The sequence below is a fragment of the Pelmatolapia mariae genome, linkage group LG18 (genome assembly GCF_036321145.2).
Source record: "Pelmatolapia mariae isolate MD_Pm_ZW linkage group LG18, Pm_UMD_F_2, whole genome shotgun sequence".
Taxonomy (NCBI): Eukaryota; Metazoa; Chordata; class Actinopteri; order Cichliformes; family Cichlidae; genus Pelmatolapia; species Pelmatolapia mariae.
In genome coordinates, this window is record NC_086243.1 from 7852087 (window position 1) to 7921187 (window position 69101).

At 41.0% G+C, this 69101-nt stretch overlaps 7 protein-coding genes across 12 annotated transcripts; 4 read left to right on the top strand and 3 right to left on the bottom strand.

The window, feature by feature from the left end:
* Positions 1 to 4265: 4265 nt before the first annotated feature.
* Positions 4266 to 6833, top strand: si:ch211-227n13.3 (uncharacterized). The gene is made up of 6 exons (XM_063462253.1): positions 4266 to 4377; positions 4969 to 5031; positions 5113 to 5585; positions 5928 to 6003; positions 6100 to 6207; positions 6294 to 6833. The coding sequence occupies exons 3-6, from the start codon at positions 5150 to 5152 to the stop codon at positions 6625 to 6627; spliced, it is 954 nt and encodes a 317-aa protein (XP_063318323.1). The 5' UTR covers positions 4266 to 4377; positions 4969 to 5031; positions 5113 to 5149; the 3' UTR covers positions 6628 to 6833.
* A 4346-nt stretch (positions 6834 to 11179) lies between these two features.
* LOC134616748 (C-X-C chemokine receptor type 4-like) lies at positions 11180 to 12789 on the top strand. Its single transcript, XM_063461733.1, has 4 exons — positions 11180 to 11236; positions 11334 to 11542; positions 11641 to 11924; positions 12018 to 12789. Exons 1-4 carry the CDS (start codon positions 11222 to 11224, stop codon positions 12611 to 12613), a joined length of 1104 nt encoding a protein of 367 aa, XP_063317803.1. The 5' UTR covers positions 11180 to 11221; the 3' UTR covers positions 12614 to 12789.
* An 867-nt stretch (positions 12790 to 13656) lies between these two features.
* Positions 13657 to 27718, top strand: mcm6 (minichromosome maintenance complex component 6). 2 transcript variants are annotated; one of them, XM_063462063.1, is made up of 19 exons: positions 13657 to 13802; positions 22809 to 22923; positions 23096 to 23242; positions 23395 to 23505; positions 23753 to 23840; positions 23933 to 24094; positions 24182 to 24347; positions 24463 to 24611; positions 24699 to 24849; positions 24956 to 25097; positions 25246 to 25387; positions 25499 to 25606; positions 25747 to 25902; positions 26043 to 26171; positions 26270 to 26434; positions 26622 to 26748; positions 26834 to 27028; positions 27139 to 27278; positions 27381 to 27718. In XM_063462063.1, exons 2-19 carry the CDS (start codon positions 22826 to 22828, stop codon positions 27489 to 27491), a joined length of 2487 nt encoding a protein of 828 aa, XP_063318133.1. In that variant the 5' UTR covers positions 13657 to 13802; positions 22809 to 22825; the 3' UTR covers positions 27492 to 27718. The 2 variants fall into 2 exon arrangements, with proteins under 2 accessions (XP_063318133.1, XP_063318132.1); XM_063462062.1 differs by lacking the exon at positions 13657 to 13802 and having other exon boundaries at positions 22727 to 22923.
* Positions 27719 to 27950: 232 nt separating this feature from the next.
* On the top strand, positions 27951 to 31649 carry si:ch73-71c20.5 (DUF4748 domain-containing protein). The gene is made up of 3 exons (XM_063462357.1): positions 27951 to 28004; positions 28230 to 28470; positions 31358 to 31649. The coding sequence occupies exons 1-3, from the start codon at positions 27962 to 27964 to the stop codon at positions 31527 to 31529; spliced, it is 456 nt and encodes a 151-aa protein (XP_063318427.1). The 5' UTR covers positions 27951 to 27961; the 3' UTR covers positions 31530 to 31649.
* Positions 31650 to 31676: 27 nt separating this feature from the next.
* On the bottom strand, positions 31677 to 41941 carry tmbim1a (transmembrane BAX inhibitor motif containing 1a). Its single transcript, XM_063462356.1, has 12 exons — positions 41656 to 41941; positions 38431 to 38742; positions 37994 to 38061; positions 35742 to 35806; positions 35606 to 35659; positions 35460 to 35510; positions 35321 to 35360; positions 34776 to 34813; positions 34597 to 34684; positions 34402 to 34497; positions 34258 to 34311; positions 31677 to 34133 (listed from the first exon to the last, which is right to left on the bottom strand). The coding sequence occupies exons 2-12, from the start codon at positions 38735 to 38737 to the stop codon at positions 33984 to 33986; spliced, it is 1011 nt and encodes a 336-aa protein (XP_063318426.1). The 5' UTR covers positions 38738 to 38742; positions 41656 to 41941; the 3' UTR covers positions 31677 to 33983.
* A 1139-nt stretch (positions 41942 to 43080) lies between these two features.
* LOC134616629 (caspase-8-like) lies at positions 43081 to 54812 on the bottom strand. Of its 4 annotated transcripts, none has more exons than XM_063461549.1 (12): positions 54596 to 54812; positions 53698 to 53833; positions 53386 to 53561; positions 53196 to 53301; positions 46317 to 46446; positions 46160 to 46218; positions 46031 to 46073; positions 45828 to 45892; positions 45622 to 45733; positions 45335 to 45465; positions 44543 to 44931; positions 43081 to 44115 (listed from the first exon to the last, which is right to left on the bottom strand). In XM_063461549.1, exons 2-12 carry the CDS (start codon positions 53803 to 53805, stop codon positions 43980 to 43982), a joined length of 1455 nt encoding a protein of 484 aa, XP_063317619.1. In that variant the 5' UTR covers positions 53806 to 53833; positions 54596 to 54812; the 3' UTR covers positions 43081 to 43979. The 4 variants fall into 4 exon arrangements, with proteins under 4 accessions (XP_063317619.1, XP_063317621.1, XP_063317620.1 ...); XM_063461551.1 differs by having other exon boundaries at positions 45335 to 45435; positions 53698 to 53839; XM_063461550.1 differs by having other exon boundaries at positions 45335 to 45462; positions 53698 to 53839.
* Positions 54813 to 55032: 220 nt separating this feature from the next.
* catip (ciliogenesis associated TTC17 interacting protein) lies at positions 55033 to 58450 on the bottom strand. 2 transcript variants are annotated; one of them, XM_063462299.1, is made up of 9 exons: positions 58205 to 58450; positions 57856 to 58038; positions 57711 to 57766; positions 57524 to 57610; positions 57168 to 57335; positions 56955 to 57079; positions 55802 to 55878; positions 55640 to 55707; positions 55033 to 55539 (listed from the first exon to the last, which is right to left on the bottom strand). In XM_063462299.1, the coding sequence occupies exons 1-9, from the start codon at positions 58320 to 58322 to the stop codon at positions 55351 to 55353; spliced, it is 1071 nt and encodes a 356-aa protein (XP_063318369.1). In that variant the 5' UTR covers positions 58323 to 58450; the 3' UTR covers positions 55033 to 55350. The 2 variants fall into 2 exon arrangements, with proteins under 2 accessions (XP_063318369.1, XP_063318368.1); XM_063462298.1 differs by having other exon boundaries at positions 55640 to 55710.
* Positions 58451 to 69101: the final 10651 nt, after the last annotated feature.

Below are 69101 nucleotides of genomic sequence, written 5' to 3' on the forward strand. Positions count from 1 at the left end.
AAAGGGAGACCTTGTCAAATCTAAATTGCCAGCATCCACATAGAACTAAAACGTAAAATTAACCATGTTAAAAGGCAGGGTTTTTTTTTAACTTACTGAAACCTAAATGGTTTAAATTTCTGAAGCTTTTTCTGAAACTTCTTCCTCAACCAATAAAACAGAAGCAGAAATAAACTAGAGTCTCGAGGATCATGGAACAGGTTGCTTGCCCCTGACTTTAATTCAAGTTTATTTATATACCCTATATTTCCAAAAGTATTTACTCATCCATCCAAATAATTGAATACTGGTGTTCTAACCACTTCTATGGCCACAGGTTTTGTGCTCCAAATCACAACAATAGCTGCCTCAAGGCACTTTATATTGTAAGGTAATGACCCTACAATAATAGAGAGAAGACCTCAACAATCAGCCAACACCCACAGAACAAGTACATGGCAACAGTGCGAAGTGCAGAACTAGGCTCAAAAAGGGGAAGCCATCTGACATCCACTCAGATATACTAGATTCATTATTATCAACAAGTGTGAGCTCCTTTATCAAAGTAGAAATTTGGATAGTTTGCTGGTCTGCATAATTCAGGTGCATGTTAACACAATGCCAAGTGGGAAAGACATCAGCAGTGATCTTAGAGAAGCAACTGTTGCTGCCCATTACTTTGGGAAGAGGTTTAAGACCATTTTCAAACAATTTGAAGTCCATCATCCTACAGTGAGAAAGATTATTCATAAATGGAAAACCTTCAAGGCAGGTACCACACTTCCCAGGAGTGGAAGTCACAGCAAGTTTACCCCAAGACTACAATGCTCAGAGACAATGCAAAAGGCTGAAGACTCTCTGTCTTAATGACAGTACAAAAAGTAGCAAATATACATAGCGCCAAATCACAACAACAGTCACCTCAGGGTGCTTTATTTTGTGAGGTAAAGACCCCACAATAAGAGAGACAACCACAGCAATCAAGCGATCCCCCTTTGAGAAAACACTTGACAACAGTGGGAAGGAAAAACTTCCTTTAATATTCAAAACCACCACAAGGCCTGAAATTGTGCTAGTGTCAGAAGTTACAAAGAACCTTAGAATGTGGGAGCGTACAGTACCATGGGAAAAGCATATGGAGGAGGCTTACGAAAGGAAAAGGAAAAGGAAAAATATGGTGGTGACCTGGTTAAGGACTGCTAGAATCAAGGCTGGAGGGCAAGGTGCTTCTCCTGTTCTAAAGTGCATTTAAAACAGGGGAGGGGCATGGTGCCAATGATAAGAGCTGGTGTCAGCAGGACCCTTACAAAAACCTGTGCCCCCATGCATGCAAAGTTTTAGCAGTTTTTCAGACTGACTGACCTTCGGTTCTTAGTGCAATGATGTACTGTTGTTTCTCATTTTTTTCAATGGTTTTATAGACTGTTGAGATGAGAGTGACTCCTGACAAACCAGACTGATTGGCCTGTGTTCATCTCTGAATCGGCACTCACCTGCTGGGCTACGTGGGAGATCAGACTGGCATTGAAGAGGAGATTGTCTGCACTGATGTGCAGTAAATCTGAAATGATCCAGAACTGTCTGAGTCTCTTTATCTTCCCCATGAGAGGATATGCAGATTTTTTTCATGATGTCTTTGTGTGTGGACATCACAGAGTCGATTTAAGCCTTGTCATAAGGTACAGGATAGGTCAATGTGTCATAATGTTTCCCCGGGCCAATATGTATGGTGGTCTCTGGCATCACCACCGTAACTCTGTGTCCACGGCGACCCATTTCCTGGGCAATGGCTTTAAAACCTACCCAGGGACTTCCATCTATGGGCACCACGAGCAAGTTGCCTAAAAACTGTGAAAAACTTGCAGGCTTGGCCTGAGTAGCTTCAGCTTCTGCTGTCTTCACCTTGTCCTCTGGACTGGACTTTTCTGATACAGATGCCTTCATATTATTGGGAACACCGCTTATTTCCCTAGCCAACACGAGCAGCAAAAACACAAACGATCCTGCTGTCCTCATTGTTCTCTCGTCAGTGTACCCCGAGCTAACTGAATCGAACACAGATAAAGTTGGAGCACGTCTGAATACGTTGTTTGAATTCCTTATTGAATTAGCAGATTGCATTTGTGTGTGTTCAAAGTCCTTCCTGTCTCTGTTGGGAATAGGTAAGAGGACCATGAACGTAATAACCCTACTAAAGCAATCATTACAGAGGATGTGCGAGGCTTTAACGTGTCAAAGGTCAGCATTATCTTCATGTTTTTAGTGTTTATATCTCAACAGAAGTTTTTTCCTTCCCTCTCTGGAGCCAACCCGCACATTTACACACTGAACATTGCAAGGAAGACACAGGATTAATTAATTAAAAAAAAATGAAAAGTCACATTGCACAAGTGTTCAAACCCTGCTTTACACTGAATTACTGTTTTCCAACAAGTATTTAGACCCTTTATTTAAGTAAAAGTCACAATCCTACTTAGAAGTTTTCAGCATCAAATCACACTTAATGCCTGTGCCACTTTAATGTTGCTGCATTTTCCCTTGCCGTATTGGTGAATTCCAATGTATCTCCTTTCCATTTCAGGCCAATTTTCTAATAATTCAGCCTGTGCACAGTATCAGCTAATCAAACCAGCACTGTGTAGGTTACATAATCATTCAGCCTGAACAGCCAAATATCTATATAAACAAACACAAATGTGGTACCATAATTCTCTAAATGTAATTAACATTTCATGGTTTGGTTGCAACAATAATGCTAGTCTTCCTTTGTGGATGCCCCTCTCAGCTGTGGTAGTGGCAGCTGAGCGCAACCATCTTTCAGGATGGACAACACCAGTGTCCCCACTCCTTCCTAGAAGGGGGATGCTGTTGTAAAGAAAGACCTCGTAAAACAGGGTAGATTAACTACAGCTGGAGGACAAGGATAGTAACAAGGCATAGCTCCCGTTTTTGTTGTTATTAATGTCCTCTCAGATCATGGGAAATTTGGAGTAGGCATCTCTGATCTGAAGATATTGGTATGGTAAATTTTTCACTTCATCATTTCCCTTTCACATTGAATATCTCCTTGTGCTTGTATCATTGTGGAAGCGAGTTAGGTCATTAGGTCTTTTTTCTGTGCTCTAAAGAGACCTACATAGTTTTTGAAGTAGTGTCATTCGAGGCTATCAAACAATGTGCAGAGTGGTCAGCCACCAATGTACATGTGACCACAGATCCACCTGTGGTGAAATCCAATTACATTGCAAAATGTTTAGATGAATCACATTGCTGGTTAAGAGTCATGTTTGGCACATAATTTAACCTGTAACATATTTGATGACTGGTATTACATTATATAACCTCCAGTGTTAATATTGCTGCTTGCAATTTCTCTTAAAATCAATACATTTTAAAAGCTCGCAATAGTCAGCATACATATAGAGTCAAAACCTGAACTTTAACCGTTTTTATTTGAAGGCAGTAGTGATGTGTCGGTCGCGAACGAAATGGCTCTTAGAGCCGACTCTTTGAAGTGAATGACGCGAGCCGACTCCTTATTGGGAACCGTGTTTTTTTTTTTCTTTCTCTCACCCTCTCTCTCGCACTTTTTTTTCCGCAGAAGTGCTCCAGGATGCTAAGCGCAGTGTTGAGCTTTTGTTACCTAGTGGCTACACAAGCCAGGAAGTGCCAACGACAGGATTTGGTGTGTGGTAGTAAAAGGTAAATGAACATTTTTTTTGAATTATTTGAATATATATGAGTGCTTGTGTATAAATACACAAACAATACACATATGCTTTTCAATTGTGTAATTTAAGTGATCTAGGTAGCTCTGTTTTGGAAGTTCAGTTAACGCTAGAAATGTGTTTTGGAGTTTGTACGTGCTTTAGAATCTGTACGTGCTTTTTGGAGTTTGTACGCGCTTTGTCTCTAGGGGCCACCGTATATATTTATATATAAACATATATAAATAAAACCACATTTTTTTACATTAGTAATTCCTTTTGTGCATAATTTTATATTGTTATTAATAATAAATTAATTAAAACAACAAAACAACCTGAAGAGTCGGTTGGGAGTCGAAAGAGTCAACTCTTTTTAGTGAGTCGCGCCGAAAGAGGCGGTTCTCTAAAAAGAGTCGGAAATCCCATCACTAGAAGGCAGTTCATTTTAGGTAGGAAAAATGGTTTACATTTCTGAAACTTGTCCAGTTGGTGGCAGTAACGCGACATTTCCCCCCCAAACGAAAAAACAGAAGGAGAAGGAAACCAGAGAGAGCCAGTGGGAGCTTTGAGGATCATGGGACAGGGAATTTTGTTCTATCCTCGCGCATCTTGAAGTGATTTGTCCTCGAGCCAATCTACAAACAGGCTCACGTCCGCGAGCTCACCGAGGCTCGAGCCAGAATGTGAACAAGTAAGCACAGCGGCATGTTCCAGCTTCAGTCAAAATTAAATGAATAAAAGTTTTTGACACGTTAGAGTGCGTTAACCGCGCAGGAGCAGAGATGAAGTAAGTCATGTACTGGCTTCAATGCCCGGTGCTTTCAGTGATGTCCATCCGCCCTCTGTGTGAGCTTTAGTTTTGAGCCCGGTTAGCTTAGCCGGGATGCTAACGTTAGCTAAGCATCAGCTGAGTTTTGAATGCAGATTTTGTAGCTGGGTGTTTTCAGACATTGGTTTCCAGCCACAGGCAGAGCACAACCTGAGTCAAAACTGGTGATTTTGTTTCCAGATTACATTAAATGTGTGCCTATATTTATATAGATTTTTTTTTTATATAAAATTTATTGCCTGACACAGTAAACCTGTATGAAAGGTGAAATCATTTCAACATAAATGTAAAGGCAAAGTGCAGTTCTAAGGAGATTAGTGTATGAACTGAAAACATGTCCTTCATTCAGAGGTCAAAGGTCATGGCATTGGACAAATGCAGGCACAAACACACACAAGCTCAATGTCATGTTGTCAATCCTGTCAGAGTGATGTGCTGTTTCTGATTTTGCAGGTTCGATGCAGATGACTTGGGCTCATCCACTCATTTACTGTTTTTCAAGGTAGAATATTACAGGTAAGACGATAAGAAATATTTTCATCTAGACTCAGTTTATGTGTAAAATATTGCAGGAGGAGTCACCGTTGCTCTTGTTAGCAGGTCCATTAAGTATTGTGTGAAGTGGAAAGGATCCATGTGTCCCCAACGCTCCAACAGACAGCCTGGGGCCTCCAAGAAGAACACCAAGACAAGCACCGCGCCAGAGGAAGAAGTTATCCAGCGTCAGCTGAGAGCTCAAAGGCGGAGGGGAACGGGTAATACTGATGACAGCCTCTGTATCGCAGGTGGGGGAACGGGGTGCGACATCCTCGACATCATTGGCACTCAGGAAGAGAAGCATGTTGGTGAAGAAGAGGGGGGAAAGGCGGTAGAGATAGCTGATAAAGGACTGGACGACTTGGATGAAGACCGAGTCTCTGTTTGCAGCAGCACAGCGTCTGGTCCCTCTTTTTATCACTCCACCTCCAGAAAAGCAAGGCCTTCCCAGAACCTGTGCTTGGCCTGTCAGAAGCTCTACCAGAAGGCAAAGAAGATAAAAACACCAATCATAAACAAACTGCTGGACAATGGTGAGCACACTCATGGCAGCATGTCTTTCGGAAGAAGTTCATTGTGTAGCTACTCGTCCAAAGGAAAGATGAACAATTGTTAATAATACTTGAGAAATATTTTTCTATAGCACACTTGCACTGCTTGTATTAGCCCTGCATAAAAAGAAATCTAAAAGTATAACTACACATTTCAGTAACCAGTATACAATTATGTATTGTTTGTTGCATGAAGTGGATGAAATGCTTACATATGGTTTAACTTACCAGTACCAAATTAATAGCTGTCCTCTTTTGCCATCTATATTAACAACAAACAGGTAGGCACAGTTCTGTAACACTTTGATTTTGATTCTTGTTTAGATCCTATGTCCCCGACATGTGACCAGTGGGTCCTTATCAAAAAGTGGACATCCCGAAGGCTGCCTAATGCAAGAGGGTAAGGCTGAGTGTACACTGTATGTATGTATGTGTGTGTTTCACAAATTACCAACATATTTAAGCTGATTGTACTGCCGCCTGTCTGCTCTGTCAGGAAGCTTTTGAGCCACATAAAGAAGATAAAGAAGGCCTGTGCGACACAAAGTGAGCAGCGTGTGGAAGAATCTGCCGCCTGTTCAAGGCCGCACACTTTCCTCCACAGGTAACGTGTTTGCCTGCATGAATTTCTTATGACTGTAGCTGTTCTCATCTAAAATGACTTGTATGTGCTGTGTTTTTTGGGCTTAGGAACCTCAGACGATGTGTGAAAGCGAAAAAGGAGAGGAAGAAGAATAAGAACAGGAGGAAGAGACAGAGAGACGGTTCACAGGGTACTCGTGTCGCTAAGCAGCAGCGTCTCCACACCAACACTCCCATCAAGATGACCTGTGTAGAGTCAAACAGCCGCCGAAAAAGCAGCAGTCAGGGGAACAGAGGTGTGACTGCTGAGGCGATTCCCTCGTCTGTGACACAGGAAGCCGCCACACCAAGCAAGAGAGCACCAAAGCAGACGGGTAGATTCAGAAACTTGCTGGCTGAGCTACGGAGCAAGAGCAGCATGATTGTCAGAGAAACACATTAGCGAGGAGGCAGGATGCGAGTGCTAATCGCTTTTAGTCGTGATGTTCTGCTGGTCTTCAGTATTGTTACCTATTCGGTGGCCTGTGCCTAGAGTTACTTGACAAAGTGCCGTCACAGTTCTGTGCATGTTTTGTTTGTGATCCTTTAAAATTAAAAATAATATGTATTTAATCTTCCTTACAACTGGACAGCTGTGAATAAATGTTTATGTTGATCTTATGGCATGACTTTTTTTAAAAATACAGACATAAGTTCACTCACTCGCATTCAAAAACACTTGTGCATTTACAGCTCTTCACAAAATCAAGTACCTTTCACCTGTATGCAAACACTTGCTTATTTTCATTTGCGTTTGCAGCAAGCTGGTCCATGTTCATAGTGTCCACAGCATGTACACCACTTCCTGCTAGAACTCCAGCTTCTTCAGTGAGCTGCATTTCAGGGATGCTGAAGTTGCACAGCATCAGAGCTTTGACTCGTTTTACAAAGTGAAGATATCAGTCCTCACTCCCAAGTGTGGTGTCCACAACTAGGTGATAATGGAAGGATAGAGGGATTTCACATCCTCGGTGTCCGAGTGGGCTGTTGTTGGACATTATTTTTTCACAAATGCTTCCAAAGACAAACGAAAAAAGGTGGCAAAATATTTGAAACTATACCTTTCCTATTAGTCATGAAACAAAACACTCAAAAAAGAAAATTAGTGAGCTATAAATATTATTTTATATGCCATGGTGTATACTAATTGTTCGTAAATGCTGTCATGTTGACTCACTTTGTACTTTGTACAAAACTACAAACTTACAATAAAGGAAACCCATCTGCACCATTGCAAAAATTGAGAGGTTGATGCATCAGAGCTTATAAGAGGAAAATACATAATTAATTGCCAATGCAGGCAACCCACTGTCTAAACAGGATATCACGAGGCCTACCTGTCTTTTGGCTTTGGGAATGTTAACGGCCTCCGTCCATCACTTGAAGTTGTCTTATGGTAAAATGTTGCCAGGCACTTGGAAACCAAACAGCCTTTCTGAGAGAAACCCTAACCTTTAAAAGAGTGCTGGATCTGAAACAGAGGCACTTCCATTTGAAGGTGTGTAATAAGGCGGTGGAGATGAGGTATATGATAGTGGTGTACACAGGTATGATGGAAAGTTAGGTGTGCCTTTGATTTATTTGGGAATGTGTAACAAACCCGGACAGACATTTACTTCTTCAAGTACACTGAAGTCCCAATTACTTTAGGAAAGAAAGGTAAATCCATCCATTCTTTTTCTCAACGCAGGTGAGATGGAGCCCACGTAGCAGGCTGTTTGCAGACCCTTTTTCTAACAGCCCACATGGTGGCGCTACTTCATTTCATAACCAGCATTAACAGACTGACTCTCCAGCTCTGTGTGTAGTAACACAAAATAAACACAAATGTACAAAAAGCACATAGATACAGGGTTAGTGCTCATGGGGAGCATGGGTAATGTGGTATGTGACATAAATACAAGGGGTTGGCACTGGACTCGTTTAGGACAGTCTCACTCTGCACAGCAGGACAGGTACAGGTGTAATCAATAACATTAATGATCATGAAGCATCCCAGAGAGCTGGCATGCACAATAAGCAGGGTCGGTCCTGCAGCTCAGAGTAAAGCAACTTTAACCTGATACCATCATTTTCACCTGTGTGAATCCTACCATCAGCTGTTAGAGAGGTCAGTGCAGCCACTGTTGCTATGAGCAGAAGTGCCAAGGAGTCATATCATACAGTAGATCTGCATTTATTTATATTTTTTTAAGTTTTGGAACTAACCAAAACATAATTTTTCAGGGTTTGCTTGTTTCATTTAACTTTGTATTAGTTTTAGTGATGGTTTAACTCAACTTTCTTTTTACTTATTACAGTATGTAGGGTCTGACAATGTCCTGTTTTATTACATAACAAAAAAAATAAATAGATAAGACTTCAGGTTGGGGAATCACAGTTACGCAGATAAGCCTCCATAGTTTGTGTTGGCAGATGTGACAGAGTGAACACAGACTAAATCTAAAGAGATTTCCTACACATTTTATTTTATGTTAGTGTGTAGATATAAAACTAACCATCTTTATTTATTTATTTAAGGCTCAAAAGCACTTTAAAAAGGAAGAGTTTTGAACAGCAGTGTTGTTTTTTTGAGATGTTTGTGCTGATACAGTGAATGGTTGGCGGAGGAAGGGTGGGGAAGTAAGAGGCAGATAAGGGACCAGGGTATGCAGTCTTCACAGTTTTAACAGATTTCTTTTAGTCTGTTTATGTTGGGGTAGCCTTACTGTTTACTTAGAGGATTAATGTATTGGGAGAGGAGTCAGAGCAGTCAGAGCTGCCGGGGGCTTGTCAGCACGTCAGGAAATGTGCCTTCTCAGTAGTTAAGAGATATTGAGGCGAGTCATTAATAAACTATTTTAAAAAGCTACCATGAATGTACTAATTAGATCTTTGAGGTACAATATTTTTTATTTCGATCCACATAAGTTGTTACCACAGCAACAGCTAGTCTTCCTTGGGTCCAACTGTCAAAGTCCAGACAACTGACTAATAAACCGAAGGAAACAACGCGATGAAAATGTGTGAATGAATAAATACATTACTGTGAATGTACTGCAGTTAGTCACGGGCTGACTTTCATCCATAGTCCCAGGTCAGATTTTTGAAAGCAACCTAAAAACATTTCACATTATCAACATAAAGATGAAAACAAACAAGCAGGAGGGTAAAAGCATCTCATTGTGTATTATTAGATTATCAGCCATTTTTTAAATTGACGTTTAAAGTGTTGTATGTGTTCTGCTCTCTGATAATAATGGTTCTAGAGCACCACTGTTGCCTTCACAGAAAAACAGACTCTTCTTCTTCCTCTTTTCTGTTTACTCTGATAAACTCAGTGGTGGAGGAGCCACATTGTATAAAATGTTATAAGTTAGATATTCATGTATTTAATAAAATATGCTTCTGTACAACAAAACAGTGATGACTGCAACAAGGCCTTTTCTGTAGTTCTGTAACGGTTTTAAAGCATTAAGTCTGATCATGCAGTAATATAGGAAAGGATGACTATTTTAGCTGCACGAACAATCAAAAGGTTGTACAACAAGCATTTAAACAACAAAACAATTAACAAACTATTACCGACACAGTCAGTTAATGAATGCAGTGACAACAAAGCCATAATTAAGCCAGCATTATACAATCATCATCAGTCATCACAGATAAATAAGCAAATATAGCCCAAAAGTATTTCCTTCCTTAAAGCTGCTGTTTCTAATTGCTTTTAAAACCTTTACATACTTAAATACTACTTTAAATACTTACTTAAATACTAATCTGAATAAAGATGGGAAGTGACATAACCTGCTAAAACTCTGGTTTTCTTTAACATGTTCATTTTAGGCAAAGATAAGCAAAACGTCCCTTGAAAGCATGTGTGTCACAGCCTCTCATGTTAACTGTGAATACAAGTATTTAGGCCTTCTCAGTACACAAATGTTTCTTATATTAAAGACAAGATTACATGCCAGCCTGTCCTCCACCTGCATCCATGACAGCCTGGCGCGCCGGCAACCCTCACCATCCACACAGCTCCGTTCTGACTGAGCTGGAGCATAACGAGGTCTTTCCTGAAGCAGCAGACCAAATAACCGCACAGTAATCAAGCCATCATCAAAAGACTGTAATACTTTGTAATACTGCATACCTTCTAAAAACTGGAATGGTCCTACTTGGTTTAGCAACTATATCATCAGTGAGTTAACCTGTTTGACAGCTTCCCCTTCCAAGGAGCTACACAGGGCAGACTGAAGTGTTTTAAAGCATTAACACATTCTGATTGTGGCTTTGCTTTAATTCTGTATATTTTTTTTCTCTTTTCTTTTGGATTCAAACAAACAAAACAGACTAACCACTTTAAAATATAAAATTAAGGAAACTCCAGAGGGATGTGTTCCTGCAAACATCAGTGTTGAAATAACAAGAACGTGTTGATTTTGTTCTCAGGAAAGTGACACACTGGTATCGCACCTCTTGCTTCATTGACATTCAAAGATCAGAGGCAGACTGTCTGGTGAACTTGGCTGAAAAGCCACGATAGTCATCTTCATACATGACTTTGCTGAATCAATCGGCCCTCAGTGTGCGCGCTCCTTGCATGCATTATATGAGACAGTGATGCAAACAGGACAAGTATATTCACAGTCTGCAGAGACACTCCTGCTGCTTGCCCTGATTTAACTAAGAATGGAGCTTAGAGTGTTACTGTTGCACGCAGACACACAAACACTGACACGTTATTTATTGTGTGATTCTCATCAACATCCTTTCCTTTGGCCAATAGGACCTGATTATCACAAACCAGAGGTCTCAGGGCTAAAACAATTCACAGTGCGCGCACACACTGCGGTATCCTGTGATAGATATCAGCACCTGACACCTCGAAAACAGGAAAAACGTTTCAGCAGGAACACAGATGTGTTGGAGTGTTGGGGGAGGAGCATGTAAACAGCTATTTAACCTCTGTGGACAGAAATCTCAGCTTCACTCAACGAAGGAGAACAGCCGTCTCCACCATGTCCTACTATGAGGTAGGGAGGTGTCATCTAATCATGCACAGAAACTTTAAATGTGTTCACAAATATACTATTGCCTTCTCCCTTCTCATCATTTATCATCTGTCTCTAGCATATTGTCTTTGAGGATTACTACAATGACACCGGCTCTGGCTCTGGCTCTGGGGAACTTGGAGTGGATCTAGAGGAGCCCTGTGGTGTGGAGCACATGACAACTACTGAGCTTCAGCAAGTCTTCTTGCCTGTCATTTATGCCCTTATCTTCATTCTGGGCATCACTGGAAACGGCTTGGTTGTCGTAGTCCTAGGCTGCCAACGCAGGTGAGGGGATGGGAAACTGCTGGTTGAAGCTTTGACTTCGAAGCATTGCTGGGTGCGGGGGAAGAGCATGAAAGTGATCAGATTTTTTGTGTGTCCAGGTCGAAATGCAGCCTCACAGACTGGTACCGCCTGCATCTCTCTGCTGCGGATCTCCTCTTCGTTCTGGCTCTGCCGTTCTGGGCGGTGGATGCAGCCTTGGCTGACTGGCGTTTCGGAGCTGCCACCTGCATTGGAGTGCATGTCATCTACACAGTCAACCTGTACGGCAGCGTGCTCATCCTGGCATTCATCAGCCTGGACCGGTACCTTGCAGTGGTCCGAGCCACGGACACCAACACTAGTGGGCTGAGGCAGCTGCTGGCTCACAAACTGGTGTATGTAGGTGAGTATCAAAAGGCTTGCTCTTCCTGCTGTTAGTCTTCTTTTCTCCTCACAGTCCCTCACTTGTCTTTTTTAATCTTCTTCCTCCCTGCAGGTGCCTGGTTGCCCGCTGGCCTGCTGGCAGTGCCAGATTTGATATTTGCCCGCACTCAGGAAGGAGGAGAGGGGTCAACTCTGTGCCAGAGATTCTACCCAGAAGAAAATGCTCCTCTCTGGGTTGCAGTCTTCCACCTCCAGCTCGTCCTGGTGGGTCTGTTGATCCCTGGACTGGTGCTCCTGGTGTGTTACTGCGTCATTGTCACCAGGCTGACCCGTGGCCCACTGGGGGGCCAGAGGCAGAAGCGACGGGCGGTCAGGACTACCATCGCACTGGTGCTCTGCTTCTTCGTGTGTTGGCTCCCTTATGGAGCGGGCATTTCTGTGGACGCTCTGCTGCGGTTGGAAGTCCTGCCCCGCAGCTGCAGGCTGGAAGCTGCTTTAGGCGTGTGGCTGTCGGTGGCTGAGCCCATGGCGTTCGCTCACTGTTGCCTGAACCCACTGCTGTACGCCTTCCTCGGGGCCGGGTTCAAGAATTCGGCCCGCAGAGCTCTCACTCTGAACCGGGCATCCAGTCTGAAGGTTTTACCACGAAGACGCCCCGGGACCTCAACAACTACAGAGTCTGAATCCTCCAGTTTACACTCCAGCTAGTTGTCAACACTCTGTTGTTGATGTGTGTGTGTACTGTATATATGTATAAATGTATATAATAGAAAGTAAGGAGCAGTCTGCTGGCTCATGACTGGTCTTCTCCCTCATTTGAGGGTACCTTTTGTAAATAGTTTGATGTTGTTATGTGTGTGTGTTTGTGTGTGCTTTTGACTATTGTAGATGTTTGTAATAAAATATACAAAATACTTTGTGAAAGTGGCTTTTCTTTCTTTCTTTCTTTTTTTCTGTCTTCCTGTGTGAAACAGTGTGAGTTTCTGGTTTACACAATCTCTCAACCACAGCTAGTTCCACCCTCAGCTCTTATTCTAAGTGGGTAAGATACAAATCATGAAAACTCCTAAAAAAAGAAAATTGGAGCCAAGCTAGTTAATGAGATGAGGGGACGATGGCAATAGAACTTTATCACAAAACCCAACACGGAAAAGGGACAGGAAAGGTGGAATAGGAATAACAAGCCTCAATCAAATGTCTTTGGTCTTAATTACCAGATGATAACTTCTGTTGTGTCAGAGCTTATAATCAGGAGTGTTTTCTGGGAATCCTGTTTATAATAGGGTGTTTCTCGGTTGCAGAGTTTAAGCAAAAAAAAAAGAAAAAGAAACAAAATCAGTAGGTGGGTTGCATGGTTATTATCTGATTAACCGGCAGCTTGCATCACCATATTTAATTCATTGTCATTCAGCTGTGCGCCATCTGAATCCACTGATGCGGAGAATGGACACAGCCAATTTCTTTTGAAAAATGAAACTGCATTTTGTAAGATGCACCATCTGTCTGCCAGGTGTATCTGAGTCACATGTATGTGTGTGTGTGTGTGTGTGTGTGTGCGTGCGTGCGTGCGTGCGTGCGTGTGTGTGTGTGTGAGACAGATATAAATATTGGGTGTGTGTGAATGTTTTTGTGTCAGCCTTTTGGGGGTGCAGGGTAAGATTTATGTTGATGATATAAACAGTTTGCAGTTCCTACATGAGAAAGAAGGGAGCACGAGAGGGTCAGGAGGTCCATTTTTCCAGTACCTTAATGCACACAAAAGTGCTTCCCACATACCTACTTCCACTTGGAAGTGAGAGAAACAGAAGCTGGAAGTTTGTTGTGTCCTGTTTCCTGGAGTGAAGACGAAGAGAGGATGAGGAGGAGAGCTGTGAGAGAGACAGAAAGGAAAAATACAGTAAGTCGGCTCCGCGATCAAATTAACTGTGTGGCATTTTGGGCATCTCGAGGTGTAAATTATGATTACTGCATCCTATTATTTGATCCCAGTGTATACCTGTATGTTTGCAAAACCTAAAGAAGACCTTTTTGGTACCTTTTTATATACGCTGCTTCCTCCTCGCCCCTAACACATTCAGACACTCACACATTCACACACACACACCGACATGCGCCACACATACACACAATTCACTTCTATTCATAGTGTATTCAAAACAGGAAAGACTTCCTGTGGCTCATTTTAGGAAAAACAAGCAGCTTAAACAATCAAACAGTGGAGCAGCTCTCCACTCATCAACACAGAGCACTTATAAACTAAATCATTCACATTGAAGCATTTCAAAGACTTGAACCAGCTTCACACATAACCAGGTGTAAAGGTGTTAAGTTATTTGTATGTGTGGAAGAAATAAATACCACATTAAGACATCATTATAGAATGGTTTCATTTTTTTTCTCTTTTTATGTTTGTGTATTTTAGTGCTCCAGAACCTTGGGTTTGTTCCTTCTTATAAAAGTAGGCAGCGTCACTGTAGCGCAGACTGTTAATGTGTTAACTGCAGATTTGTACAGATATTCATGGTCACCAGAAGTTGAATCACTTTAATGGGCCCCTCAATCTTCACCTACAGCCTTTTAGTTCTAATATCCTCAAGGATACTTTGTTTCCAGTCACAGACAGCAGGTCTCTAAAAGATTCTTCTATCTTTTACACCACTCTGTCTAGTATAAATACCAAATTCTATTATGCTAACATGCTAATTGCTTAATTCTTTAATTATGTTTCAAACCTCGCTGTTATATAATTATCATGTCTAGGTTAATTTTTAACTTATATTTAATCTTGTTTTATCTTAATTAAATATGGCTAACATCAGCTAAACATCCTAGCACTGCTATTGTGAGCACAATAATATGCTAATATTAGTATTTAAATACGGACTAGCATTAAAGCAGTTAGCATAAAGAAGAGAACTTTAACTGCTTGTTTACAATAGCTCGCTAGCATGTCTGCTAGAAAACCAAAGCAAGCTTTAACAATGCTAGCTGTGTTTGTTTGACTTTTTAAATACAATTTGAAATATAAAAATGAAAAAGTTCAAATCTTACTTTACAGGCTTGACTTATTACGGTCATTAATAAAACTTTATTTACATTGTTTGGTGAACGTACAAAAGTCTTTCTAGAAAAAAGTCTTGCAGCTTGGCATCTATGTTGAAATGCCTTTGGATACTTGCACTTATCCCACAGTGGTATCTAAATGGATTTGAATAGTCACCAGGACACAACTGCTTGGGTAAATTTATTGGACACTTGATTGTGTCTTGAATTACTTTCAGAACTGCCTCAATTCTACGTGGCACAGATTCAACAGGGGGTTGGAAAACATTCCCCTGAGATTTTGCTGCAGATTTGTTGGCTGCACATCCATGATATGAATCTCCCGTTCCATTACATTCTAGATGTGCCGTACTGAATTGAGATCTAGTCACAATGTAGGCCATATGAGTACAGTGAACTCACAGTAATGTTCAAGAAATCTACAGATCTACAGACAACTCTTTGTCCTGAACATATCTCCTACTGCTTATCTTTATGTTTCACACAACCGATGTACTAAAGCTGGGAGTAAAAGTAGGTGTCCAGTCACAAAGCACATAAGAACAGCTGTAACTGTATGGATGTGAGTTACAGTAATTTTTCATCTAGTGCACAGAGCGAAACAATGAAAATGTGTCAGCAGCTGAGTACAAATAAACCAGGAAACAAGTCTTTTCTAAACTATCTTTTCCCGCTCCTCTTTCATATCCTGCTTGTATTTTGCCCCCATTGTACTGTTTCTCACCAGTTACCAAAAAATCTATAGACACTGCATGTTTTTCATCTCCATGCACCAGCAAGTTTTACTGTACCACAAAGATGTGTACTACAGGCAGTGGAGCCTGTGTGTGGGTCTGATTATATGAAATCATTAGTAGTAATGATGTCATAAACCCAATGATGTAATAATAATAAGTAATAATATTAGTAGTAGTAGTTTTGCCATTTAATTTTCAAATACAAATTCAAACATCATGTGAAAACTCATCAAACATCAGAGCACTTTTGTTGTGGTGGATATGCCTGAGTACGTGTGAATTTGATGTGTGTGTGTGTGTGTGTGTGTGTGTGTGTGTGTGTGTGTGTGTGTGTGTGTGTGGGTGTGTGATCATCTACAGATGGTCAAGTTCCCTCATATTCAGACACGACTGGGTTTCCTGCGGCTGAACAATCGTGGGAAAAGCAGAGGTCAAGACAAAAGGAGAAATAAAGAGCGAAGGAGGCTGGTTTGCATCCAAATGGCTCACAATGACTTCCTGCTTTTTTCCTGGCGGATTAATACAATGTGACAGGTGAAACCAATAGCCCGCTGGCTGATGTTTGTATTGACTTCAGCAGGTGGAGACGTGAGAATGATGTGGGAACTGAAATAGAAATTAATAGAATAATAGAGCAGAAATGAATGTTTACCCTGACGCTGGACTGAGTTTGCCTCAGGATGGAGTTTGTGTCCCCTGGGTGATCCAGCCCTATATTGAAAGACACCTTAAGAAATACATAATAATGTTTTATAGTTTGTGTTATGGGTATTTTTATGTGTATTATGATGTGGATCTGTAGTTTCTGTTGTTTTGTAGCATTTTTTTTTAAATGAAGCAGATAGATGCCCCTGCCTGAGCCTGGTTCTGCTGGAGGTTTCTTCCTGCTAATAGTTATTGCTTTCCACTGTTGCCAAATGCGTGATCACAGGTCATTGTCAAATTGTTGAGGTCTTCTCTCTAATGTTGACTATATGTGTCTATACAATCTTTACCTTAAAATATAAAGTCGCTTGAGGTGACTGAATTGAATTAAATTGAATTGAATTGAAGTTGCAACCCCTAACCCTGCTCAAGTAAATCTAAATAAATGTAAGTAAATATAAGCATTTGGAAAAGTGTACTTCTAAAAAGTACTTTTATTGCACCATGTTCATTTACTCATGAGCTGCTGTAACTTGAATCAAATGGCTCAGCATGCAAGTTCTATAGAGTCTTGCTAATGACCTACTAATTTTATTCAGGTGTGTTGCAGCAGAGACACGTGCAAAAGTTTCAGGACACCGGCCCTCGAGGACTGGAGTTTGACATGTGTGGTTTAAGGCAGGGGTGTCGAACTCCAGGCCTCGAGGGCCGATGTCCTGGGGGTTTTAGATGCGTCCTTGATCCAACACAGCTGATTTAAATGACCTCCTCAACATGTCCTCAGGTTCTCCAGAGGCCTGGTAATGAACTAATCATTTGATTCAGGTGTGTTGACCCAGGGTGAGATCTAAAACCTGCGGGACACCGGCCCTCGAGGCCTGGAGTTTGACACCCCTGGTTTAAGGCATTTGAGGGAAGTTATTTTTTCATGTCACTGTGTGCCATCAAACATCAAACCAATACCACATGAAAGGCAGTCCTGTTCTTGTATTAATCAGCAGGGGATGTCTCATAAAAGGAGATGAAGGAGGCAAAACCATGTGCCATAGTCAGGGGTTACAGTGGGCCAGTGGTTTTGCAGTACTTCAGCATCTAGCGAGCCCTAAAGACGAGTGAGCGTGAAAGGAGTGATGTTTTTTAAGTGTCAGGAAATTTCAAATCCAATGTTTCTATCAGCTTAACAAACACACAAACTGTTTGTGTGCAGTTTGTCTCACACTGTGTTGCTAGCTTAAGGTCCAGCTGCTGTATTTCACAGGGAGAGAAAAGAAAGAGCTAACTTCACTCTGAGATGGAGTGAGATAAGAAAGAGGAACAAGAGGGGTTAAAGATAAGGACTGATCAGTGGTGTCTGATAAACTGGAAATTTAAAGCGTACATGTAAGTTCTCATGTTTTTAAATCAGATATCTGGTCAGTACACATGACATTATGTTTTTTCATATTGTGAAACCTGCTGCAAAACAAACTGAGGTAGACTCGCTGTGTTATTTAAAGGTTGCATGAAAATCCTCTGCAGAATAAACAGGTTAGTTTGCTGTGACAGTGTGTGACTGGTGCACAGTGGCTGTGGTTTCATGGTCAGAGTCAGGTTACATAAAGTGTAGCAGAGATGAATGTGAAGTTAAGCTGATGATGCTGAGACTCATTCATCGAATTTCACCTTCATACCAATTTTATACCTTCTAGAATATACTAAATTGTTCATATCATGTTCGAGTGAAGTAAGTCAATAATATAGCAATGTTAAATCTTGCAACAGCGCACATGATTTCACGCTTTGGATCGTGGTTCGAGGAAGGCATCCATCTCAGTCAAGTCGAGCAGCCGCCTTTACTTTTTTCGGTATACCTAAAAAAGAAAATTGGGTGGTTGTTACATTTACAAAAGTCTAACTTGTAATTTGAACAAAATAATTTCATGTTTCTATGGTGAATGTAATTAAATCATGTAGGATCTGTATAAAATTCAACAACTTAATTTGTTCTTGTTCAGATGACATGATACAATCTAGTAAGAGTGGTTAGTTGCTGGACTCATGAAATTCACAAGATCAGATGAGATTTCAAACTGCAGGAAAATCACTGCAGTTATAAGAGGCAGATAACTACACACACACCACGTGTATGCTATTGCTATTTATTGTGGTTTAACCTGTTGAGGACAAAAACGTACAGATTTCAAGCCTCAAATTTTGCCTGGATTGGTAGTGTGTTGGTTAGTGCTGTTGCCTCACAGCAAGAAAGTCCTGGGTTCAAATCCGGTAGTTGGCAGTAGGTTAACTGTGGTTTCCCCCCACAGTTAAAAGTCATGTAGTTATTTGAGTTAGGTTAATCAGTGATTCCAAATTGCACATGAATATGAATGCAAATGGTTGTTTGTCTCTATGTGATAGACTGGTGAACTGTCCAGGGTGTACCCTGCCTCGTAACCTATCACTTCAGGGTTATGCCCCAGCCACCCTGCAACCTGGATAAAAATAGGAGGATGGTAGTCGTTGTAAATCCATTCAATTTTTATGTTAACCACACTCTAGACGTTGTTGAACATTATGTAATACTAAGACAACATGTAGTATTTAAATGAACAAGTAGTATTGGGGTAAAAGTTATTGAATAGTGTTGGAATAAAATGACAAAATATTGAAGGATTAAAATATTCCAAGAGCTCAACTTACTTCATCTAAACATGTTATCAACACAAAATGCACAGGTTTATTGAATATGAATAAATTGTGTTAATTTAACTGAGTTGTTCAAGTTTCTGCCAAAGCAAAACAACTGTGTGCAACCAATGTCCACTACTGAATTAAGTAAATCCCACATGGTCTTTTTTCAGTGCACAAAGAGCAGCAGGTCAGCTGATCACAGCCTGTACACTAAGAAAATCTACTGGAGCTCCCAATAGAAATTATTGTGTTTTATTATTCGTTTCCCCACACTGAGCCAACTGATTTTAGGGTTCCCCACATGCTGAAGGTTTAGAGGCAACACCACCCTCTACAATTAGCAACAGAAAATAGAGATGTTTTATTTTCTTTCTTTTTCCCTGCTCATGTTCTACTTACCTTTATTACCTTTAGTACCTTTATTAGAATTCAAATTTAGACTGGAATAAAGTTTATATTCGCATCTACTAATATTATTTTACAGTTCCAATAATATAGCACAAGGTTCAGATAGTGTTGCACAAAAATAGGTGGTAGAAATGTTCTTCAAGGAGCTACTTTTCACTTTCTTACTTTGAGTACATTTAAGAGTCTGTACTTTTTCACTTTTACTTGAGTAAAGAAGTCAAAACAGGACTTCAACTTTTACTGGAGTATTTTTTAATCTGCACTTCTACTTAAGAACAGAATATCTGTATTTTTGCCACATCTGCTTGTCACTTATTATCAGCTAACTGTTGCAGAACATAATCATGTCCACTCGGTTCCGAGAATTGCAGGCGGTCTGGCTCTACCGTTCCCCCTGTGAATTGTTCTGTTAACAAATAACTTCCTCTGCCGGTCTCTCAGAGTCATTCCAAAACATGCCCAGTATAAATGTGTGTTATGCAACCACAACTATATATGTTAAAAAAGCTACATTTCAGTGAGTTTTTCTTTCAGAAAGCCCTCTGGTTGTCCCCACTGTCTAAAGAAATTAAAATGAGAAAATGTCACGGGTCAAGATGATTGCCTCTGGGGACTCCTCAGGTGTGCCTGTAAGGTGTTGGGTTCATTTGGTCTACTTTTTTCTACTGTTTTCGTTCTGCTGTAACTGATGTGAATACAAGGTCACAATAGCTGTTCTTTCCAGTCTTGACGAGGAGCCACTGTGATAAAACAAAGAAGCAGGGACTGTAATGCTCTCTACAACATGGACATGATCCTTCGGTGGTTTCTCACCGACCACTTTGTTCCAAGGAGTTTATGTTCCACCTCATTTTACTGTTGTAACTTTATTAACGCACCTTTAGTTACAGACTTGTACTCCAACCTTCCACCAGTGCCTGCTGTCCCATAGCTGCACTGTTTTAACACAACTACAACAATACAGTGGAACAAGTATACACAGACACATAGTGCAAAATTAACCATTCAGCTGAAGTTGTATCTTTCTGGTCCCCGCACAAAACTATATATAAGAAAAAACCTGCACCATACCATGGATAGCATCACCCCTGCAACAAATAGATACCAAGTAGGCGCTGACACTGGCTGAGCTGACATGTAAAATAAAAATATGCAGAAACATGAGTGCTCACTGCCCCCCAGTGGTCACGTGGTACATTTATAAGTTGAATCCAATTACTTGTGTCCTTGTGCACAGTTTTGACGATATACTTGTAACTTTACTCCCTTCACCTCACAAACATGAGCAGTGCTTTACAAAATAATATTTACTGCAAAACACACAAAATGCTTGTAACATAAAGCACACTGCACACACATATTTCGAACAAAAAAGCATGCAATGTGTGAGGCTGTGTGATGAGTTTTTCATCTAAAGCTTTGAGGCACAAACACAGAAAAACATTCGCTACTGCACCAAATAAGTTGATTCTCTGGGAAAAAAAAATTTTTTTCAGTCTTTTATTCCCATCTAACAAATCCTCACTTCCTGCGGGTGACCTCTGGAGCGGACTGTTTCTTTGGATGGAAACCACTAGTGGAAGAGACAAATGACATGTAGGCTTGTACAAAGCAGTTGAAACAGCTTCACCGCAGACATCTGCAGCAGTAAAATGCTTTCGGTTTTTAAATCAAAGTACATTTACTCAAACCCAAATTCCCTTTGGGGTTTAGCATCCATTGTAAAACTGCAAAATTAAAAATAAGGGAGTGGCTGAAAGTAGCTTCTACTCAAAGGAAAAGGCTTATGGTGAGTTTTACTAGGAAAGGAGGAAAAAACGTGTTGGCTTGGCAGAGAGATTGCGCTGGGAAGGATTTGCAGCAGGTTACGGTGGTTAAAGATGGAAATGTATTAGCGAGTGAAGAAAGTGTCCTGATAAGGTGGAAGGAGTACTTTGAGGGGCTGATGAGGAAATGAGAGGAAAGTGCAGAGGATTAGTAAGGAAGAAGTGAAAGTAGCTATGAAGAAAGGTGAGTGGACATACCTGTGGAGGTATGGGGATGACTAGGAGAGAGGGCAGTGGGTGCATTAACAAGACTGTTTAACATAATCCTGGAGAGCGAGAGGATGCCTGAGGAATGGAGAAGAAGAGTACAGCACCAGTTTTCAAGAACAGTGGTGATATGCAGAGCTGTAGTAACTACAGAGGGATAAAGTTGATGAGCCATACTAAGAGGATATGGGTAAGAGTTGCTGAAGCTAGGTTAAGAAGAGAAATGTGATAGTGAGCAGGACTATGGTTTCATAGCACTACAGATGTGATGTTTTCTTAGAGAGTGTTCATGGAGAAGTGCAGAGAAGGTCAAAAGGAGCTGCACTGTGTCTACGTGGATCTAGAGAAAGCATTTGATAGGGTGGTGAGAGAGATACCGTGGTACAGCATGAGGATGTGGCAGAGAAATATGTGAGGGTGGTGCAAGACATGTATCAGGACAGCAAGACAGGGGTGAGAGTGACAGATGGGTTCAAGGTGGGGGGTGAGATTACATCAGAGATTGGCTCTGATCCCCCTCTTATTTTGATGAGGTCAGGCAGGAGTTTCCATAGAATATCAAGTTTGCAGGTTACACTGTGACAGTTTGAGCTGGAGTTGGCAGTGTTTAAGAGGTTAGGATTTTCACTGGGAGTGACCAGAATGGACACGGTCAGGAATGAGTGTATCAAAGAGGCAGGGGGGGTTGATTGGTTTGGAGACAAAGTAAGAGAGACAAGACTGGCATATTATGCACATGTGCAGAGGAGGGAGAGCAGACATACTGGGCAAAGGATGCTAAATATGGAGGAGGCAAGCAGGAGGAAAACAGGAAGATCACAGAGAAGATTCGTAGATGGAGCTGGATGATCCACTTAGCCAACTCCTAGGAAGAAGAAGATGATGATGATAAAGATGACGACATACTTTTAAATTGCCTAAATATTTTGGCCGGAAATGGCTCGAGTGCTATCTTCACTGTGACGCTGTCAGTCAGCTCATTCTTCATTTGTAGCCCGTCTGTATATTGCACGTGCTCGACAAACACACGCGCACACTGAGACAGCAGCTCGGTCTCCCCCGCGTCTACAGCTGCTATTGGTTAGCACAGGAAGCGTACCGCGGGAAAACGGGCAGCAGGACGCCGCGTCAATTTACGTTTTCGCTTCTAATTGGCTACGAGCTCAGAGATATTTCCATAACGTCGCAGATTGGTCGAAAGCGGCGCGCCAAACATCACGTGGTCTCGCTTTTCGCGCGAAACCGGGCTCTCTGTTGTCCTGAGCTGATCGTGCTGTGTGTCAGAGAGGAGAGGAGCAGCTCGTGTCTGTGTTTTGCAAACTTCTTTTTGGATTCTCTTTGTTGTCGCAGTTTGACGGACTTGCAGCATGGATGTCGCCACAGCCACCGCGGAGACTGCCGGGGCGATGGTGAAGGACGAGCTGGCCGAGAAGTGCCAGAAGTTATTCCAGGCTTTCTTAGAGGAGTAAGTGAGGCAGCAGCAACCGTGTCGTTTTGTTGTCGGCCGAAACGTGCTCGGCTTGACATCGCTCTTTTAATCAGCAATTATAAGGATCGAGTGCTACTTTGATCGGCTGCTATTGGTGTCTTTTCATTGCTTTTCTTAACTCTCTCCCGCTTCCTGCGTCACCCTGCAGATTTCAGAGCGGGGATGGGGAGGTGAAGTATGTGCGGGAGGCCGAGGAGCTGATCAGGCCTGAGAGGAACACCCTACTGGTGAGCTTCACCGACTTGGAGGGCTTCAACCAGGAACTGGCTACCACCATCCAGGAGGAGTACTACAGGTGAGCAGGCCACATGACCACCAAGTCATGGATGCTTCCCTCATATCTAATCTAAATACTGAGGTGGGAGAGTGCTCTGCTGCATTTCAAACCATCAGTTCAGTGCTGTGGAGATAAGCTGTGGGATAACCTGAAGGATTCTCTGTTTTCAGAGTGTATCCCTACCTCTGCAGAGCAGTGCGCAACTTTGCTCGGGATCACGGGAACGTTCCCCTCAACAAAGAGTTCTACGTCGCTATCGAGGATCTGCCCACCAGACACAAGTAAGACACTGTTTACCAAAACCACCATGCACATCTCCATTTATCTGGTCTGAGCTGCCGTTTATTCAGCTAAATTACTTTAGTGCAAAGATATTTGTAGAAATGTCTGCTTGGCTTGAATAAATTGGAACTAAATAGTGTTTAAGTTGTGGTGCATAAAGCAGAAATGATACATCTCACACTGGTAAATGTTAATGGGAATGAAATGCCAAATCTGATCCTTTTCCTGTGTTAAATAAATAAATAGGATCCGTGAGTTGTCCTCCATGCGTATTGGCAGTCTGGTGAGAATCAGCGGTCAGGTGGTGAGAACGCACCCAGTCCATCCTGAGCTGGTGAGATGTTTATATCAGTGAAGAAGACACAAAGTTCAGTTGTGTTATGCTTGTCTTTTGTCATTAAACCCATTCTGCTTCCTTTGGTGCAGGTGAGCGGTACCTTCCTGTGCATGGACTGCCAGGCAGTGATCAAAGATGTCTCTCAGCAGTTCAAATACTCTCCTCCGACCATCTGCAGGAACCCCGTGTGCAACAACCGCTCCCGCTTCCACCTCGACACGCACAAATCCAAGTTCATCGACTTTCAGAAGGTAACTGCGATAACGGATGTGTGCCTGTCTGCCTGCATAGATGAATGAGTCTGATTCTGACCCTGTGTACCCTGTTTGTGTATCCAGGTGCGTATCCAGGAGACGCAGGCGGAGCTGCCCCGTGGTTCGATCCCACGCTCTCTTGAGATCATCCTGAGGGCAGAGGCTGTGGAAACTGCTCAGGCTGGAGACCGCTGTGACTTCACTGGGACCCTGATTGTCGTGCCGGATGTCTCACAGCTCAGCACACCTGGTACTTTTTAAAATTTTAACCATTTATGATCAAAACTATGTCTTGTTTGGGGTTTTTTTTGTTTTGTTTTTTCTTTTTGTTTTGGTTCTCATGACTGTATGGATGTTACTTCCAGGTGTGCGAGCAGAGACCAGTACCCGTGTAGCAGGAGGTCCTCAGGGCTTTGAGTCTGAGGGTCTGAGAGGACTGAAAGCTCTGGGAGTCAGAGAGCTGTCATACAGGCTGGCCTTCCTGGCCTGCAACGTGGCGCCCACCAACCCACGGGTAAGAAGCGCTCGCCCCTGTGCCTAAAAATGCAAACAGCTACAAATCTTGCTGTGTGATTACAAATGTGTGTCGTCTTTATCACAGTTTGGTGGTAAAGAGCTGCGGGAGGAGGAACAGACGGCTGAAAGCATAAAGAGCCAGATGACGGAGAAGGAGTGGGAGAAGGTTTTTGAGATGAGCCAGGACAAGAACCTGTACCACAACCTGTGCACCAGCCTCTTCCCCACCATCCACGGTCAGTGATCGAACCCCCGTCTAGCCTTTTTTTCCAATGGAGGACGCTCTCGTAGTTCTTTATCAAAGCTGTGACTTGTGAGTTAAACGTTAATGTGATGGTGCAGGTAACGATGAGGTGAAGCGCGGCATCCTGCTGATGCTTTTTGGAGGCGTTCCCAAGACGACCATGGAAGGGACCTCGCTCAGAGGAGACCTCAACGTGTGCATTGTGGGAGATCCGAGCACTGCCAAGAGCCAGTTCCTCAAGTATGTTACACAGTTTCCACCTTCGTTGATTAGCTTTGCATAAAGTTTTTCTTTGTTCCATCTTCTGGCATAAATACTTTTCAGTACTCTCTTTGCTGTAGACATTTGTTGTACAGCAGTGTTAATTTGAGTGTGTGTGCCTGTGTAGGCACGTGGAGGAGTTCAGTCCCAGAGCGGTGTACACCAGCGGCAAGGCCAGCAGCGCCGCAGGTCTGACGGCAGCCGTGGTCCGAGACGAGGAGTCACACGAGTTTGTCATCGAGGCTGGAGCTCTGATGCTCGCCGACAACGTGAGTGTCATGAGTTCTGAAGAACAGTGAACAATGTATTGTTTTTTGTTTTTTTTAAAGTTTCTTTATGTAATTAGTGCAAGTAAAACTTGTTAACTGGTTCGATTTCAGGGTGTTTGCTGTATTGATGAGTTTGATAAGATGGACCTCAAAGACCAGGTGGCCATCCATGAAGCCATGGAGCAGCAGACCATCAGCATCACCAAAGCTGGAGTCAAGGTGAGGCTTTCAAAGCTTTACGCTCGTTAACTTTAAACGCTCGCTTTTATGCAGCACAAGTGGAAGTTACACTGCTATCAAATTCGATCGCTCGTCTCTGCAGTAGAATAACCAGACTGTTCCTCCGCTTCTCTCCTCAGGCTACCCTGAACGCTCGCACGTCCATCCTGGCTGCTGCTAACCCTGTCAGCGGACGCTACGACCGCAGCAAGAGTCTGAAGCAGAACGTCAACCTGACCGCTCCCATTATGAGCCGCTTTGATCTCTTCTTCATCCTGGTGGACGAGTGCAATGAGGTACATGCAAACGCAGCGTAGTCTGAGCATCCTGTGCTTACTGGTTGTTTATATTCAGTCATTCTTTTATTTCGTCCATTTTTCTTTCTTTTTTTAATGGTAACTTAGTTGAATACTGCAGCTAATGATTTGTCTCCTAGGTGACGGACTACGCCATCGCCAGACGCATTGTGGATCTGCACTCCCGTGTGGAGGAGTCGGTGGACAGACTGTACTCTCTGGATGAGATCCGCAGATACCTGCTCTTTGCCAGGCAGTTCAAACCCAAGGTGGGTGTGCTGGTGTCCCCACACGCCGACACCAGCGACCCAGTTTTTACTTTTTACTTTAACACATTTCCTTTATATTAACTTTTGGACCTCTGCAGATCTCCAGCGAATCAGAAGAGTTCATTGTCGAGCAGTACAAGCGTCTCCGCCAGCGTGACGGCTCAGGGGGCGTGTCCAAATCTGCCTGGAGGATAACTGTGCGACAGCTGGAGAGCATGATCCGCCTCTCAGAGGCCATGGCACGTATGCACTGCTGTGATGAGGTACGTGAAACACACACACAAGCTTCATTCATGCAACACTCAATACTGAAAGTGGTTGATAAAATTTAATACTGCAAAACCACCCTGAGTATCACTTTAACTTAAATTGAGAGGGGGGGGAAGACACCCTTTCAAAATAAAAGCCCAAACTGTGAATTAACCCTTGCCCTTTCACCTATGCTTCTAGGTTCAGCCCAAACACGTGAAGGAAGCGTTCCGTCTTCTGAACAAATCTATCATCAGAGTGGAGACGCCAGACATCAACCTGGAAGGGGAGGATGAAATGGAGGAAGAGGAGGAGCAGCAGGAAGAAGGTACTATCAATATAGAGAAGATGTGAAATGACACCATGCATCACTGCTGTTCATTTAACATAAACTCTTCTCTGCATCTTTGCAGGTAACGTCCCGAATGGAGTAAATGGAAACGTGGATGGTGTCGACGGCCTTACTAATGGAATTAATGGACACGCTGACGGTGTCAATGGCCACGGCGAGCCTGGGAGCCAGTCCAAACCATCTCTTCGTCTGTCTTTCGCCGAGTACAAACGCATCTCCAACCTACTCGTTCTGCATCTGCGCAGAGCAGAGGATGGTAAGAGATGTTCCTCCCTCCAGTTTGTTTTCCACCTCATTTCCTTGTCTGCTCTGTCACTGTTCTTTTTCTTTTTCTTCTCACATTTTTCTTGCTAATCTGTGTTGCAGCTGAGGAAGAGGAGGATCTGAAGAAAAGTGCAGTGGTCAACTGGTATCTGAAGGAGATCGAGTCAGAGATCGACTCTGAGGAGGAGCTCATCAATAGGAAGGGGCTGATAGAGAAGGTCATCCACAGGCTGGTGCACTATGTAAGTCAATCATCTGCAAATCTGAAAAGATAATGAGTCAGCAATTCTCCTTATGCAGACATGCTCATTTATACGATTTCCCACACAAATCTCTTTCTCAAGGATCACATCCTCATCCAGCTGTCTCAGGCCGGACTGAAGGGCTCAGAGTCTGGGAGCACAGAAGAGGAATCTGTTCTGGTTGTAAACCCCAACTACATACTGGAAGACTAAACTCCTCTCCTCAAATTGATCCTTGCAAGAGTTATTGTTCATAGTGTGTTTAATGCTCATGATGGTGGCATTGGAGATGTTTTGCTGCTGTACAAAGATACGAGGATTTATCTAAACATTCTTTAGATTTAAAAAGATAAACAAATGTAAATATGCTGCTCTTCTCCAGCTGTTTATTCACTTCTCTTTGACTTAGTTTATTGCTGACTTTGAATAACTGTATATTATAAACATACAGCATGGTTTACGTCCATGGTTTAAAGTGTTTTTGTATTATAATTATGATTTTGTGAATGAAATGTTGGAACAATAAATAAAATGTTGACAAACAAATTTGCTTCATGTGCCTTTGTGTTGTTGCCTGCTGCATTAAAAAAATAATAAAAAGAAAAAGCTACATGAGTACCACTAGGTGGCAGCAGCTCCCGTTGTTGCAACTGCGCATGCCCAGTTGCAATTACTCAACAAACATGGCGGCGTCCACACTGAATACAGTCCGGACAACACTAACAGGTAAAATATTAGCTTTATTCGTTATAAAAAAAGGTCACAATTAAGAGAATTATAATCCAGGATTGGTTTTTGATCGGTGGCGATAAGTTATTTATTTTAATATAGTTATTTTTGTAAATAACCTTTTATATGCTTTAGTTTAGCACTTTAAAAAGACTTCATATTGACGTGGTCGCAGGGGAAGTAAGATTTTTAAAGTATTGGTGTTGTAATTTGTGTCAACAGGTATGTACCTTTCCTCCGGCCGGTGGGTGCTCAGACAGAGCAGTCAAAGCCGGGCCGTGTGTCCGGGCCTGCGGCAGCACGTCTCCCCTGCTGCCTGCTACAGGATGGAGGCGCAGAGGAGCGAGCAGACCCAGAGCACAGACAGAGGCAGAGCCCAGGAGGAGGTAGAGGAACCAGAGGGTCCTGAATACATCCCCAAGAGAAAAGCCAAGAACCCTATGGTGAAAATCGGCTTTGCCTGGTAATTTCTCTCTTTTGACCGAAACCCGCGAGAAATATATAGAAGCTACAGCACTGAGAAATCAAGTCAGAGGTGTGTCAAAGAACGATTAAAAAAAATTAGAAATGACTCCCTTTTTATGCAGTCCTCGTTTTCAGGGGCTCAAATGTAATTTGGCTAGCATGATAATAAAAAAAATGTTTATTTTTGATAGTTTGTTTGACTGCCTGACGCCTACAGCTAGAGCATGGGTGATTGGCCTTTACTGCTGTTCTTCTGATTGTAGTGCATGCTTGGTTGCTTGTTCAGGTCAGCTGCTTGACAAATGCAGAACTTTTCACTTTTCTTTACAAACTTCTCGGTTTTGTTCTGTTTTCTCAAAGAAAACGCGCTCTAGTGCTAACTGCAAAAGTTTACAGTGAAGAGTTGAAAGTGAGCTGTTGATGGGGGTTGCAAAAGTGTTTTTAAAGTACTTGAATAGTTCCCAGTGAATATCCGTTAGTATTTCTGCTTTAATTGCTCACCTTTCAAACTCATCTTGCTTTTTTATGCAAGACCTAATCTGGCCTTTAAGTCCCTGAGGAAATATGGTTATACCAGCTGGACATTTGTCAAAACTGGGAAGGCACCCAAAGAATGCTCCAGGCAATCCAGGAGAGAAGGACTGCTGCCTAAGCAAAAACCTTTAATTTCAAAGTATTATAGTGTACGCTCTGAAGTGCCAGGAGGATTGCCATGATTTATTCATCAGGGAATCAATCGGATGGCACAACACAGAAGAGCTAACTCGTCAGGCCAGGACTCCACAGTCTATTTACACCTACAGGCCAGTGGACACTGGATGTACACATCCTGGACAGCGAGGAACGCTGGTTTGAGCGGTGAATCAAGGGGGCCGCTTACATGAAAAGGGAAAGACCATCTCTGAATCGAGGAGGGGGCCTAAGGGTACATCTTTCACCATCTTACAATGCTGTAATTGCAGCCATTCCCCAACTTTCTGTGAATGGTACTCATGGCTATTGATCAATGGTCATGACAATTTGTATATTAATCACCAAGAACCTGACCTCACAGCCCATTGTTTGCCAGTGGTGCTAGTTTCCCTGATTATGCACTCATATGGTGAGCCCACCTCACCATAATCCTACCTCCACTGTTCTTGTATGAAAAAGGGAAAAAAAGTGTGAAAACACGCCTCCACTGCTCTAGAGTCCAGTGATGTCATGCTTTACATCACTGCATCTGACACTTTGCATTGGACTTGGTGATGTACAGCTTGGATGAAGCTGCTTGACCATTAAAACCAATGAAGCTCTCTATGCACTATTTTGAGCTAATCCGAAGCTCACATGAAGTTTGAAGGTCTGTAGCGACTGGTTCTCCAGAAAGCTGGTGACCTGTGTGCACTATGCACTTAAGCATCCGCTGATTCTACGTGGCCTACCACTTCATGACTCAGTTGCTGTTGTCCCAATCACTTCTACTACTACCAACAGTTGAGGTGCTTGATTTAATACACCTGTAGCCATGGAAGTGGTTAGAACACCTGAATTCAATCATTTGGATTACTGAGTAAATGCTAGCCAGTATAATGTATAATCAACTCCACACTTTTTACCTGCATAATTTATAAAGATATAATAAAGGCTTAGCTCATGTTGTCCATGAAACCAATTTTGAGTCCACTGGACAATTATATTTGGTCCCTTGAAAAGAGTTGGCTGGCTATTAGAGCAATTTATTAGAGCAAATATTTATTAGAGCAATTACTAAACACTTCCTGTGTCTTTAAGTTCATATCTATTAGGTAACTAATGTCTGTGAAGGTTTTCAGTCATCCAGGTCATCGTAGTCTAAAGAGCTTGGAAAGAAAAGCGTCTGGACTTCTTTTTCTTCGTCTTTTGAAAACGTTTCACCTCTCATCCTGTGAAAACAAGGATGCCAATGTTCACATTTTGGACAGAGATGATTTGAAAGAGGAGTTTTAGAAGCCATCTATGTCCACTGTGAACAACCATCTTTGAACAGAGGCGATGTCTTACGACACCAACTGTCTGCCATCTATAATCCAGTTTTGAGATCCCTTTCCAGACACCCTAACGCCCACTCACATCTTGGGCCATTTGACCTCAGTAAATCATGTGATAGGGAAGGGCTAGGTTTCGCAATGGGTTCACGTGAAAACCTTGGCTGATTGTGACTCACACCCACCTTGGCTCATGTGATTAGACGGATGATCAATAGGGGGTCCATGTCCCTCTTAGGGACACTCCCATAGGGCTTAAAATCTGTGAATCTCCACCAGTTACTCTTAGAACTGAAGAAGCTTCTCAGATGAGAGATGAAACGTCTTCAAGAAACTTAAAGAAGTCCAGATGCTTTTCTTTCTAAGGTAATTTTAATGTAATGTTTTGGTCACCTTCCTGTGTTGCCTGCATGTTAATGTTACTGATGTGTCCTCCACAAGTCCCAGAAACACACACTTGGCAGACAATAACAGTGAAACAATTGTTCTTACATATAACGCTACTGTGGCTAAAAGAGAAAACTTTGCACAATTTTCCAAAAGAGAGGTTCACCATCCAAAATACAACTTGGATGAACATCATCCACACAGAGCTACTAATACTTTTTTTTTTTTTTTTTTTTTAAAGAGTAAGATATATTAGGTGCGAATTTGTCATCAGTGCAGACTGACTGACATGTTGATTACAACATGTTAGTAATCTGTCTGCAAAGCCTACAGCCTGCGATTGATTGTGATTGCGCTGCGCTCACGTTCAGCGCAGTCACTGGGGAACCACCAGTTTTCCCTAGCTGCGTAGAACTTGCTGTCCTTTTATTCTCTAGTGTGACTGAGCCATCAGTACTGTATAAAGATTTTGTCTCTTTCCTCTCTGTGCAGGATTATCGGTCTCCCTACAGGAATAATCAGCTTCTTCCTGGCTAAGAGACAAGTGGACAAAAACAGACTGAAACAGTTAAAGATCAGACAGAGGATGAAAAGATCAAATGAAGGCGAATACGAAGGGAGTCGCTACCGACATCATGCAGTGGATGTTAAACTCGACCGGTAATTTATGTTGCAGCTGTGATTTGCATCGTATGCACAGTATCCCAAACAGAGACTCTTGGATTAAAGACTGATCAGAACACTGATGTAAAGTTCACCTATGTCAGAGGTAAATGTATATTTGAATAAAATCATCACTGGTAAAATCGCATTAAGACTAAAAGAAAACTTTATTTATAATGATAAGCAAATAGATTTTCTGTAGCACTGATATATTTACAACCCCCTCTTCCACACTAACCATCCGTGGTGTACAGTAAACATGTCTGCCTCTGTTGATTTGAGTCGAGGCTTTTATAAACTTTAAGCTGTGCTCTAAATTTGTCGTTAATGGACTTAGCTGATCATCTCAGGAGGGACATTTGGACAATGAAAGACTGGAGTTCAGAAATGTTCCAGTACTTTAACAACATGGCACCGATAATGCTGTCCTGTGTGGAAAAATCCCGCCTTGCCGGCCCTCGCTGTCTGACCCACATCTGACTAACTCACAACTATATTTACAGGCACACATATAACAACTCTATAAAACATATTATAACCCTGTATTCTGTAAAGTTAAGAAAAAAACAAACAAACAGACATTGACACGGTGAAGGCACTGAAGTGATATAAAGGAGTACAATTCAAATAAAGTGACCTATATAGCAGAGCCGTGGCTGCGATTAGTGCCACCGAGCCGTGCTTCAGAGGTGGACGTGTCCCAAAACACTGACTCTGCTCATACTTGAGTAACGGAGATCAAATTTTGTGGAGATGCCCACCCCTACTGTACTTCATAATCAATCTCAGAAAGTTACACTTTAGGATTTGCCTTGTTCTTGTAGCATTTAGACACATGGGAGAATTCATTTGTAGCTGTACATGTTCATACACAGAAGGGAGATCAGACACTTTCTGCATTAAGTCCAGTAATATGGAATAATGTTGCAGATGGGATTCCAGTGTCTTTAGATAGTTAGGTAATAGTATTAGTCATAACCACCGATAAGCTGCTTAAAGTATATAAAAACAAATATAGAGTTCTTACAAAGTGCATTTTTTGGGGATGTAAACTATCGCTCAGATTTTTGGGGGGTCACTTTGAAATATACATATTTTGCAAAAAAACCCCAAAACACTTAACAAGGTGTGATCAGAGATGTTATGCAAACAAAAGATAAATTGAATTATTCTGGGGCTGTCAACATTTACGTGGATTAATCTGCTGTCACGATTAACGCGATTAAAATTCTCAATGCAATTAACCCATTTGGAGCGCAGAATGACTCAAAATCTCTGCATGCATCAAGGCAATTTGGGCAGTTTGTACAAAGTTTGTCCATTCTGCGCTCCAGATGGTTTAATTGCATTGAGAATTTTAATCGCGTTAATCATGACGACGGATTAAGCCATGTTAACATTGACAGCCCTAAATTAGTGATATATATCTCACTAATTTTTATATATATATATATATCTCAGTCAATCAATCAATCTTTTTTTCTTAAAGGTCTCCTTAGTACAGTTCTCTGAAACAATGGTTCAGTCCACGCCTTGACTGTGCAGGGGATGAAAAAAAACAAAAAAAAAAAAAACACCAAGAACAAAAAACAAATCATTAATTTTTAACACAACTCTGATCAGCTGTTCATGGCTGGATCACAGAACAAGAAAATAAATGTTATTATTGTAAAGTCATCCAGTTAACTGAACATTTAAACATTAGCTTACTGCAGAATAGCATGCTTTAACACCTCCACATGGATAACACAGTAGATGGAACTCCAATACAATATATATGGTGGAAGATTACATCGTAAACACAGAAGCCCACTTTCATGGTACATCATGTTACTTAAATGCAAGTTTTTCATGTAAAAAGATTGACCATGTAACAAGAGCTGAAAACAGATTAAAGAAGCTAATCATTTACCTAGCTGATTGAAGCATTTCGCGTGATTATACTAGATTATACTATAACTATACTAGAACGCTCCTTTATCAGCTTTCAGCTGTGTTTGGAAAGGTTTTTTGTCTAGGGATCAATAAGCCTGGTCCCATGAAAAACCTGCATTAGGTAACAATACACCTCAGAAATACAGGAGGGATGATGCTGAAATTGACTCCTGTGTTCTTATGAAAATCCCAAACCATAAATGTACATAATCTCACATAATTTGGACATTTACAATTAACTGTCATTAAACTGATCAAGATTAACTTGATCATTTCTGATCAAGTTAATCTGTTATTAGATGAAAACAAAAGTTCTTCCTTTCAAGAAAAGGGTGCATCAGCGTGACCCCAAACATTTGAGCAGCAGTTCAGGTTTAATCTACAATGTAAAATCTCATATTCAGCCCTTAGACATTTTCCCTGAAGAGCGCCATGGTTTTAAAAATCTTTTAATGTCTATTGGAAAAGTAAAGCTTTTCAAAAGCATGGAATGATTTCACTACACTGTGCCGCTGGATTTTTATTTGGTGGAAGCACCAATAATTTGCAACAGGAAAAGGAAGATCTGGATTATATCGACGTAGATGGAGAGTGCGGCGAACACGTACTCCTCTGGACTAATGGAGTGCTTTCTGTTTCCAATCAGTAGCTGAGTGTGATATGCCAGGAACTGCAAGACACAAACAAAGTGTTACAAAAAAAACTGAGCACTATATCAACAAATACAATGAGGGCTGCTGTAAGATTTAACGTGACTTTTCCACTTCTTTGTAACTTTGAAGTGAAATACTTACCAGAGTGAAAACTATGGCTCCGATAGCCGCATAAAGCATGTGAAGCCAAAATATCTGCAACAACAAATAGTCATTAAGATAACAAGAAGACCCAGGAAGGTGTCAGGAAACAGTGTCACAGTCTTCACAACAGCAGTAACTCACGTATTTGAAGGACAGCACGATGGCTGTAATGATGCCAGTCACGAACACGACGATACCAAGGACACAGAAAAGGCCCTGGCACTTGGTGAAGTCGACCTACAAAGAGAAATCAACAGCAGGCATCTCAACCCGTGGCCATGAACAAACACACTGTGGAGATTTAAAGCTGATAAGCAGAAACGTGCACGCCCCTACCTTCGTCTGGAAGCAGAACACTGTGACGGCGATGCAGACGACAGCTGTGATTCCCAGCGCAAGAAACACTGCTTTTGTGTCATAGTAACTAAAACCAAAGAGCAACACACAGTTAGCAGTGAGGAAACCATCAGAATCTTTTTATCACATGAAAGGGACTGTATATGTATATTTTTTACCTGGATATGGTTCCAGTCATATACGACAAAGACAGAGTCTGTTTAACAAAAAAATAAAGATCAGATATAACTACAATGAAACACTTCTTGTCCGACCACAAACAGCACAATCTTGAGAAAAACAAAGAGACTAAAACAGCTCTGATCATAACATGCGGTCTAACTCAGTGTCAACACAATACTGTGATAAAAGTCCCAGTGTCATGTGGGACTCCTACAAATCCACGTGACAATTCAGGAAATAAGACTACAGAATAAAAAACCCACAAAACCTTTTATTATGTGACAAAATGCAGATCATAAAACAGCTCAGTCATGTTGCTGTTCGAGCTGATAAACTGAACACTCAAACGTATCAACAGGTAAAATGCAAACAAATGTGGTGACTCACTGCTTGGCTCTGATATCAAAATTACATTTCAAGTACTGTGATAAGGCTGTCATTGGATGGAATGTCTCGCTGACAAAGACAAAAAGGTTTTCAGTCTTGACTTGATCCAAGTCCAGGAAACTGCTGGTAATGACCAACCACAAGTCATACTTACAAAGAGGCCGAGCAGAATCATGTTCCATGGGAACTTCCTCCTGCAAAATAAGTTGGCTTTCAGTACAACGTTGGTTTAAAACTGTTCAAGTACAAGTATTTCCTCTTAAAACATAATAAAAGCAGGCAATCACACTCACCGGGGGCCCTTGCAGCAGACCAGCACGATGTGGGTGATGAAATACACAGCGCTAAAATGTAGAAATGAATCACAAAGTTACAGTTCTTGTTCATGTGTCAGCACATCACTTCGAATCCAATGATGTCACCACAGAGGGAGACTTACTATGATGCCCAGTACACAGCTGGGGTTTTCCTTACAAAAGATTTGACAGGTTGGCTGTAACAAAGAGAGGCCCAGTTAACACCAGGATATGCTCACACGCAAAGAGCCTTAGAAAGGACACGATCTGTATACTCACACAAACGTGAATATGGCCACAATGGCTGTGGTGACCAGGAGCTGACACGCCAAGATCAAATACACCTTAAAAAGAAAAAAATTATTCACATTATTTTATATTCTGAATACAGAAGCTATTGGATTGGTACAGTTTGTGTCTCACATATCTTTGTGCTCATTTGCGTATGATACCAAAACAGAAAGAAAAAAAAAATAGCAGTATGTAGTTATGAATGATAAATTTTCTCAAAATATGGTGGAATCTTTTAAGCTACAATGTAACATATAATTATTTATTTTATGTGCTTTTTGTTGTTTATTTAAAATAAATCATGCCAACACTGAGCAGGTTGGAGCTTGTCAACAATAAAAAACAAAACAAAAAGACTATTTTGGAATCAGGATGTAGTAAACCAGGACACCAGTCCGGGAAACCACGTTGGGGGAAGAGATTTGACACTCCACCTTTTGAAGTGGCAAAACCATCAGTGCCAAGAGTAAAGTCAACACAGCCATTCATAGCTATCCAGTTACAAATGCATCAAAAAACTCATAGGTGACGAGATCTGGTGACCACGCAGCAAAGGCCATGATATTTAAAAGTTTTAAGACACTCCCTGGTCTTTTTCTTCATGCAGTTCTTTAGAGATTTACCAGTGTTTGTGCTTGTTGTCCCACTGCCAACCGGACTCAAGTGAACCCAGGATTCATACAGCAGTCGCTAAAGACTGGAAGACAACATAAGTGAAAACAACCCCGTGCTTGCAAACCAAAACAAATGTGTCGCACGTTCACACACTATCCATTTAACTTCGAGCCAGAAAGGTTGTGTACAGGAAACCCAACAAAACAACACTCAGTGACAGCTCTTAAGTTCAGTGCCAAGTAAACTTAGTTTGGCTGTTCTCCTATGCTTTCTCTTTCGCCGTGTCTTCATTTAACTGCCCTACTGTTACAGATACAGAAGGCACATAAATGAAATCCTTAAAATACCAGAATCAAATCAAGGCTGCACTCTGCCTTCTAATATTTACACCCACTTTCATCTCTTTCTAAACAGTTTAAGGGCTATCAGTTTTCAAGGCAGGGACTCTTGTAGACCAGCACACACTTGTGGACCGGCAAGCAACCAAAGCATTGACCAGAGAAGCTGAGACTAAAACACACACACAGGTTAATTCTCTTGTAAAGCTGTCATAGCTCCTGTGTTTCCTTATATAGCAAAAGGCTATCTCCTGTTATATGGTATGTATAGTACACAGATGTATAATTATTTACACTTTTTACCTAATGTGCTTACAGTACAAACTGTGAAGCACTGTGCAACTGTGTGTTTTTAAAAAGGATATACAAATAAAGTTATTATTAGCATAACTCATTCTCTCCCCAGTTTATGCTCTTTCATTGACCTTTCAGTCAGTGTCACAAATGTCAAATTTGGATCTAACAATAAACAGAACCTCTCACCATCATTCTCTATAAAATGCTGCATGTCTTAGCCAACCCCCCCGTGCTTGGTCTTGTTTCCCCTCCAGAGAAGTAGTTTAGAGACCGATGCTTGTCCTCTGAGACCACTACTACAGTCCTTTATTTGGAAAATTCTGCATCTGTGATGAGGCTACTTTTCTGTCTCAGTAAACAAAGCTGGATATATTGATCTTTTTCTGGTCTGCTGCTGTGTACGTGTTATATAGTCCCATGTACTAGTCCATTAGAAAACCTCACCACGAGTCAAAGCTCATCCAACCATTCAAAACACATGAACAACAGCTGCAAGGCTAAAATCACTCTGGCAAGTGTTGCTGAACACATCTCAAAGAAAATTTGCCATTTTGTATAAAGAAATACATTCTTTGTAGCGCCTTGGGGCACCTGTTGTTGTAATTTGGCATATAAATAAAAATGAATCGAATTGAATACATTCTGCCAAAATTTGACTGTTGACCAGGAAATGATGTGGATTTTTTTCAAATATACATGTAATTTTCCTGACAATACAACTTTTAGCTGTTAAGATAGCTCTAGATAAGGAAAGCGTACCATCTTGGCCTAGGCAAGATCTTTCCTAATGAGTGCTTTTCACTTTGTTTAGCCTGCAATGACTTGTCATAATTGGTGCTGTCAATCTGCCCTTTTCTTTTGGGTGCGGGTGTTGTAATGAGTCTTAAATGATTCTGAAAATAACTTAAAAGTGATATTAAGCACTCCCCTGGATAAATTATTGCACATGAGAGTAAAATAGGTAATTTCATGCAGATTGTGGTGCTTTACCTTTCTGATGAAGGTATGCCGAATGCTCAGACTGTCCCAATCGCTGCCACTTGCTGCAAACTCATCACCTGTATCATCAGTAGAAAGAAAGGCGATCATTGACTACTAAGAGCAACAAGAAGCATTATTCATTAGGTAAACTTTATTACAATTAAAAGATGCATATTTTGTTTTATTTATGAAAATTCATTTGATAGTGTAAAAATGAAACAAAGAAGCTCTAATGTATAACTCTATGAGACTAAGAACTCCTATAGGTGGATTTTGTTGTAATATTACTTAACCTACATCATGCACTAGCTGACTAATGGCTCTAGTTCAATACTGGAATGATATCATTGTTAGGTGTTGTGTGAGCACACAGTAGCAGGATGCTTTCTCCTTTTATTAAAGAGATAATGTCATTAGAGGATACACGTTACAAGCCAGCGTCTTACCAGAGCTCAGGACATCTGATGGTATTGTAGGTGGAACGACAGGAGGCATGGGAGGAGGATTGGGATAGCCAGATCCTGGATGTCCAGCAGGCTGTGGCTTCCCTGGATAAGGGCCTGGAGGGTAGCCAGCTGGCTGGCCTGGGTACAGAGGGGCATTTGGACCAGAAGGGTATGGAGCAGAGGGATAGCCTGGCTGTGAACCACCATATGATGGGAATCCATATGGAGGGGGTGGTGGGTAGTTCCCACCCTGAGGTCCATACAGCGGGCCATGAGATTCGTCGTACCCTGGAGGGTAGTGTGACATGATGCCTGTGAGGAAGGGAGGGGAGGACATACAGTTCACAACATGCAGGGACTACAGGGAGCAGAGGTAAGACAGTCGGAAGCATCACAGACATGTGTTCTTTAAGGTTTTGCTGTACGCTGTCATCGTCAGTAAAACATTTATAATGTACATTGAAAAAGTCGTGAGTCAGGAAAAAGGGAAATAGGTACAGCAATTTATTGAAACATGGGCAAACATACATGGTATATAAGGCTGATACGGTTTTTACCGGATTTATGACCACCTTTATTCTTCAACACAACCTGAATTCTCTAAGGCAGCCTTCTTGTAATTTCACATTACTTTAATACTGTTGAGGTCCACACTCTGACAATGTCCCACTGTGCGTTTTTCTATCCAGGTTTGGTTCTACTGCACTGGCAGTGTGTTCAAGATCACTGTCAGACTGTAAAATATAGGCTTTTTCACTTTTTTTTTTTTTTTTGTGTTATGACATTAGCAGACTTAGGTGTGCACGCCGCCCGCCTGAAAATGCACACTTGTGCCTTTGGGGACAACAACAGAGCTCCATTTAGCTTTAGGGCTCTGCATGGAGCCACTGTTGGTGTGCGTACACATTTAGGTCTGGGTAATAGCTGGGCTTGGGCTCCTGCCAGAGTAATTACCATGCACCTTACTGTACACACTTGGGTGTGTATCAGGGTTCACGGAGTAGAAGGATTTGCTCAACACTGGTTCACAAAACCCACCACATACCCAGGAACTACCACACGGGCCCCAAAGGGAAATTTCTAATAATAACCACATGCACACTAACGTCATGCAACAACATGAGGCCCAAGTATTCCATGCTGCTGAAAGAACTGAGATGGTCAGTACACTGGGTTCTTGAGACCTAAGTGTACCTACTTTTTCAGTGTGAATCATAAAGAATTAAAAGGGCAATTTACTTCTGCTGATTTTACAAAAGACACCAAACTGCTATCTTAAAAGGCTGACGTGTTTCTAAGCACGATGCAGTTTGCTCAGTTATTCTGAAAGTGCTGCATTTTCAGTGGGACTTTTAGGGAAATACACGCAGTAAAGGAATTCAAGAGCTGGCTCCACCTCTTGTTGCCATTACCTCACATACTAAGCACCAAGCAACAGGACAGAAAACAATCAATGGAAAAAGTGCTTCAGCTGATCTTCGTGGAATGAGGACAAAGCTGATTGCTTCATAGTCACTGAGACATGAGAAGGCAGCAGGTTCATATGTGTAATTGACCAGGAGGGTGTAGCTCTAATATTTACGAAAAATACACTCATATTCAATGTATTTCATCCTCACTTCAACCTCAGGTCATCATGTGGTTGTGGTTATTACTGTAACGTATGTGGTCTGAACACACTAACATAACTAGTCTGTTTACGTTCATCTGGCGTGGCACAAACACGTCACTCAAAGCCCTGTGACTCAGAAATGCTTTTGTTACGTGAAGCCTGTCATGCGGATGGACACAGTTACAGAAGCACCACACAAGAACACTGAGAACCGGTTTGGCAAAGCTTTTAATCGCTCCTTTTTGTTGAGCTTCATTATTTCTGCCTGGGCAAGAAGTCATGCAGTTTTTTTAATGCTGCTGACTCTTTCTAATCCAATACGCCTGCAACAGACTTTGTCCTTTACATTTTCGCACAAGCTTTCCTGCCCAATCATGACATTTTACATTGTACACAGCAGTGAACTTTAACCTGAATGCTGACTTAAAACCTGTTTGTTATTTTATCCTGTTTTTTGTTTATCAGATAAACAGATTTTTTGCATACTTCAGCTTCATCATTCTCTCCATGTACAGTAAAAATCAGCAGATTATTAAAATGAATTGTACAAAAATAATTAATTGAGGATGTCAGAAAATGGGAATGCTGTTGTTCAGTATTATTGAGTATTGCTTTCATTTGGCTGGAGAATAGTGTTCCTTGTTTGTGGTAGAACCACCATCCAGTTACTTATCTATGAATTTATGCTGCATTCTTTGTCATATCAAAAACTGATCAGACACCAGGGAGGGGATTTGCAATCTAACTTAGGCTAGATAAACCCTGTGGTGCGTTTCCTGGTTCTTATAACACATTTGCCACTATGTAAAACTAAACTAAACCTAAAATTAAATGTGACATTTGCTTGCTCCCTTTTGACCTCCCACAACAGTAGATGACTAACACTGTGTAAAGACTGGTCAGATGAAACCAGACACACGGAGATGTCACCATGCATTTGGGCAACTGTGTTGGGCATTTTTCAATTTAGCCTGTTTATGTTTACATGTTTACGGTCAACGTCCGCAAAGCAAAACTCAGGCTTAAGCCCAACCGACTCCCAAAACAATATTTGTAGGGTACAGTCCTGTTGAACGTTAACCACTTATTATTTCACTATAACAGACTGTGCACAAGTGTGTGTGTAGACTGGCACACTGACTAACAACTGACACGAAGTCTCCCACGACTCGACAGCACATCAGCGAGTTAGAAATCATCTTTATGAAAAGCTCCGTTGCCTTTAAGGGCGCACTCATTAACGTTATTGCTAACAGCTGTCTTCCCCGCTACGACAAGAAAGAGGGCCGCCTTTACCCGCCCTGTAACTCATCTCTGACAGCAAATAAATAAGCAACGATGTAAGAGTCAAAGGAAAAAGAAGAAAATTCAGCGTATGAGCTGTACCTCGTGTTTAACGTTTCAGTTTTGTCGACTGAACTGAAAAAGAAAGATGGCTATCCTAAAAGCGTCTACACACAGACCCACTCCACCCAGTTACCAAACCTCCGCTAACCCCCTCCCAAAAAAGCATTTTCAGGTGTGTGTGAGCGGGGTCACCCAGAACAAAACACCACCACCTTCACCACGAGCGGTGTTTCTGACAGAATGGGACGAATATGACAACATCTTACCAAATTACGAGACGTCAACCTCGTCGGTGGTTCTCAGTCCCAGAGAGAAGAGCGATATCCTCCCGCTGTCACTCACAAAGCCTTAAACTGTCTTTAATGCTGTACTCCAAGTTTTAGTGTGGGCTTGTTTTATGTTCCCGCTGTTGTTATCCAGAGAAGCACTGGCAGAAGTGGGAAGCTGTGAAAAGTTTTTTTTTTCCTGGAACTGTGGAAGCAGGGTGGGGTCCGGAGGAATCTCTCTCACACACACCCACACCCACATCGCGGACAGCGAGGCTTGAAAGGCGCTGACTCATTTTCAGCGCTGGCGGTGTCACGTTACTGAATGCAAGCGCTCTCAAAAAGTGCCCTCTGCTGCTGACGCGCGAGTCTGCCACGCTTTGCAGAGTTTTGACTCCTTTCACCTGATATGAGCTGTTATTTGGACTCTGCAGTTCTACAAAGCGATGTAAACAAGCTCATCAAGTGTGCTGAACTTCTCTCGTGCTGATAAAGGCAAGCGTTATGATGTGAAAACACGTTGTATAGGCGCCCTCTGCAGATAAGTCTTTTTCATTTCAAAACATGAGCTTCAGTGAGCTATAGAGTACCCTTCATTTCTTTATGTTTTGCTTCCAAGGAGCCAGACTTTGCTTTTTTTTTTTCCACCCAAAGTGGTCTTAAACAATTGTCCAGGCCATCTGAAAGTCTTTCAAAGATTTTTTTTTTTCATTTATTATCTTAGTCACTTTCCAAAAACATGTTCCTTCAAATTTATTGGATGCATGATGTACTGTCTGTCCTTATAAAAGTAGTGGACAGAAGAGGATGTAGCAGGTGAACAGTATATGAAAGCCATGTCCCTAATAAATATGAACAAAATCTAGCAAAGACTTGAGAGATCTGGCCCTTCAGTTTATCCAGCTACTGTTTACTTAAGTCTCAGCAGAAATCGTCTTAGAAGGGTGACTGTCAAGAAGCCATTCTTAAGGAAGGAAAACAGGGAGAATGGGGCATGCCAGATTACACAAGACCTGCAATGAAATCAGTCAGATCTTGTGGAGTGGCGGATCCAAATTTGAAATTTTTGGTTCAAATGACGAGTGATTCTTACAGAACGCTTTCTTCTTCTTTAAGCGCTCAAAGTGCTTTATACATCCTGCTTCATTCACCTGTGGTTGTCACTGTGTACAGAGGTCAAGAGAGAGGTACAACAGTGCCTATATGTGTCTGTGTTTGGTTTGGAGCTGCATTTTAACCAGTACCTTATATAAAGTATTACACCTTAGCAGCTCCTTTACCTGTAATGTTTTGGTAGTTGCTCAATTGTTAATAGGTGGTGTAAGAGTCTCTGTGAACTCGAAATATTATAAAACATATAAAAGTAAATGTTTTTTATTTCATAACAAAAACAAAAACATGTCATTCCTATTAAAATACGAAAAAAGATTTCATTTTATTTGAGGTAAATAGCACTGAGGTGAAAACTCCAAATAAATGGCTACATCCACAGTAATGCGTTTTTGTTGGAAAATGAAAACGTTATCTCGTTTTCTCTCAGTTTTGGCCTCCTGTCCACACTGAGACGGCGTTTTGGCTCAAGGAAAACGCAGCATTTTGAAAACGCTCTCGAAAACAAATACATTTGAAAACAGAGCTTTCGTGTCATAGTGTGGACAGCGAAAACGCAGACTTTCGAAAACAATGACACATGTTAGTCCTGTGATGCAGTCGTGACCAATTAAACCAAGATAGCAGAGGGCATTATACAGCAGTTGTTTTGATTGCTCTCAATTTTGACAGCCCTATTACAGCTTAACATCAGTTTGTACATGCGCCAGATAGCTTTTCTTTAAATTCTTTAATTCTCAATCGCTTTTGCAACTTTGTACTTCTGTGTTACTCGCAGCAACAACTCCACCTCATTGTTAGTCCATTTAAAAAACTCAGTGCTTTTCCTCGACATTTTGCGTTTCATGCATGCACAGTACTGGAACGCAAGTGTTTTCAGCTGTTTCAATGTGGATGCACAACTCTGTGAAAACGACCGAAAATGATAGTGTGGACGCAGAGCATTTTTAGACGAAAACACCGTTGTCAAATCTATCCGGGCTAGTGTGGACGTAGCCTTATTTATATTTGAATAATGACACAAAAATAGTCAGAATTACATCTAATTACCCCTGTACCAGTTTATTTGCCATGGATTACTTTGTTCAGTTAATTGTTAAAAACAAAAACAAAAATCACATTTATCAACACACACGCACAAACACAGTGTTAACTGTAACATGAATCCAGGAACTGTGTAGTATTGTATAGTGTGGTATTTGGTCACAGTCCGATCATACAAATTTGAGGACGAGCTTCTTTCTGAGAGTGTATTTGGGCTCCGGCATTTGTTTGTAGGATAAAAAATCTCCTTTGCTGACCTCCCTGTTCACACGTGTCAGGACAGTGAGGATATCATCCATCTCCTTACTGCAAGGACAACATGTGAAACAAAATGATACATTTTGGTTAGTTGGAAAATTTTAACAAAACACCCAGCTCATGTCAACACCATGTCTGAAAGCACCAAAAGCAGGCAGACAGAAATGTACAAAGATTTGATGCATTTGATTTGTCTTCCCTGATGACAAAAAAAGGTTAAAACTGTGCTTTTTGAATGAAAGCTCAAGGTCTTAACCTCACTCACATAATCATTGTGTGAAAATTAATTGAGGCGTTCTACAGAGGCAAAACTACTAAATCTGTGTCTCTGTCCATAATTCTATGGACCTAACTGTATATAATAGAGTTCATATATATAAACAAAAAATCTACTTTGTAGGAAACTAATGCACTATAACCTTCCCATATAACAGTGATGTGGTCTGCCATAAAGAAACTAATCATTTTAACTCACCTTTCGGCTGCTATTTCCAGCTGCCTGCACAGCTCCTGGATGTAGATAGATCCTGTGAGTGTGTTTCGAAATGACTTGAACTCCTCCACTGTGGCCATGCCCATCAGAAAGTCTGCTGATGCAGGCAAAGCCTCGTCAGGGTTTGAGGCATCAGCTTGCAGTGTTTCTTTGTTCTGCTTCTCGTCCTCTCCGGGCCCCAAGCTGCTGGGACGGTATCCTTTCTGGTATCCATCACCTTGACAGGCTTGAATGAAGAAGAGTTTGGGCTTCCCTCCCAAGGTTCGGGCTCTTCCACTTGTAAAGGGGTGTGTCAGCTCTTTCAGGAGCACCCTTTCCCCATCAGTGCCAAAGACACACCCCTTTTCTCCGTGTGAAAGCACGCACACCACCTTAAATCAGAGGTAGATATATTTTTTATTATTTATACTAACAATACTGCTGACATTGTCGATGTAGCTGCTGTTACAATCACAGAGACATGCACTACATGGTGACATTTCAGAACTTTGCTGATCCCAGCTAAGACCTTTTTGAGAGGACAGATACTGCATATCTGCACAGTAAATGTGAAACAATAGCTTAAAAAAACAAACAAACAAACTTAAATGTAATATTGATAGGTTAGCTTTATATTGATTAGCTAGTTTTAGCGTCAGAGCTTACAGCTTGTATTCTGTATGGCCGTGGTGCCAATCTTCTCAGATAACTCTTAGTTCAAACAAAATTTAAAAATAAGCGTAAATATATAAAATGTATGAAGTACAACAAATCCGAAAAGCTGTGACTACGCACCAAGGCATCATGATTCGTGAAATTATTCTTTTTGACAAGATCATTTATTTCTTTTTTCATCCCCTCTGCAGTCAGGTTGTTGTATATCTTCATTTGAAAACCTAAGCGAGTGAACACTTTTGTCAGAGCTTCTGTGTCAGACAGAAAAGAAGCAAAAGAAGCATTATAAGTAGATTACATGGTCATGGCATACGTATATATGCATTAATTGGTACAGGGCTCGGTAGCTTCCAGATAAAACAGTCATACATAAATCAGGTTATGTGACTTTTTTAAAGGAAATGTACCTGCATCTTTGTGAGTTCCTCTTCGATCAGTCAGATGTGTTCCTGTGAAGATCTCATTGTTGAAGACCACGCACCAACCACGTGGTTTATGAGTCAGTGTGTAGTATTCTGACTACAGGACACAAACACAGCAAACAGGCCAATTATAAATGTTACTGATGTGACAAAAGAATGAATGAAAGCATGAGAGCCTGTGAATGGATTACCTGATCAGGAAGAGAGGTGGGATTTGTTTCTAGTTGTGCATCAGTTTTAATACTATCTCTTCGATCTAAAAAACATTACGACAATGTAAACTTTTATATCAATCATGAGTATGATAAATTTTTTTTTTAAAAAAACCCATAAGTGTGACAACAGAAGGTTTAACAAATAATAATCACAAATACATTTTAATAGAGACACTTACAGTTGGGCTGAGTTTCAGTTATAGACAGTGGCTCATGGGTACTCTGTGGGAATAAAACAAAGCAGTCAGCAAACTGACAAACTGCAACATTAACTGCTCAGAAACACACATTCACAGACACACATATACCTCAATGTCCATGCTGACGTCAAGAGATAATGTGAACTGCTGCTGCGGCTGACGGGCCCCTGTAACGATCACAATCATTCGATGGTGTTACCAACATGTACAATTTCCACATGTATGTATGTGTACATGTGCTGATATATGGAAGTGGTTCCTATACTTTGTCTGTATTTCTCTAAAGTAATTGCCAGTAGTTGATCACACTCTTGCAGTGCTTCATGTAGCAAGCTAACATCTGTCTCTGATAGTAAATCAGCTTTTTCCATTTCTGCAAACACGTCCAGCGGTGTCTGGAATGAAAAGAGAGAAAGTTTTTAGTTCACAGAGGCTGTTTGTGGGACAGTCATCATCTCTGGTGCCATCAAATCCACAACTCTGTTTATATTTGCATCAAATGCAAAGCAAAGAAAATAATACTTGGTGGAGAATTTAATTGAATTTAATGAAAATACAAAACAGTGAGATTTCGTATTATAGAAATTCAACCAAAAGGATATACATTATTATTTACTAAGGCTGCCACAAACGATTATTTTGATAGTCGACTATTCACCGATTATTTTTGCAATTAGTTGACTAATCAGATCGTGCATCCATTGTACGTAAAACGTACAGCTTATTGCACCAGCATGTGTCTGCTCTTATATAACTATCAGTAGCTTACAGCTTTAAGTGTTTAAGGTATGTGCTAACTAAAAATAAAGACAAGATGATAGTTTATTAAACTTTGAATGAAATTTGCAGATTGTTTCGGTGAAGTTTAACAAACTCAGCCGTCTGCTCCTTGCTATCTAAAATATAACAGGACACCGGAATATATTCTCGAGCATCTCACACTTCTGATAATCAGTTGTCTGCTTGACATTTATTCAGCTGTGTGAAAACTATAACTTAATCTCAGCCAAACCGATTTACTAAGGAACAAATCTGAAAAAAGCCAAACAATAAAATTTTTAAGTTATCTAAGTGACTTATATATCATGTTTAACCTGAGTAGCGAAAGACCGCGGGGATTTGAAAACGATGTGCTGGGAGTCTGGTGTTTTATGCCGGCTCTAGTGAGCCTTGAACCCCGGCTAGCGAGCTGCTGGGTAACAGTCGTCTCCAAAAAAAGTCGGGGCATTTTTACAAATATGTGATGTCCAGTGTTCCCTCTAAGCTGAGCATGTGAGTCACTCTCCGCACACAGAACATCTGCGCTGTGTACAAAAAAAAATCCAGCCTGAATTGAAATTAAAGTAAATACATGTATTTTTTTTTAATTTCACTGATTTTCTTTGCGCAGAGACTGTGTCAGCAGTGTGCGATTGCTCACACGCTCAGCTTAGAGGGAACAATAATTGATAAACTGAACAGATATTTGAAGTTTACACAGCTACATTCTCGCCTGAAAATATGTTAAAAGTTTATTTTGTGACCCAGAGAGAGTAATGAGAGTAATATTAAAACTAAGCAGCTGCCGCCATTGTTGGAAACTGGAATTGGCTGAGCTGCGCTATGAATTCTGGGATAGGTTGGGCCACTAAGAAATACACCTGACCCATTCTTCAAATCTGGGGAAAAGGAGGACGCATTTGGAGGAGTCTTAGAATTCTGAAAGCCTTCGTCCCGTCACTGTAACGTTATTTCTCTACAAATCCGGCCTCCGAAGGATGCAGCCCCTAAATTTGGACACAGCTATGAAACCGGACACGGCTTCTTCTTCTTCTTCTTCGGGGTTTAACGGCAGCGGGCATCTTTGTACATGAGGTGCTGCCACTAGGGGTGGGTGGTATAAACGGTATACAGTAGAAACGATATAAATTTGGCCAACGGTAGAGATTGTGACTAGTGATGGGATTTCCAGCTCTTTTGAGAGAACCGGCTCTTTCGGCTCAGCTCACTAAAAAGAGCCGGCTCTTTTGGCTCCGAACCGGCTCTTCAGGTTGTTTTATTGCTTTAATTATTTTATTATTAACAACAATATAAAATTATGCACAAAAGGAATTACTAATGTAAAAAAAGTGGTTTTATTTATATATGTTTATTAGGGGTGCAACGATACACAAAATTCACGGATCAGTTCGGTTCGATACTTTGGTGTCACGGTTCGATATTTTTTCGATACAAAAAAATTTTCACGCTTTTTTAATTTGTCATTTATTAAAATTATAAATATATATTTTAACTCAAAAGTACAGTTTTTAAATGTAATGTTGCTGAAACGACAAAGTAATAAAAAAATAAATATCTGATCGAGAAATCGCTCATCTTTGGAAAAGAGAGTTTATTACAGAGAAATGGCTCTTTCCAAAATAAAAGCTATACTATACGCTTCTTCTGGGGTATATTCTCAGCAGCATATTAAACATATCAGGTCCCCATAAGGAGAATCATGTGCTAACGGCTGTCTAAATGACTCGGGTAAAGTTTGTAGCATGCGTGCTTGTTGTTTTTGTCTGCTTCCACTTGTCTTTGCACTAGGATGATGTCGGAGTAAATGTGCAGTCATATTCATTGTGTTCCCACTAGTGCTGTCAGCGTTAATCTGAAATGACGTTAACGCCACAACACGGCAAATCTCCGTTAACGAGCTACCGCGGATCGCCCCGTGTGTGGGGCTGGACGGCGTCAACACGTTAACGAGCAAACTGCGCTAACGCAGTAGTTCCCACCCATGTAATTGAGCATTGCGTGGCACATCCGACATACTGTTTTACTTTTGTCCATGACGCGCTTACCTTCAGGGTCATACTTCACATGAAGACCAAAATAGTTCCAAAGGCCAGATCTGAGTGAGGGTGGGGGAGGTTCAATTTGCCATGTTGCAACGAGCTTAGCTTCTGTCTTGCTAGCTTGCGCTGCGCTCAGTGGATCTGTGCTCGACAGTGCAGCCTAGGCGGAGTAGTCGAACGCAGATCCACTGAGCTCTCAACACAGACAGCATCGTCAGAAGAAAAGTTGATAAAATAAATTAAAAATTTTGTATTGTTCGATACACATGCATACCGAACTGAAAGCACTGTATCGAACGGTTCAATATCGATACGAGTATCGTTGCACCCCTAATGTTTATATATAAATATATACAGTGGCCCCTAGAGATAAAGCACGTACAAACTCCAAAAAGCACATACAAACTCCAAAACACATTTCTAGCTTTAACTGAACTTCCAAAACAGAGCTACCAAGATCACTTAAATTACACAATTGAAAGCATATGTGTATGGTTTGTGTATTTATACACAAGCACTCATATATATATTCAAATAATTTAAAAAATGTTCATTTACCTGTTACTACCACACACCAAATCCGGTCGTTGGTACTTCCTGGCTTGTGTAGCCACTAGGTAACAAAAGCTCAACACTGCGCCTAGCATCCTGGAGCACTTCTGTTGTGTTTTGTACATGCTTCGGAGTTTTTACGTGCTTCGGAGTTTGTACGTGCTTTGTCTCTAGCGGCTACCGTAAATATACTTATACTATTTACATTTCAACTTTTAACTATTTAAATTTTCAGCTTTTTCCTTTTAAACAAATTTAAAGTGAAACAACACAAACCACTGCAAACTACAACACAATTAAATATAAATTAAAATATGAAAGCAAAAAGAAGATGCATATTCTCTGTCATATGGGCCTGCATGAATAAACTTTCTGAATCCTTTATCATCCGCAACTGAAAATAGTTGTGGATGATCACTATACCTTTCTAATGTGACGTTGTTGTCCCTGGCTCTCTTTCTCTCTCTTTCCCGCCCGCTCTGTTCCTGTGCTACTGCCAGTGTAACTACCGCCCCTCCCCCCTCTTCCCAGCGCAAAGCAGAAGGCTTGCGTGCGAAGTGAAGCGGAAAAAAAGTGCGAGAGAGAGGGTGAGAGAAAGGAAAAAAAAACCTCACGGCTCCCAATAAGGAGCCGGCTTGCATCGTTCACTTCAAAGATCCAGCTCTAAGAGCCGTTTCGTTCGCGACCGACACATCACTAAATTTTGTCTATACCGCGCAGCTTGATGGTTTCATCAAGCTGCGCCTGTTTTGGTCGAAAGCACTGCAGCGGCTGCAAACAACATCATCTGCAAATTATGCCGGGCGACAGTAACAGCAAAGAGACAAAGCACTTTTGGAATATGGGGAAAGCCAAAAACTACGCTTCCTCTACTTCCGTACCATCGATTCATTAATGCTGAAATCTCTCGTAGCTGCTCTATTCTCATGTTGTTGCAATATATTAATGACTAACCTCGTATTGTGGATGGATTATCTCAGTTGTTCCCCTGACTGAAGTTTGGTCCGTTTATAGCATCCTGCCATGCAAATGCATTTGTCCCTAACCACCAGAAACACTCACATTAACTTTTATCGAGTGGAAAAAAGTTAACATATATCCTTCATCTTCACTGTGCTAATGTTATGCTACTGTAGCTGTTTTGTTAGCAATCACGTAGCACATCATTGTATACCAGCTAGTCCAACTTCAGTAACTCTATAAAAGCCACTGCTGCTTAGTTTCCTGTCTTCATTTATGCTGAAAGTGATAGTAGAGCTGTACGCTTGAATTTTTCAGAAATCTCTCAGTCAGAACATGGTATATCATGCTTAGGTGGAAACTAGCGAGCTAACTTCCTGCTAACGTCTAACTCCGTTAAATTTAATAAATTCTGTTTTTATGGATGCCTGGATGTTAAACTTAAATAACCAACTAAAATTGTTACACCTGGTAAAGCAGCAATGCTGATCATTTTATTAAAGATGAAAGAATTTAGACAGTTTTTAACTCTCAGTGACGCTGCAGTGTTCGTTTGACTTTGGGACCTGACCCAGATTACTCTGCAAGGCTCCTGACTACGGTAGCTGTAATGCTCCAACAATCCATCAAGCGGTGCGTCTTCCCAAAGTCGTACTAAAACATTTTTGACAGATTTATATAAAATCAGTTTAGGGTCAGTAAGCACAACCAGAATTCATACATAAGGCACACTGTCGATTTTTGAGAAAATTAAAGGATTTTAAGTGTGCCTTATAGTGTGTAAAATACATTATACAGAAGAAAAGAATATATATCGCGATATATATCATTACCGCACATGCTTGAAATTATACCGTGACATGGATTTTACGCTATATCGCCCAGCCCTAGCTGCCACCTTCTGCTTCAGTCAGTTTTTACACTCTTAAATCCTACTACTTATTCCTGCGTCTTTCTGGATCTTATAAAGCTTCAAACGACGCTTCAACTATTAAATTTGTCATCGACGATTTTGATAGTCGACGTAATCGTGACTAGTCAACTAATTGTGGCAGCCCTATTATTTACAAATAATCTATGCTGAATTCAGAAGGTTACTTGTGGGAATCCACAAGGTTCAGTGCTCAGACCTAAACTGTTCAAATGGTATGTATATAAATTTATATTGCTCTGGGGAAAAGAGAGAAGCAGTGTTTCAATACAGTTTAAAGGGAATTGAATAAATTATCACTAACCTATAGCAAAATAAAGAAGAAGGATAATTATATAATAACAGGATACTTTGTATCCTGTTATTATATATGACAAATGACAGTTAAACAAAAGATGTGTATATAGATGGAAAATGACACCAAATTATGTCTGAAAGCTAATTTAAACAAAATAAAATATCTTCAATACTAAAAATTATTGTTCCTTGTTAGTTCCACATAGTAAGGATGTCAAACTCATTTTAATTTTAAGTGGGCCTGACCAGTGAAACACACCTTTCCATCAGTGAAAAGACATTTAACTACTTTCAACATCATATCTCAATTTTTCATCATGACATAGAAGTGCTGCTGTGGTAATCTTTCACCATGACTGTTTGGCTTTAAATTCTAAGAAATAAATGTGTCAATTTTCAGAGAATATTCTGGTAGCTCGTTGCCCTGACTGGCCTGTAAATAGGGAACAAAAAATGTGCTATTTTGTGTGGACACACACACACAAAAAAATCCAAAATCTTCTATATTTAATATAAAAAAACAAAACAGGAACTTTTCTGGGGGGGGGGGGGTGTTCATAATTTCATTAATGTGGTATGATAGGTGAGCTGAAAAATATATTGAATTATAGTTAAAAATAATTTAGGTCTAGCTTCACATTTTCTAAAGCTGCCCAATGGGCAGGATTGGACTCTTTTCTCAGACTGATTTTGGACCTCAGGCCTCATGTTTGACACCCCTGTACAACATCATAACAGTTAGAGGGACATCGTGTGTTTGCTGATATATTCATTTCAGCATTTATATATAAAAAAATAGACAGGAGAAACACCCTTCACAATAAAACGATTGCTGATGTTGTATAGTTCATTCAGCAGAAGGTACTCTAGTTCTATGTTAGTTACACACATGTTGTAAAAGCTGCAAACACAACAACCAGCTGATCCAAGCAAAGTTGGGCAGAGTGTAAACAAGTAATCCATGACCTCTTATGACAATAAAAAAAACATAAATCTGATAATATTTTAGTAAGGACTGGAAATAACTACATTTAATAAATGGTATGGAGATCTGTTTATGTTTCATGTGTCTGGAAAGAAATCCGCATTGGTTGCACTCTACTGCATGCAAAAATAAACAAATCCAGTTTTCCTGCTTTTACTTTTTCTCTTTAGAAGAAAACTCTTGAGAATCGATTAGTTTAAGCCAACTAACAGACTTTCAGTAAACTGCATGCTTTTATGATATCACTGATCTCAACTTTGCACTGATGATGTACAAAGCACAAAATAATAAACTGTATTCAGAGGCTGGTAGTTTCCACTTGAACTTCAGTGTGTGAAAAGCTGCTGTAAACAGCACTCACTGTCTATTTGACAGAACATTTCATTTATGTTGAAGGTAAAATTACCAGTTAACTTCTTTTATTAAATACAGGAAGTGTGTTCTTTACTGTGCCGTGCATATAGAATGAAAGGAAAAGTCGTTATATGATGATCACAGTGAAAACAATTTAAATGTCAACTGTACAGCTAGCCTTTGATGTTCAGTAAAAAGCTTCTCACTCAAAAGCAGAAATGGAAAGGTGGATTGGTGTGTTCTCACCTTGGACAATTCTATTTGTCTCCTGCCCAGCTTGTTAGTCAGTAGAAACTTCAGCTTTTCAAAGTTCTCTGTAGTGAAGTCATTGTATATAGAATACAGGGTCTTCCTAATGGTCAGAGAAAAACTTTTGATATATTACTATTCCTATGTTCCATGCTGTACTATTAAGATAAAAACCGAAAGCTTTTACCTGTAGTCGGAGAGGACAGGACTAGCATCTGTTTCTTCTGGCGGTCTGCTGTCTGTCTCCAAGACCCTGAGTAGATCTGCTCGATGGATGGTATAGAGCAGCTGCCTGAGGAAGGCATCATTTTGCAGCAGACCTTTTTCCTCTAATCTCAAGAACAAGTCCTTCGCATCCTTAATCTGTAGGGGGGAAAAAAACACTCTTGAACATGAACATCCCTAGGGCATCATACTGTCAACATGTCATTTAAAACATTTTTCCACAAACATGCTAACAAAACAAGTGTAAACACATTACAAAATATGCAGTGCTCACGTTCTCCAGGCGTCTCCTGGTGACTACATCACGGCATAAGAAGCAAAGGTCTGCCACTTCAGAAGAGTCTAGGCCCTCATCTATGTGGGACAAAGTCAGCCTGTCCATCACGGCCTGGTCCTCAGCTTACAGCGATCTGCAGCTTAACAGAAACAGAAAACAAGTGTGCATGTTTTGATGGAGCAAAAACTGAAGTATTCAAAAACTTTATAAGTTGCAAACAAGCAGCTTTAAATTAATGACTAAAGATCATGGCTAGAATGTTAAAATAATGACAACAATAATAATAATACCACACCATACACGATAAGATGCCATTACTGCCCTACGTAGAAGCACCGCTATACTGCATGTTTTTACAGGGAAACACAGTAAGATGACTACATCTGTTCATAGAGAACTTTGTCTTCCATCACTGACCTTTCAACAGCGAACTGTTATCTTGTTCATTATCAAATGGCACAGAGCTTTGGATGTTAAGCCACATCATATCTGACCATCCAAACAAACAAACAAACACCTACAACATTTAAATGTTATTTAAAACTTCCTATGAAAGCCTGGTTTTAAAATATGTATTTGTATGTCAGGTTATACGTGACGCGCCGCCCTTCAGTCCTTCACTGTTTACCTTTATTTCACGTTATTTTGGCCTGTCAATACTCTAGTACTTACTAAGTTATAGTAATCCTGTGTAGTCCCATCAAAACACATCTACGTAATACGACAGGGTGACGTCACTAACTCTACCCCCCCCCCCCCCCCCCGCCATCGCCAGTTTTGTTTCTCTTGACAAAAACGAACATTAAAAAGTTTAAAGTCCACGTTACATAACGTAGCCCACAGTTTACGCTAACAGTTTACATCAGGTGAATTAAATTACGACACTGAGACTTACCGCCGTTGTCTCTCGCTGTTAGCTTACAACTCCTTATCGAAAAAGGCGCCTCTTGTTAAATGCGAGGAAAATAACCCTTTAAACAAATGAAAAAAAAACTTTTTGGGAGTGGAAAAAAAATGCTGAAATATGTTTCAGTGGTTTTTCTTTCCCTTTTCTGTTAGAGTCGCAAGTTCTCTTTCGTTCTTTCGCAAGGCGCCGCACAGAACTGGGTGTGACGTCGCCTGTATGGGAAGTTGTTGAAGTTGAGTGTCGGATGCTGGGTAAAAAATATTTTAAAATAAAAGCCACATTCACACATAAACTATAGCGTCCATGAGCTGACCAAGAAATTTTTCGCTTCGCACTTGGCTAAAAGAGTGCAATAATCTCAACTACAGCACATACTGGTACGTCTTTCATAATAAAACCCGTTTGTTTAGCTTTGTAGACCTTTATTTTGAAAACTCACGTGCTTTTTTTTTTTTTTTTTTAATTATGTGTCGCCAGGGGGCTTTGCCCAAACGTGTACAAGAAGCCCAAACTACTGAAACTGAAACTGAAAAAAACCCCTTTACTTTCTTACTGGAAAGATCACAAAGTCTGAGGTTTAAACGTTTGTGTTCCTCTCCACCAAATGTTCACAGATACAACTAATAATCAGTGACTCGGAATAAAAAACAAAAGCACTTTCTAAATGACAGTGAAGCTTATTCTCATGAACAAACATATATGAAGCTTGTAAAGAGACAGTTTGTGAGCATGTGATAATGTGACTAGAGGGACTGGGCTTCCTGGTCTGCGTCTGCAGGATGACGAGAGGCAAAAGTGGTGAAGTACTCTCTGGCAAACAGGAAGACGTCGTCTGGTTTTCTCAACAACAGCAACTGTAGGAAGTCAGATATTAGTGCTCGAATCTCTGGATGCTGTCTCAAGTATGAGGAGTGGTCGGCCTTTAGCTCTTCCTGCCAAAACAAGACATAAACACACATTCATTTTCTGCTCAGATGGTCAGTAGAGTAATAGGAGTCTAGTATTAATCTCCTGTTGCACATGACCGGCTACCTTTCTGTCCAGGAACTTAGAACGCATCTGCATGTCTTCCTCCCACACAAGGGGGATCTTCTTGAAATCTACTGTAAAATTACAAATACACAAATATCACTGAATAATTCACTGGAATCATACCTCTTATGTGTGAATATGTGTGTAGGGGATGTGTGTAACCTTTTTCTGCCTTTGATGGCAACTCTAGAAGTCTCATGGTGACCGGTGACCCCACCTGAACTCTGGTCACCAGATGCCTGATCAGAGAATATAACGAGTCAAATTGAAAGCAGTAGTGTAACACATAACAGCAATAATAGCACTTACTTGTTATTCAGAAACCGCTTGAGTTAAACCAGAAAGTCCTCATGTACCACCAATATTCTTTTGCATACAAAAATCAGATGTGTCCTATTCCGTAGGTATATCTACACTTTATGGGAACCTTTCCCTCAAAATGATCATTTTTAGAAACTGAATAGTTCCTAAGATGTCAAGGACACAAAGCAATTAACTATTCTACTATAGCTACTGTTATAGTTTGGGCCCACAATGAAGAAGCATCAATGGCTCCATTAGCAGTGGTTAATATTTTTGGCTAACATGTGAAAGATCTCTGGTTTAAGACCAGGAGGTGACATAAATCACAAGCAGGGTTGTGCCAGGAAGGATGCCAAATCAAACATGTGGGAAATAGTAGAGATTCTTCTTTTATTTAACCCTTTCCCTGTCTCATCCACACCTCTCTTACCTCACTTACTGTCTGAGTTTTCTTATCACTGGTTGGCTCCTTTGTTCCATACCTGAACTTACCTGGCACAGAGTATATAATGACTGCACTCCCTTCCACTCACTGTGTTTGCTTCTGGACTCGGAGCAGCTATGGTGAGTTAGCTTAATTTACTTCTTTATCATTAAGTCAGTGACTTGAAATCTAACCTTGTTTGGTCTTTGTAAGAGATTGTCACACATGGACTAGCAATCTTTTGTGTGATTTAAACTACCTTTATCTACAAGTTAAATAAACCCAACCACTGGGGAATCACTGATGGTTCATTCATACTGGCCATGCTGATAACGGTCCTCTCCTTTTAACCTCCTAACTAACAGATCCCTTGTGATTAAGGGAAGGATTCAATAAGTAGTGCTATTGTGTGATTAAAATGCTTTGTTGTTTAGTCTACATTAGTGACCTCCTATCAGCAGTAGGTAATATAAACATGAAACTCAATAGCATACAGTGGGCAGCTGTAGTCTGTCTGATGCACAGAGGAAGGCAGTAACACAGTCCAACTAGTGTAGGATGATGGAGAGGTACAGATATTGAGCTTACCCATCATCCAGGAAGTAGCACTGCCAGGTACTGGGGCTGCCCTCCATGGCCTGAATAATCCTCTCTACCCCAAATACATCCAGGACCTCAGCCCCGACCTCTAGCTGCCTCTGACCCAGCTCTCTCTGAGCACAAAAGAGACCACAATCAGAGCTCAGTACTCAAACAAGTCACTGATGGACCAGGATGTCTTATACAGGTGTAAAGACTTACAAAGGAGGTGTAAATGATGTGTAATCCTGGGTCTAAGGAGACAAACGTCATGTTTTCTGGCATCTTCCTCCTTAGAGCGATCAGGCGCATCAGCAGCAAGCTGGAGCCCTCAGTTACCAGCCCTCTCAGGACAGACATGGGATAGGACATGCTCTCCTCTGTCACCTCCTGTACACACATGCACACACACACACACACACAAATGACAACATGCAGTAAATGCGCAACAGTAAGTAAGGATTTTGTAAATACTGGACTAACTCTTGCAAAGAGAGCATAGAAGTTGCTCTGAATGACTGTGGTACTGTTTCATTAATATATTAGTGAGTTGACCCATAAAGCAGTGGTTATCTGACCTCTCCCACAGTCGTAACCTTATGGATCACCATCTGCCCGTCACGCTGCACCATGTGACACCTTTTGTCCACACTGTGGCCCTCAAGCTGAGGAGAGAAGTATGGAAGCACATCAAAGGTGCAATATTTCCACTTAATGCATCTGCTGAGCTGAGTGAATGTAAACGGAAAGGATTCAGCGACTCACCTTGATATATTCATGGTGATCTTCCTCCAGCACCTCCAGGTCAGTCGTTAGGTAGGCTTAAACAGAGTAAAGGGTATGAAGAGAAATACTAACAACAGGAAACAGCAAAGATCAGTTTGTCCTAGCATCCTTTGCCTGCTCTTACCTGTCACTGCTGTCCCACAGGGGCAGTCATCAATGGCTCCTTGGCTCTGAGCATGAAGCATCATGCATGGCTGCTCTCTCCGGACAAACTCCACCGTCACACTGAACTCCCCCAGCTCTCTCCCCTCCTCTGATACAGTCATCAGCGAGTCTGCAAACACACATATCTGCAGCTCGGCAGGCTCTGAGAACAGAAGATAAAGCCAAAGTGGGCAGATTCAAATATCTGTAATGATCTCACGGTTTGGTTTTTTTTTTTTTTTTTTGGGGGGGGGGGGTTGCTTTTCAGGTAGTTTTGGACTCAGCTGTTTCCTACCGACCATATTAGCCTAAATTGGATGCGAACTCACCAATGCCGGACATGAACGTGACAGCTTCGTCAGAGGCTTCCAGCTCCTGTCGGTGTTCAGGTCCTTCAGTCCCCGCTGAAAAACCCACAGCAGTCTGTTCACCCAGCGTGGCTTCCATCTTTAAAACAGCCTGAAAAGTGTGTGGGAGCAACTTCACAGGACACTCGTCTGCTGCGACAGGCAGTCTGTCTGGGTCATTTTATGCAAAGCAGTCTTATCCCACACTTTTCCCTCGTAGCTTTTTTCTGCTACGGAAGGGAAGCTGACGACCAATCTCTGTTGGCATGGCAACGACGCTGCAGTACCGTAAAGCTCGTTGTATGTGTGCATCGTAGGCTGACTATGCAACATATGTTGCATTCGCTAATAAAAAAAAGAACACTGATTTACTATTCCTCCTAAAACACAGCAATTTATTTTTGTGAATCAGTTTACTTATTTAAGTCTGAGATCTTTACATCAAGCAAAAAATTATGCAATACAATATATAACAGTGAATTCAGATCATAATTCTGATTGCAAAAGCTACTAGACAGAACGATCTTAAAAACAAAAGTCCTACTGTACTGTCAGGAGGACATCCTGGGCCACATTTGACCGCGGTCAAGTGAGCCCTCACTTGCGAAGTCACAGTCAAGCTAGCCGCCCCGTCAGCCGCACCTAAAATGTGGTTGCACTACTCTTACGCATATTACGGTATGGATGCCGACTGGCTTAGAAACGCAGTCTGTTGTGTCCTGACACTATTTAACTTCACAATCCACTCCGTTTTGGTTCATCTCGCCTTTTCTCCCTGTGATCCACAGCCAAGATTACTGTACGAATCAGAGAAAATTAACAATAAAATTTGCCCAATATACAGTACTGTACTTTTAATATCTTCATCTTTGACCTCAGATTACAGGAAAACTGTAAGAGGTGCCGCAGAAATTCCACTGGATTCTGACTCTAGGCAACCCCCACTCTTCACCCTGTCATCCACAGACAAATTTACTGTACGGTTTCTGAGATTGCTGTGTTAACAGAGTATGACAGAGGCTAAGAAAATATACTGCCTAAAATATTATCAAATTTAAACAAGAAATTACAAAATTTCCACATTTGCTGTCATTGCCGTGTGTTCAGTAGAGCATTATTTAGTCATAAAAAATACATATCATTGAAATATCATCAGTAAAAGAAATACTCTCACTATGTAAGACATGTTAGCAAATTCAGTTAATAAATATTGTATCAAATCTATACAGATGTAGGCATAATGCAAAGCATGTTTGTTTCTTATGGCTTACAAATGTGTTTGCCTTTAACATAATTTACATTTCATTTATACAGTTTCACAGACGAAACAATAAAATAAGTTTCCTGAACTGTTCTTCATGGCCAAGATTTTGAATCCTTTTGAGGGTGATGCATTATCCATGAAGGTGGGCAATTTGTTCATTGATCTCTGACCCTCGCTGACTCTGACGCCTCCTAATTCTACTTCCAGCCTTAATGATTAATTTGTTCTTCCTTTTGGCATCCCTGTCACTGATGCTGTCACCAGTTGTCCACCAGTCTAATCTGCAATTCCGGTGAACCCAGAATTACCTGTATCTTTGTAATGTTCCCAAAAATATACACTATATGTTGATGGGCATTGTCCCACTTTTTTTCCTTTACAAGTAATAATCTCTATGGTTTTAATGACAATTCATATACAGAATTTGGAGGACTTTTTATTCAACACTAAAAATAGTTCCTCATCAGCAGACTGTAGTACAATTTCAGCCTACCGTTAATAAACCCATCCAATGCAGTGTTATCAGAGAAATTATGCAAATGATATGTTTTTATGTACTGGTAATCTATTTATCATTTATCATGATTCCTGCTCTGATGATTATTTTCTTACCCTTCTGTAATTTTAATAGATAAAGGATGTTGAACATTAAGCTCCAAACAGGATGAATGAGGAAGACCACAGAGGATGTAGTGAAAGAATACATGCAGATGGTTTTTTTCATGGTCGAGGAGCATCTTCTGATACTATTTGAACACTAGGTTTACTAAACCTGCGCAAATTTGCGTGAGAAAAAACTTCCCTAAACCCAACACCCCCTAGAATTACTGGGTTTTTTATTTTCTGGTGCAAGTCCTGAGGTGTTAATCACCCCTGCTGAGATTTTCACAGGTCGTCAGCTCGTTTCTCCTCCAGCTTTTGTTGTGCAAACCACCCATTATCCTCGAGGCCTGGCACATTTGCATTTGCTCACTCCGAGTTGCTCAGATCCAAGTCAGGCCAAACCTCTGTGTTACAACTTTCCGAAATGCCTGCCATACTGACCTGCAAATATAAAAGACACACATTCACACCTTCCTTGACTCTTAGCCCAGATCTTCCATTGTTTTATTGTCACTGTGTATGTGAGGAAGTGGCATTACTTGACTACAGCACAGTGCTGTGCTGTGCTCGCTCGCTTTGTGGTAGAGTATCACTTCCTGTTCCTGCTCAAACACAGTGGTGTTTCTGAGTAGCTTTTCTGCTTAGCAATTTAATTTAAATCTTTTGATACATCCCTTTTTCATAGTATAATCTTAACGTGCTTCATCTGAATCACCCTTTCTGTGTACTCACTACCTAATTTATAGCCAAAGTATTCACTCACTGTCTCTTTACTGTTTCGCTAGCTTAGCTCGTAGCCGACTCGTTAGCACCATGGCTACTTCACCTGTCCCTCCTGCACTTTCCTGCTCATTGTGTCAGATGTTTAGTTACTCCTCGGCCTCCTTTAGCAGTAATGATACCTGTAACAAATGTAGCATATTTGCAGCTCTGGAGGCCAGGATTACTGAATTGGAGACTCGGCTTCGCACCCTTCATTCACCCGTAGCTAGCCAGGCCCCTGTAGCTGGTGCAGCCGAAGACAGCGCAGGCCCCGCTAGCTGTTCCCCGGCAGACCCCAAGCAGCTGGGGAAAGAGGGCGGCTGGGTGACGGTGAGGAGGAAGCATAGTCCTAAACAGAAGCCCCAGGTACACCACCAACCTGTTCATGTGTCTAACCGTTTTTCCCCACTCGGCGACACACTCGCCGGGGGTCAAACTCTGGTAATTGGTGATTCTGTTCTCAGACATGTGAAGCTAGAGACACCGGCAACCATAGTCAATTGTCTTCCAGGGGCCAGAGCAGGCGACATTGAAGGAAATTTAAAACTGCTGGCTAAGGGTAAACGTAAATACAGTAAGATCATAATTCACGTCGGCAGTAATGACACCCGGTTACGCCAATCGCAGGTCACTAAAATCAATATTGAATCGGTGTGTAACTTTGCCAAAACAATGTCGGACTCTGTAGTTTTCTCTGGTCCCCTCCCCAATCAGACCAGGAGTGACATGTTTAGCCGCATGTTCTCCTTAAATTGCTGGCTGTCTGAGTGGTGTCCCAGAAACGATGTGGGCGTCATAGATAATTGGCAAACCTTCTGGAGGAAACCTGGTCTTGTTAGGAGAGACGGCATCCATCCCACTTTGGATGGAGCAGCTCTCATTTCTAGAAATATGGACCAATTTATTAAACCCCCCAAAATATGACTATCCAGAGTTGGGACCAGGAAGCAGAGTTGCAGTCTTACACGCCTCTCTGCAGCTTCTCTCCTCCTGCTACCCCCCCAAAAACCCATCTCCATTGAGACGGTGTCAGCTCCCAAAAAGACAAAAAACAAACCAAAAACCAGCAATAAACAACTTAAACATAAAAAATCACAAAGAAAGAACAATACAGTATCCACATCTGAACCAAAGAGTAAAACAGTGAAATGTGGATTATTAAATATTAGGTCTCTCTCCTCCAAGTCTCTGTTAGTACATGACTTAATAATTGATCAACAAATCGATTTACTCTGCCTTACAGAAACCTGGTTGCAGCAGGATGAGTATGTTAGTTTAAATGAATCAACACCCCCGAGTCATTCTAACTACCAGAAACCTCGAAGCACAGGCCGAGGGGGCGGTGTGGCAGCAATTTTTCACACCAGCCTATTAATTAACGAAAGACCAAGACAGACTTTTAATTCATTTGAAAGCCTGATGCTTAGCCTTGTCCAACCCAGCTGTAAAACTCAGAAACCAGTCTTACTTGTTATCATCTATCGTCCACCTGGGCCTTACACAGAGTTTCTCTCTGATTTCTCAGACTTTTTATCTGATTTAGTGCTCAGCTCAGATAAAATAATTATTGTGGGTGATTTTAACATCCATGTAGATGCTAAAAATGACAGCCTCAACATCGCATTTAATCTGTTATTAGACTCAATTGGCTTCTCTCAAAATGTAAAAGAACCCACCCACCACTTTAATCACACTCTAGATCTTGTTTTAACATATGGCATAGAAACTGAACATTTAACAGTGTTTCCTGAAAACCCTCTGCTGTCTGATCATTTCCTGATAACATTTACATTTACAATGATTGATTACACAGCAGTGGAGAGTAGACTTTATCAAAGTAGATGTCTTTCTGAAAGTGCTGTAACTAAGTTTAAGAATATAATCCACCCACTGTTATCATCTTCAATGCCCTGTACCAACATAGAGCAGAGCAGCTATCTGAACGCTACTCCAACAGAGGTCGATTATCTTGTTAATAATTTTACCTCCTCACTACGTACAACTCTGGATACTGTAGCTCCTGTGAAAACTCAGGCCTCAAATCCGAAGTACCTGACTCCGTGGTATAATTCTCAAACACGTAGCCTAAAGCAGATAACTCGTAAGCTGGAGAGGAAATGGCGTGTCACAAATTTAGAGGATCATCATTTAGCCTGGAGAAATAGTTTGCTTCTTTATAAGAAAGCCCTCCGCAAAGCCAGAACATCTTACTATTCATCACTGATTGAAGAAAATAAGAACAACCCCAGGTTTCTCTTCAGCACTGTAGCCAGGCTGACAAAAAGTCAGAGCTCTACTGAGCCAACAATCCCTTTAACGTTAACTAGTAATGACTTCATGAACTTCTTCACTAATAAAATTCTTATCATTAGAGAAAAAATTACCAATAACCATCCCACAGATGTAATATTATCTACAGCTACTTTTAGTACCATTGATGTTAAGTTAGACTCTTTTTCTCCAATTGATCTTTCTGAGTTAACTTCAATAATTAATTCCTCCAAACCATCAACGTGTCTTTTAGACCCCATTCCTACAAAACTGCTCAAAGAAGTCCTGCCATTAATTAATTCTTCGATCTTAAATATGATCAACCTATCTCTAATAATCGGCTATGTACCACAGGCCTTCAAGGTGGCTGTAGTTAAACCCTTACTTAAAAAGCCATCTCTAGACCCAGCTGTCTTAGCTAATTATAGGCCAATCTCCAACCTTCCTTTCATATCAAAAATCCTTGAAAGAGTAGTTGTCAAACAGCTAACAGATCATCTGCAGAGGAATGGTGTTGGGTCTGTTCCCACAAACCCCGCTAGTTCTAGAGACTTATTCATCATGAAAGAAAAACAAGGCAACAGCGTTCGATCGATTACTTGCGCAAGGGAGGCCTCTCATCTGTGTCCAGCAAGACAATGAAACCCCATGATGGCCTCCTCTCGCTGCCTTTTATTGACAAACTTCAAACAATAGTTTACAAAACACCTCCCCTTGCAACCCCATTTGGTTACAAAGACAAGGCACTGTATGTAAATGTATACACAAGAGTGTGTGTGTGTGTGTGTGTGTGTGTGTGTGTGTGTGTGTGTGTGTTCCTGCTGATCAAAGGGTCATAAAACCTAAAAGCAGGGGGAACATCCTTGGTCATAAAGAGGGTAGTCTCCCCCACACCCAATGTATGGTTTACCATAGGTAACACAGTGAAACCATACAAAGGGCAGGAAGCTCTACCAAACATCAAACAGACCTCCACAAGGATGTTCCCTGTGATAAAACACTTCAGCCTCACAGTTAAACAATGTAGAAATGGATGGCAAGCATAAAAATGACAAACATTTAAGAATCCACTCTAACAAATGGCTTATTTGAAGAGTTTCAGTCAGGTTTCAGAGCTCATCACAGCACAGAAACAGCTTTAGTGAAGGTTACAAATGATCTTCTTATGGCCTCTGACAGTGGACTCATCTCTGTGCTTGTCCTGCTAGACCTCAGTGCTGCGTTCGATACTGTTGACCATAATATCCTATTAGAGCGATTAGAACATGCTGTAGGTATTACAGGTACTGCACTGCAGTGGTTTGTATCATATCTATCTAATAAACTCCAATTTGTTCAAGTAAATGGAGAGTCCTCTTCACACACTAAGGTCAATTATGGTGTTCCACAGGGTTCAGTGCTAGGACCAATTCTGTTTACATTATACATGCTTCCCTTAGGCAGCATCATTAGAAGACATAGCATAAATTTTCACTGCTATGCAGATGACACGCAGCTCTATCTATCCATGAAGCCAGGTATCACAGACCAATTAGTTAAACTGCAGGAATGTCTTAAAGACATAAAGACCTGGATGGCCGCTAACTTTCTGCTTCTTAATTCAGATAAAACTGAGGTTATTGTACTCGGCCCTGAAAATCTTAGAAATATGGTATCTAACCAGATTCTTACTCTGGATGGCATTACCTTGGCCTCCAGTAATGCTGTGAGGAACCTTGGAGTCATTTTTGACCAGGACATGTCCTTCAATGCACATATTAAACAAATATGTAAGACCGCTTTCTTCCATTTGCGCAACATCTCTAAAATTAGAAATATCCTGTCTCAGAGTGACGCTGAAAAACTAGTTCATGCATTTATTACTTCCAGGCTGGACTACTGTAATTCATTATTATCAGGATGTCCTAAAAACTCGCTGAAAAGCCTTCAGCTAATCCAAAATGCTGCAGCAAGAGTACTAACAGGGACTAGAAAGAGAGAGCATATTCTCCTGTTTTGGCTTCCCTTCATTGGCTTCCTGTTAAATCCAGAATTGAATTCAAAATTCTGCTCCTCACATACAAGGTCTTAAATAATCAGGCCCCATCTTATCTTAATGACCTTGTAGTACCCTATTAGAGCACTTCGCTCTCGCACTGCAGGCTTACTTGTTGTTCCTAGAGTATTTAAAAGTAGAATGGGAGGCAGAGCCTTCAGTTTTCAGGCCCCTCTTCTGTGGAACCAGCTTCCAGTTTGGATTCGGGAGACAGACACTATCTCTACTTTCAAGATTAGGCTTAAAACTTTCCTTTTTGCTAAAGCATATAGTTAGGGCTGGACCAGGTGACCCTGACTCCTCCCTTAGTTATGCTGCAATAGACGTAGGCTGCCGGGGATTCCCATGATGCATTGAGTTTTTCCTTTCCAGTCACCTTTCTCACTCACTATGTGTTAATAGACCTCTCTGCATCGAATCATATCTGTTATTAACCTCTGTCTCTCTTCCACAGCATGTCTTTATCCTGTTTTCCTTCTTTCACCCCAACCGGTCGCAGCAGATGGCCGCCCCTCCCTGAGCCTGGTTCTGCCGGAGGTTTCTTCCTGTTAAAAGGGAGTTTTTCCTTCCCACTGTTGCCAAAGTGCTTGCTCATAGGGGGTCATATGATTGTTGGGTTTTTCTCTGTATTTATTATTGTGCGATCTATTGTACAATATAAAGCGCCTTGAGGCGACATTTGTTGTGATTTGGCGCTATATAAATAAAATTGAATTGAATTTAATTGAATTGAATTGCTGTGCATAAAAGTAGACCGATCCAGGCGGGAGAATCATTTCTTGTTTGCATTTTTGAGAACACACATCAGGATGGCCTCCATATCACTGCCACGCTGGAAGAACCTCTCCGCGCAACAGGCTTTGGCCTTGCTTCAGGAAATGGACGAAGCAGATTCTGATGGAGGAGAGGTTTCATTTGTCCAGCAGGCCACTGACGCCTCCTCAGAAGAATCTGAAAAGGAGACGGAACAAGAACCCAACATGCCTCCACGGAAGAGGCCCCGTGGTACTGGGAAGCCCAGCCAGAGCCACACGGCAAAAGACGGCACTGGGTAGAGGAGGACATTGGAATGCCCAGTGCAGAAGAAAATCGCTCGTGCTTCACTGCGCAAGCTGGACCCACAGAGTCTGCTAAGGTTTGTCACTGCCATAGTAGATATGATATTTATATAAACCCATTTAGAGTGAGGTTCATGTAAATTTACCATTTTCTATTTGTTTATCTTCCGACAGCGTAAGATTACAAGTGTGCTCCAAAGCTTCCTTTGCCTTTTAGACGTGGGAATGCTGCAGACCATCAGAGAGTGCACGGCACATCAAGCCCGCAGAACAGAGCCGGACCGGAGTAATTCTAGTGTTAAACAATGCCTTTTATTAGAACATAAGCATTTAAATTGAGTAATTTTATTTGAATTAGTTAAATATGAGTGGGCAACTCAGACCATGACAAGACTGCATTTGCTCTAAGAAATTAATAAAAAAATTTAGACATGTTGTTGTCATTATTTTTAGTCTTCAATTTTATGTGTTTTTTTCTCTAAGATAGTATCAGAAGATGCTCCTTGACCATGAAAAAAACCATCTGCATGTATTCTTTCACTACATCCTCTGTGGTCTTCCTCATTCATCCTGTTTGGAGCTTAATGTTCAACATCCTTTATCTATTAAAATTACAGAAGGGTAAGAAAATAATCATCAGAGCAGGAATCATGATAAATGATAAATAGATTACCAGTACATAAAAACATATCATTTGCATAATTTCTCTGATAACACTGCATTAGATGGGTTTATTAACGGTAGGCTGAAATTGTACTACAGTCTGCTGATGAGGAACTATTTTTAGTGTTGAATAAAAAGTCCTCCAAATTCTGTATATGAATTGTCATTAAAACCATAGAGATTATTACTTGTAAAGGAAAAAAAGTGGGACAATGCCCATCAACATATAGTGTATATTTTTGGGAACATTACAAAGATACAGGTAATTCTGGGTTCACCGGAATTGCAGATTAGACTGGTGGACAACTGGTGACAGCATCAGTGACAGGGATGCCAAAAGGAAGAACAAATTAATCATTAAGGCTGGAAGTAGAATTAGGAGGCGTCAGAGTCAGCGAGGGTCAGAGATCAATGAACAAATTGCCCACCTTCATGGATAATGCATCACCCTCAAAAGGATTCAAAATCTTGGCCATGAAGAACAGTTCAGGAAACTTATTTTATTGTTTCGTCTGTGAAACTGTATAAATGAAATGTAAATTATGTTAAAGGCAAACACATTTGTAAGCCATAAGAAACAAACATGCTTTGCATTATGCCTACATCTGTATAGATTTGATACAATATTTATTAACTGAATTTGCTAACATGTCTTACATAGTGAGAGTATTTCTTTTACTGATGATATTTCAATGATATGTATTTTTTATGACTAAATAATGCTCTACTGAACACACGGCAATGACAGCAAATGTGGAAATTTTGTAATTTCTTGTTTAAATTTGATAATATTTTAGGCAGTATATTTTCTTAGCCTCTGTCATACTCTGTTAACACAGCAATCTCAGAAACCGTACAGTAAATTTGTCTGTGGATGACAGGGTGAAGAGTGGGGGTTGCCTAGATTCAGAATCCAGTGAAATATCTGCGGCACCTCGTATAGTTGTCCTGTAATTCAAGGTCAAAGATGGGAATATGTAGAGTACAGTCAAGCAAAATGGAAAAATTTCACTATTAATTTTCCTCAAAAACCGTACAGTAAATTTGGCTGTGGATCACAAGGTGAAGAGTGGTGGTTGCCTAGATTCAGAATCCAGTGAAATATCTGCGGCACCTCTTACAGTTTTCCTGTAATCTGAGGTCAAAGTTGGGAATATGTAGAGTACAGTAGAGTAAATAGAGCAAAGTTTAATATCAATTTTCTCAAAAACCGTACAGTAAATTTGGCTGTGGATCACAGGGTGAAGAGTGGGGGTTGCCTAGAGTCAGAATCCAGTGGAATTTCTGCGGCACCTCTTACAGTTTTCCTGTAATCTGAGGTCAAAGATGGGAATCTGTAGAGTACAGTAGAGTAAATAGAGCAAAGTTTAATATCAATTTTCTCAAAAACTGTACAGTAAATTAGTCTGTGGATCACAAGGTGAAGAGTGGTGGTTGTCTAGATTCAGAATCCAGTGAAATATCTGCGGCACCTCTTACAGTTTTCCTGTAATCTGAGGTCAAAGTTGGGTATATATAGAGTACAGTAGAGTAAATAGAGCAAAGTTTAATATCAATTTTCTCAAAAACTGTACAGTAAATTTGGCTGTGGATCACAGGGTGAAGAGTGGAGATGGCCTAGAGTCAGAATTCAGTGAGATATCTGCGGCACCTCGTATAGTTGTCCTGTAATTCAAGGTCAAAGATGAGAATCTATAGAGTACAGTAGAGTAAATTGAGCAACGTTTAATATCAATTTTCTCAAAAACTGTACAGTAAATTAGTCTGTGGATCACAGGGTTAAGAGTGGAGATGGCCTAGAGTCAGAATCCAGTGGAATTTCTGCGGTACCTCTTACAGTTTTCCTGTAATCTGAGGTCAAAGTTGGGAATCTGTAGAGTACAGTAGAGTAAATTGAGCAAAGTTTAATATCAATTTTCTCAAAAACCGTACAGTAAATTTGGCTGTGGATCACAGGGTGAAGAGTGGGGGTTGCCTAGAGTCAGAATCCAGTGAGATATCTGCGGCACCTCGTACAGTTTTCCTGTAATCTGAGGTCAAAGATGGGAATATATAGAGTACAGTAGAGTAAATTGAGCAAAGTTTAATATCAATTTTCTGGAAAACCGTACAGTAAATTTGGCTGTGGATGACAGGGGGAAGAGTGGAGATGGCCTAGAGTTAGAATCCAGTGAGATATCTGCGGCACCTCATACAGTTTTCCTGTAATCTGAGGTCAAAGTT

Coding starts and splice junctions, on each gene's coding strand:
- si:ch211-227n13.3 (XM_063462253.1), top strand. CDS start 5,150: ATGTGTCCCCAACGCTCCAACAGACAGCCTGGGGCCTCCAAGAAGAAC. Junction 5,586..5,927: donor AAACAAACTGCTGGACAATG/GTGAGCACACTC, acceptor ATTCTTGTTTAG/ATCCTATGTCCCCGACATGT. Junction 6,208..6,293: donor CCGCACACTTTCCTCCACAG/GTAACGTGTTTG, acceptor TTTTGGGCTTAG/GAACCTCAGACGATGTGTGA.
- LOC134616748 (XM_063461733.1), top strand. Junction 11,543..11,640: donor GTCCTAGGCTGCCAACGCAG/GTGAGGGGATGG, acceptor TTGTGTGTCCAG/GTCGAAATGCAGCCTCACAG. Junction 11,925..12,017: donor TCACAAACTGGTGTATGTAG/GTGAGTATCAAA, acceptor TCCTCCCTGCAG/GTGCCTGGTTGCCCGCTGGC.
- mcm6 (XM_063462063.1), top strand. CDS start 22,826: ATGGATGTCGCCACAGCCACCGCGGAGACTGCCGGGGCGATGGTGAAG. Junction 24,612..24,698: donor TGGCGCCCACCAACCCACGG/GTAAGAAGCGCT, acceptor TCTTTATCACAG/TTTGGTGGTAAAGAGCTGCG. Junction 27,029..27,138: donor TCTGCGCAGAGCAGAGGATG/GTAAGAGATGTT, acceptor TCTGTGTTGCAG/CTGAGGAAGAGGAGGATCTG.
- si:ch73-71c20.5 (XM_063462357.1), top strand. CDS start 27,962: ATGGCGGCGTCCACACTGAATACAGTCCGGACAACACTAACAG. Junction 28,005..28,229: donor AGTCCGGACAACACTAACAG/GTAAAATATTAG, acceptor TTGTGTCAACAG/GTATGTACCTTTCCTCCGGC. Junction 28,471..31,357: donor GTGAAAATCGGCTTTGCCTG/GTAATTTCTCTC, acceptor CTCTCTGTGCAG/GATTATCGGTCTCCCTACAG.
- tmbim1a (XM_063462356.1), bottom strand. CDS start 38,737: ATGTCACACTACCCTCCAGGGTACGACGAATCTCATGGCCCGCTGTAT. Junction 38,062..38,430: donor ATCAGATGTCCTGAGCTCTG/GTAAGACGCTGG, acceptor CTGATGATACAG/GTGATGAGTTTGCAGCAAGT. Junction 35,807..37,993: donor GGCATACCTTCATCAGAAAG/GTAAAGCACCAC, acceptor TTTCTTTTTAAG/GTGTATTTGATCTTGGCGTG.
- LOC134616629 (XM_063461549.1), bottom strand. CDS start 53,805: ATGGACAGGCTGACTTTGTCCCACATAGATGAGGGCCTAGACTCTTCT. Junction 46,219..46,316: donor TTTAGAGAAATACAGACAAA/GTATAGGAACCA, acceptor TGATCGTTACAG/GGGCCCGTCAGCCGCAGCAG. Junction 45,734..45,827: donor CCACCTCTCTTCCTGATCAG/GTAATCCATTCA, acceptor TGTGTCCTGTAG/TCAGAATACTACACACTGAC.
- catip (XM_063462298.1), bottom strand. CDS start 58,322: ATGGAAGCCACGCTGGGTGAACAGACTGCTGTGGGTTTTTCAGCGGGG. Junction 57,767..57,855: donor CTGTGGGACAGCAGTGACAG/GTAAGAGCAGGC, acceptor ACTCTGTTTAAG/CCTACCTAACGACTGACCTG. Junction 55,540..55,639: donor CTAAGTTCCTGGACAGAAAG/GTAGCCGGTCAT, acceptor TTGTTTTGGCAG/GAAGAGCTAAAGGCCGACCA.